The 64491-nt window shown below is 40.4% G+C and overlaps 1 protein-coding gene across 2 annotated transcripts; it reads right to left on the bottom strand.

Moving 5' to 3' along the window:
- Positions 1 to 20473: 20473 nt before the first annotated feature.
- On the bottom strand, positions 20474 to 50526 carry pdgfab (platelet-derived growth factor alpha polypeptide b). Of its 2 annotated transcripts, XR_005006489.1 has the most exons (7): positions 49898 to 50526; positions 48640 to 48745; positions 40101 to 40220; positions 36950 to 37140; positions 29309 to 29438; positions 26910 to 27051; positions 20474 to 24289 (listed from the first exon to the last, which is right to left on the bottom strand). XR_005006489.1 is itself a non-coding variant. In XM_036561505.1 (6 exons), exons 1-6 carry the CDS (start codon positions 49955 to 49957, stop codon positions 24276 to 24278), a joined length of 621 nt encoding a protein of 206 aa, XP_036417398.1. In that variant the 5' UTR covers positions 49958 to 50526; the 3' UTR covers positions 20474 to 24275. The 2 variants fall into 2 exon arrangements, 1 of the variants encoding a protein (XP_036417398.1); XM_036561505.1 differs by lacking the exon at positions 26910 to 27051.
- Between the last annotated feature and the right edge of the window lie 13965 nt (positions 50527 to 64491).

Raw genomic sequence — 64491 nt, 5'->3', positions numbered from 1 at the left:
CTAAATAAGCTTGTGGGTTTGTGCTGTGGGGCTGGGGGGGTGGGAGAGGATTGGAGCCTGAAGATGGAACGAGTGGGGAGTTTGCCAAAGTGAAATCATGAATGCTCTCTTTCACTAGCTCACACCTTTGAAGCGAGCTATAATTGCTACCCTCTTATTCCCCCAGTCAAAGCGGTCACTGAGGAGATTAAGCTAAGCTTTAGTGTTTTAGCGTTTGGGGAGAGCTTTGCTTTACTGATAAATGTCAGCTAACTGTCATTTAATCTCTTCCTCAGGCTAAATTCCATCAGATCCCCAACAACAAAATCTGCATTTGGAGCCCAAAGAGTAAGAAAGTGTAGTAGAGACTAGTAGCAGTAGAAACTAGAAGTAAAGGGAACATCTCCATCTCAAATCAACATGAAATCAACTCATTTCTTTCCTATCTCCAGCTTTTCACTCTCTATCCTCAGCATGTATTCCTTTTACAGTGATAGTTTGGGGAAAAGTCGAATTCCTTCCACGACCTCCTCCTTGACCTAAATGGAGTTGATCAGCCAAGACATGTTTGGTGTCTGAAGTTCACTTTTTTAGTTTTGAACTGGACCTATGAGGCTAACCTAGCTAACAAGTAAAACTTTTACTTCACCAATTAGCATAGTGCTAACTCAAAAGGCATTATTTGACTGAGTATCAGCATTTTTATATAATTGTAGAATAAATCTATCTAAAAAAATCTATATTAAATATTATTATTTATTTTATAAAAGTTTATACATGAATTAATACAAATCAAACTGGAACTAAATTATCATCTGAATCACTTTTAACTTACCATTCTGCTCTGCCTTTCTGTTCTACTCTGGCAAGGCTGAGTCAAGATCAAGACCTGGAGACATTAAATCCAAGTCATGATCAAGACTAGGAGTGAGAGAGTCAGAGTGGAGACCAAGACCTGGACACATCTGAGTCTGAGTCAAGAGCAAGACTAAGGGGCAAGACCAATTTGAGACTGAGACATGAACATATTATGTCCGAGTCAAGACCAATGCCAGGAGTGGGCGAAACCAAGTTTGAGACCAAGATTGAGACCTGGACACACTGAGTCTGAGTCAAGTTCAAGTCCACAAGAGGACGAAACCAAGTAAAGACCCAGACCTGGAGACATTAAATCAAGTCAAGATCGAGAGCAGGAGCGGGTGAGTCAGAGTGGAGACCAAGACCTAGACACATCAGATCCAAGTCAAGAACAAGACAAGTTGTAGGCAAAATTGAGTCAAGATCAAGACTAAGAGTTGGCGAGACCATTTTGAGACTGAGACCTAAACATATCAAGTCTGAGTCAAGACCCTGAGTAGGTGAAATCGAGTCAAGACTGGGGCCTAAACCCTTTGAGTCTAGGTCAAGACCAAGGCCAAGAGTGGGCAATTCTGAGTCAACATCAACACCTGGATGCATTGAATCTGAGTCAAAACCAAGATCTGAACACTTCGAGTCCAAGTCAAGACCACAACTAGAAGTGGGCGAGATTGAGTCAAGACCAAGACCTGGACACATTGAGTCTGAGTCAAGACCAAGAGCAGAAGTGGGGAGACTGAGTCAAGGCTGAGACCTGGACACATTGAGTCTGAGTCCTTGTAGTCACACTCAGGATCAGATTAAGGGGGAAAAATGCTTGTATTTTATTTTAATAAAAAATAAAGAAATGATCCAGCTGTCTTAGTTCAAAGTTAAAATATATTTTATATATTATTATATATTTTCTCATTCTTCTGCTTGATCTGAATGTCAGGATGTATGAAAAATCTTCACTGATTAGATACTGAATGAGGAGAGTAATGAATTGTTTTCTCCCATTATCTGAAATTTGATGTTGATGTATTGATATTAGGACTGTTGTGGTGGCAAATTTCCAACACAATATTAGAATATTATATTACAAGTTATGAGTCCTCCTTACACTGAGACTGTGACAAAATACTGTTGAGACTGAGACCACCAATTTACAGTCTCAAGACTAGTCTCAAGACTGAGACTTGAAATTTGTTACTTGTGTTAATCATATGTCACTTAACACAGCAATATTAATTATACATGATGCTTTAAAAAGCATACATTTCCTCTATATAGATTATTCATGACTGTCTTGGTATATAATATGCTTGTGCATGTGCTACTGCAGGAGTTTGTAAATATGAGCATCACAGTGTAATCATGCTAATATGAAAGTGATGCACAAAGATTACCATGCTGAAGAAGAGAACCTCACCTAAACCGACCAGACTCAATTTTCATCCAGAAACAGCTCTGCAAGCTTTAAATTTTATTTATACAGATTTTAATTTAAGGCGCTGTTTCTACTGATTACTTTCTAGATCCCCAAACAGCATCAACCGTTTATAGTTTAGCATAACTGGTTGTGTTGTGTTCAAAGTAAAGGCAGGGATAGTGACAGACCTTTTAAATGATGTTTACAGTGATTGACTATTTCTTTCTAAATAAAGTACTGAAAGAACTACAGGACTTTCCCTTGTACTTTCCAATTGGTGCAGATTTGTATGGGTTTGTATAGTCTAAAGCGAAGTAATGAGTAGTGAGATTACTTTTTCCAAGAGGTGATCCTGTCACTTTGAGTTTCCCACTGTTTAAAAAAATCCAGCTATACTGTCTTCAAGAAAGAACCAATAGAAAGGCTCCAAAATGACTTGAAGTAAAGCCTTAACTTAAACGTTAAGAACGTGGTTTTGGTAGCACAGCGCCAATATACTCACCTCATGAACTTGGGAAAATCCCACACACTTTCCTCCTGTTCTCCCCATTTTCTCTGCTGTCATTCTTTCTTAAACCACTTCTCTTTCATTCCTTCTCTCTTTCCTTCTCTTTAGCTGAGCTAGAAGCTGGACTGGAGTCAGCTCTTTGCTGAAGTCCAGGGCTTGTTGAGGCAGGTCCTTGAAGAAGAAAGAGCCTTTCTTCAGTCTGATAGGCCGATGTGACGAGGGCCCTCAATAGCTCGACTCCTTTGAAGAGTGACTTGTGAAGCCTGTCCCTGAAAGCAGGAATTTGATGTATTCAAGTGTCTGGGCATCACGCCAAAGATGCACTTCAACTCCTCTGGGTAAAAGGCCTTACCCACAGGCTCTCGCCTTCAGCTACACAAACTGCTGCCATGAACTGATTCTGAACTGAGTGTTCGGCAGTTCAGCTGCAGGTACGCTGAGACAAATGAAATCTAAGTAGCTAAAATCATTCTACTGGCTGATCGTTTTGCAATGGAAGATACCTTCACTAGAGTAAAAACATCCAGAAATAGGTTGAGGAATCGTGTAATGTTATTGTAACAATCTCATAATGAGAAACATTAGATATTGTCTAGATTTAAGATGATTTTACTCACCAAGATTTTTTGCAATGTAGGACAAGATCTGTTTTCCATGTATTAACTGTATACCGATATATTTACAGCACATTCATTTCTTTCTCCCTCTACAGTGAGGAGAGACCAGTATTTATGTATTTCCTAGTGCAGTTATAAAAAATGTTAGGAAGATTTCATGGTGAAGATGAAAGAGCTTCCTAAAGATCTCATGGACATTATTAAACAACACTTTTCACACTACAGAACCATAGCGAAGACCTTAAACATGCCTGTCTGCATAGTTGATTTGATGATATGCAGGGGGAAATTTCACAGAACCACAAATATTCATCCAGGCACAAGATTTCATAATGCACTCTCAGACTAATGATAAGGAAGGTGAGAGAGAAGCCAGCGGTCACTTTAAAGAGTTGCAAAATGACCAGAAAGACGCAGGAACAACAGTTACACAGAGAACAATCAGCAATGAACTCAGTGTGGAGATGCACATCTAAATTTTGCACACAAGCATATAGATGAATCGGATCTCTCTTGGAACAATGTACTCTGGTCAGACAAAGCGAAAATATAACTCTTCAGCAATGTTTAAGCTTGTCACGTTTGGAGAAGGAAAGGTTGAGCGTATGATCAAAAGAACACCAAATCTTCAGTGAAGCATGATGGTGGGAGCATCATAATATGGGGCTTCTTCTCTCCAGTGGAGGGATATACCAGGAGACATTGGTGGAGGATTTAATCTCATCTACCAAGAATCTGAGGAGAAGATGGACGTTTCAACAAGACAATGACCCCAAACATGCAGTCAGAATAACTCAAGATTGGTTTCTTAAAAAGCAGATGAAGTTGCTCATATGGTATAGCCAATCTTTTTTTTTAATCCCATTCAAAATTAGAGTGACCTTCTTAACCTTAAGGAATGAAAGATGGTGTGCCCTGAGGAATGTACTAAAACCAAACCACAATGTTGCAAATAGCTAATTACTTCTTATCGTAGACATTTTAAAGCTGTAACTGCCAACAACGAAGAAAGGTTGAGCATATGATCCCAAGAAAACCAAACCCACAGTGAAGTATGAAGGTGGGAACATCATAATATGGGGCTTCTTCTCTGCAACGGAGTGATGTACCAGGAGATATTAGTGGAGCATTTAATCTCATCTTCCAAGAATCTGAGGAGAAGATGGACGTTTCAAGACAATGATCCCAAACATACAGTCAAAATAACTCAAGAGTGGTTTCTGCGAAAGGAGGTGAAGGTGATTGAATGGCGTAACCAATCTCTTGACTTGGATCCCATTAAAAATCAGAGGAACTTTCTTAACCTAAAGGAATTAAAGATGGTTTGCCACAAGGAATGTGCCAAAACCAAACCACAATGATGCAAAAAGCTAATTACTTCTTACCATAGACGTCTCAAAGCTGTAGCTGCCAACAACGGCTTTGCAATAAAGTGCTGCCACTAATGTGGCTGAATATGATTCACTGCCAATTTAGGTTTTTCCAGTTGAATATACCAAGAAAAGTAAGAGAAGCCTGGCACTGCTCAACCCCAGCAAGATGTTGACTGAATTCAGGTGGGTGAATTTGGCCACCCTCCAGCACTCCCTTGGCTTTCTCTCTCCGTGGTGTACACCTGTGCAGGCCCATGCTGGTTCCAGGGTACAGCCAGGATATGAAGATGAAAAAGAGCAGAATCAGGCTTTTCATTCACTGCACAGGTGCAGTTCTGTTTAGAAAGAACAGTACAAGACAGGCATACATGGTGCAAAATGTTTAGTAATAACAGTAAACAGCAACCAAATTGGATCACACAGTACAGTGCAAAAATCAGAACCCACCTTTTATTTTTTTTAACTTCCAGTCAAAAGTACAACTTATGTTCAGGAGATATTTCTGAAGAGACTAGATGTAAGATAATCCACCCCCATAAGGAGGAGAAGTCAAAGAAAATAAGTGAAAAAACAGGAGTTGCCAAAAATGATTAAAAGGTACAGAGAAAATGAGATTCCCAACAACCACCTGCAAGACCAGTAGACCACCAACACTGTCCCCATCAGATAAACAGCACTTAAAGCTCTCATCTTTGAGAGAGAGGAGAAAATCAAGCTGCTTCAGATATGAAAAAATCCCTAGGTGTTTCTGTCCATCCTTCCACTGTAAGAAAGATGGACAGAAATGAACAGTTGACAAGGTGTTCTTTTCATCAAATGCTGGTTCTTTTTTCTCCAAACGTACCTTTGGTGATTGTGCTTGGAGAGTTCCATTTTTATATTATCAGTCAACAGCATTTGTTCCCAAAATGTCTCTGCATGTAACCTTTCTTTCTAATGACTCTCCCATGCAGATTATGTTTGTGTAAGCAATTAAGCACAGTAGAATGGTGCACCATCACTCTTATCTCAGCTAAACCATCCTTTGCTGTCATATGGGGGATTTGCTTTGCCTTGCTGGCCAGTATAAAGCAGTTCCATCATTTCTTGATCTTCTAGATCTTGCCTCGACTTCCACAGGTCCCCTTAACTGCCATTTCTTAATGACAATTTGGACATTGCATATTGTGATTTGATATGTTTTTGTAATCTTCTCCTGATTTGTATGCTTCAATTAGCTTCATTTTCAGATCCCCAGCTTAGAGGAGCCCATTATTGTTGAGTCTTAGCTCAAGGTTTGAAAAGTTAGAGAATGTATTGCTCTCTGGAATTGTCATCAGCTGATAGTTCTTAGGGGTAATTTGTGACCTGACTAACCAATCCTAAAGAGTCCATTAAGGCCTAAGACCATTAAGGCTTTTTAATTTGTTTTTTTTTTGTTTTTTTTTACTTCTTTTCGCTTCAAAAATCAACACAATGTCGTTTGGCCAGGGGTGCACAAACTTTTGCACACAAATGGCATGCCAGTGAGCAGAAAGCCTTGTGTCAGACGGATTCCGGTAAAGAGAGGTTAAAGAGAAGTGAGTAAGGCCCTATGCGTGAGTTTCAAGCTGTGTTTTCTATTGATGCTATCAACACACAGTAAACAAAACAGATTGAGAACAGGCTGCAGCCGCATTCTCTGAACATGCAGTGCTTTACGGATCTGAGAATACCAGCATCCATCCTTCTGCTTTCATCACTCCTCATTTTCTCCACATCTTTGTCTGAGATTCAGTGAGTAATGCAATTACAGTTCTCTTCATGACCCAGTTTGAAACGCTGCTCTCGAACTTCTCAGTTTGCTCTGTCTTTTTCTTATTCTTTATTCTTTATTATTGAAGACTCTCACCGGGTTTATTCACCAATGTGTGCATACAACTGATAGAACTGATAGAACCGATAGAACTGATAAAACTTTGTGCGTAGAAAAAGTTCTCATGCAAACGTACAGGCTGTTTTCAAGAAGGGTGTACTGGCCATATTTGCTCTTGTGGCAATGTCATTGAACCTGGATCATTTTCATCCAGATCAAGGTTTTCAGGTCAAGCCTGCAATTAGTATAATCAGGCCTGTGCCAGGTAATGGTTAACCAAATTACCGCAGTAACAGCCCAAATGGCAGTAAGAGCCCAAATGACTTACTGGTTTAAAAAAAAAAGTTATGCATTTATTGGTTTATTTCATGCAAACCATAAGAAGACACTAGTATTCCTAGATGTGAACATAATTGAACGTCTATCCATATTGGGTGTTATAGATAGATCAGATAGATCGATAGATAGATACTAGCATCCCGAAAGAAATTTAGCAGCCAGTAGCAGTCACACAACACAGGACAGTTATAATAATAAGGGTGAAATAATATAAAAAGAAGAATATATACAAAACCTATCTACAGGCAAATATACAAATAGAAATATACAAAAATCTGCAATAAGATCTATAACCTTGCTTATAATCTTGCTTGATCAGGTCACTTTAAACTTAGTTTGATGTAACCCTGGTGGCAGTGATGATAGTATTGCTTTTTACTGTTATAAATGCTTTGCTTTCTACATATCAATGCATACTACATATCACATGATTGGCTTTTTGTTATAAACATTGTGATTTCATATACAGGTGTGTGAGGATTAATCACAGTCTGAATATCTAAACTTGGATTAATCACAGTCTCAGTATCTAAACCTGGATGAATCACAGTCTTAGTCTTTAAATTTGGACTAATCACAGTCTGGGTATCTAAATCTGGCTCAATCACAGCCTGCATACCTAAAGCTAGATTAATTACCACCTAAGTATCTAAAGTCTGAGTGTCTAAGCCTGGTTTAATCATAGTCTGAGTATCTAAGTGTGGAGTAATCACAGTCTGAGTATCTAAACCTGGATTAATTACAGCCTGAGTATCTAAACCTGGATTAATCACAGCCTGAGTATCTAGATTTAGATTAATCACTGATAAACCTGGATTAATCACAGCCTGAGTCTCTAAACCTGGATTAACCACAGCCTGAATATCAAAACCTGGATTAATTACAGCCTAAGTATCTATGCCTGGATTAATCACTGCTGTTTTAAATCGAGTTAACCGCATTTGTGTTGTTAGGTTTTGTAAAGCTGAAACTCAGTCAGAAAGCCTGTCTAAATTGAACCTGCTTGGTTAGACAGACCGCAGACTGACTTCTTGTTGTCCAACTACAAGTCAAAACAAATAGCGTAACATTACAGTAACACTGAGAAAAAACAAAACACCTTTATCTTTAAGCTTTTCATCCTCTTCTTTTTTTCTTACCCATTTTATGTACGTTGCTTTTCACCTCACTTGAGCATCTTAGACAACATAATGGTACAGTATTTATAATAACCCAGAGGTTCTTAGGGGGCCCTGTGACAGCCACGGGACACTAAGCAGCTGTTTATGATGCTTATTTGGTAGAGCCAGCACTGGTATCCAAACTTTTGCATACAAACTGTATATATACTGCAAGTCCTAGACAACTACCAGAGCTTTAATCCCTCTGAGACACAATGGAAAGCCTGACATGTGCATATTTTGATTGCAATTCATTCACCAATTTATGTGAATTGCTTCTGCAGGTACACACATATGGAGCTCTGTATATACATTGGATCAGATGGATTCTTTCCATAAAGATCTGGAATAAAACGTCCTCCTGATGTCTGATAAAGAGATTTTCAACATTTTTCTGGCCTCAAATGCCTCTATTGACCTTCCACATGTTCCACTCCACCCCTACCGCATATTAAATCTTTCCCTAACTTCTATAGCTGACCCCTGCTCATCTTTGTCTGTTTTGCTATTTCAACTCCACCCAGCTTCCTGTGGAGAGGAAGTGGTCAGAGGAAAACAGATTGGTCTGCTGTTCTACATCAAAGTGAGAGGAAACCTAAAAGGGCATTAAAAATAAAGTGACAGAAAAAGCTCAGAAAATTAGCCACAGGTCTGGTGTGAGTTTGTGGAGAAAAGTCTGGCTGCCTTCCACAGTTGGGGTTGTGTAGACTAGTTGAGGCCAGTGCCTGGAATACAGTGGTGGTAAAAGTACAGCAAAGAGGCAGAAGAAAGAAAAAAGAAATATATATTTTTTTTTGCTAAACACAATGCAAAGTACTTTATTAGTGTGGAAATATAACACAAACTGCAATCCTACTACAAGGTGCGTAAGACAACACTGAAATACAGGCCCATAAGCCAGAAGGCATAGAATTGCAGAATCACCATCTGATAGGAAAGTGCCATTTGACTGACATACAAAACACCCAATCGCAGAAAGCCTAGCACGATGTGTGCACAACAAAAACAAAACAAAAACAAACAAAATTCAGGAGAAACGTGCTGTGGGATATCAGGAATGCTTCATGGTATAGCGACTGGGCCTATACATCACTGTTTAGTGAGTAGATACAACTCCTTGCTACCAGCAGATCTATGGCTGCTATCATTTAGCTTCATTAACAGTAATTTTCTCACCATCGGACTGATAATACCAGTACATGTAAGTGAGGATAGCAGTTTAAATTCGTCCTGAGAAGTGAGATTCTGAGAGCAGTGGAGATTTTTAGCATGCAGTTTACATCAGACAGTCTGTGCACTTATGTGGGCAGAGTTCCTGAGGCTAAAACTTACTGAAATACAACAAAATCTCTTCTGAATTACACATCATCCACCGCTAGAACCAAGCCCTCTTATCAAGCCACTATCAAAATACATTTCACTTCTGGAAAACACGCAGTTTGGTAATAGTAATGATGACTGGTCAACTGCTCTTTTGAAAGACTGGTCATGCATCCCCTATTCCACGGTGAAACACAGTTAAAATCAAAGCTGGAGTAAAAGTAGCGTTATTTGATGCTATCTGAAGATTATCGGGACTGAATATCTGATACAGAGGAGACCGCAAGAATTTGCACCATCCAGATCTGAGCTGTGTAGATTAGCGCCACTGAAATTCTCTCCTCATTTCTCCAAAGTGAAAAGAAGATAACTGCAGCTTCCAGTGAGGTTGACTCACTCCACACAGATCTGCTGAAATATCACATATTATTGTGCACTTCTGCCTGCAGGACTGCAGAATGTTGTGGCTTGTAAGTGGGTGGTATTTTGGCTAGTAAAACAAATGATTAGCAGGACTGTTTAGGTCATACATTACTCACCACTGCACAACCTAAAAGTGTAGGTTATAAGCAGGGTTGGGAGAGATTTTTGTAATAAAGTTGGTTGTTGCATCAGTTATTACACTGTCTCTGGAAGCAACATGACCGAGTAGCTGGACACAAGCCTAACATCACCATGTGCAATGCCAAGTGTCGGCTGGAGTGGTGTAAAGCGTGCCACCACTGGACTGTGTAGCAGTGGAAATGTGTTCTCTGCAGGGTTGAATCAGACTGGCAGTCTGCATTGTACTGGACACATGGGGGGCCAGGTTATCAGATTCGGTTAAAAAAATTATGAATTAGCTAATAGAAAAAAATGATGAAAATGGATGGAGAGAATAATGAGATGGAGAAAGACAATATTGAAGAAATAAATGGAGAAAATGATGAAGTAACGGAGAGAATGATAACAAAACAGAGAGAATGATGAAGAAATGGATGGAGAGAATAGTAAAGAAACCAATCGAGAGATGAAAGGTCATGCTTGAGGCTGATGAGTCTGACCGGCAAGCAGTGATGAAGTCAGAATTGACAGAGAATTTCCAGCCTCCTCCGACAGAATTCCACAGCACACTGACTGTGCATGAACACACAAAGCAGCCACTGTGACACACACACACTCACATTCACACACACACACCATAAATCCTTTCCATTTTCCATTTGTAATCCCCTCGTCCCCCCACCAAAAAAAAAAAAAACAACATTAAAGTTTAAACTGTGGGGCTTCTTATAAAGTCTACAGTCTCTGTAAATAAAAACAGGACATGTGCCTAGAATAGTTGGAACAGTTATGGCAAAAATTGTGCTTAATTCCACAATTTAAAAAGCAAATAAATAAATAAATAGACTGTAAAAGGTCAGCTGGGAGTGAAATTGGCTGGAATGAGCAGGAGAGAGAAGCATTCTGGAGAAAATGAAGGCCCAGTGGAGAGGGGTGTGGTAGGGTTGGGGGCAGTGGTGTGTCCAGAGTTATAGACGTTAGACCAGCCAGCAGTGCACTTCAAACGATGAAAGAACTACATGTGCACTTACTGCACATCTCAGCATTTCATGCAGTGATGCAGGCAATCATGTGACACAACGTGGGCCAATCACAGTCAGAGGGAGGTCCCAGAACAAACGATCTGGTGATGAAGAGTTCTGTTCAGAGAGCACATGTCCTGTTTTTACCACATTGCACCGCATGTCAAAAAAAGGCCGAAAAGGCATTGCTTTGCTTTGAAACGTTGTTCTTGTTTTATCCCCTTAAAATCCCTGGCTTATTACATACTAAGGCTTATTATTCAGTAACTACAGGAACTTCAATGCAAACTGGTTGAGCTATTCTTCACACAGCTAAAAACATATTTAAGGTACCAATTGTGTACCTTAAATATGTTTTTTTCCAGGTGAAAAGTACATATTTGTATCTTTTCATAACCTAATATTATAAAACAGAACATTAAAATAAAAAGCCTGGAGACGAGACGGGGTGTGTGGAATCAATACAACTTGTGTATGTTCCCTGACTAAAGGTGTTGAGATGTACCCTTGAGGGTCCCACCCCAGTGACAAGAGGGGAACTGCCCCAGTGACAGTTTTGTACCTTTTTTTCTGAGAGTGTAATCCATCTGCAATGGTGAATAGATAACCAGTAGTTACATTGTTGTTGCATGTACCGTTAATGTGTAACTACTGTGTTATTAGCGACACCAGTATAACAAGAGGGACCGAACATTCTTGTGAACTTCTTAGTGAGCCTTTCCTTGGGAAGGCCTTTGTGAATCTAGCCCTAGGTTTTTATCAAAAAGATTAAGAAACTAATCCACTCTCTGCTTTTTAATCACATCATGTGACAAATAATGGTGTTGCGTGTGAGTGGTGGGGGGGTGTTTTGTTATTGGTACTCACTGTTTGAGTGTATAGACTCACACAGAGTGTTAGCTGCAGGGAACACACTCAGAACCACTGTGGGGGTCTTCAGTACAAAAAAACAAAAAAGGAAAACTGAAGACTCGACACTTAATCAGCCATCAGTTTAACACAAAGATTTACTCGCAAGGCTCCATCACTCTCTGTCTTCCCTTCATGCCCTCAATCACTCCATTATAATAAACAACACCTCCCCCTCCCTCTCTATTCTTTCTCTCTAAATACCTTTCCTTCAGCAGCTAAGAGCCTAAAGCCCCCCATTCAGCAGGAACGAACAAAGAAGACAGAATCTGTACCTGTCCATCTGAGGGCTTTCTGACCGTTCCCCAGGCTCTAACCTGCAGAAAGATGTGGTGAAAGAAAGAGTTTGGTATTTTTCCATCTAACATGAGCGGGACATTCTCAAATTTAGCTTTTAACAAGATGTGATGGGACAGATTAGACGTGCATCAGAACAAAATTCCTGGAATCAAAGTCATTTTCAATCTGAATATTTTCAGATGTTAATGTCATGTAATTTAAGGGAGAGCTGGGCTGGCTGACACAGTTTTCACTCAATGCTGTATATTTTAGACATACATTATATAATTCAAGTAACCCATGCTGTATTTTACCTTTTAGCAGTTTCACAGTGACTCTTTCATTAGAAGGGCTGGCACAGAGCTGCCGCTGTTTTCTGGTTATAAAAACCCATTAGGATACCACACACAGTCACATATCCAGAACTTCCAGAAGGCCTAGAGTTGTGCTTTCTTCTCATGAAATTGGTCCTGCTTATTGGAAATCAAAATGTGATTGGCTGAATCCTCACATCGTAATTAAGATGGTTAATCTAAGGACTCTTTGGCTCCTGAAGTCCTAACCAATAGGTGAGCTTGCTTAGCTATATCTATCTGGACACTACAGAGAAAAACCTTATTGGCCATTTTTCTGCTTGGTGTTTGAAGAACTGAACCCTTTTGTTTCCATCCTTTACATTGGATGTGCAATGAACTGGAGTAGTGCTGTAGCACTTGTGCAATGAACTGGAGTAGTGCTGTAGCACTTGTGCAATGAACTGGAGTAGTGCTGTAGCACTTGCAGAGTTTGCAGAGTTGTCACTCAATCTGGTCAAAAACTGAGGGTGCATTGCAGTGAAAAGTGTAAACGGAATCTGGCCAAAGTTTACCCAGACCTTCTTTACCAGTATGTGGTAATCTGTAAAATGTAATATGTCATTGACAGGATACATGACGGCTCTGTCTACTTATTTTCATGATTTTCATTCATGCTATCTATGTTTTTGTGATGTTTTTACTATGAACTGACAGAGAAAGAATGCTGTTGGTTTCTTCTATTGAGAGATTTGTAAAATGACTTTTTTCTACCATTTTCTCCAGTTTGATTTGAGTTGGGCAGGACTAAATTTGGCGCAGGTGACATCAGATCTGCCAAAGTACCAGAGTTAACAATATGTATACATCAGCTACTCATGTTCCGCTCCTTCATATAAGGTGACTGATCTCACGCTGCCCCAGACAAAACTCCCAGAAAGTGGCTTATTTAAGCATTTCTAAATTTGCTAATGGTGTTTCTTATAAAGGTTTATTATTAGTACCAAAGTTAGATGCTGCTTACTACTTGCGTTAGCCACCTGTCACTGGATCCTACAACAAAAAGGTTTAATTTCCGAGAGTGTGATAGCTAGCGGTCCACTTTAATCCTAGGAATAAAATTTTATATTAGCTCACTGTTACATTAGCTACCTACTCAACAACATCAAGGCTCACAGGGTTAACCTGTAATTGTTCTTTACAGACTCAAGGCACAATAAGGCACATGAGAAATTTCTCCACAGTGTACGCAAATATGACCTCAGTTTCAGACGCATGGTCCAGTAGCTAGCTAGCTATAGGTTTCGGATATGTTGTTAGTGCTTAGTGTGACCATATGACCATGATGTACCTATCATAAGATGAAAGCCTGTGTTGTCCAACATCAGCTGCAAAATTAGATCTCTAAAATGACCAGTTTGTTCTCCATTTTGCACTTTTTACTCACCATTCAGAGACCAGTTGAGACAAGCAAAGTGGTCTATTTTCCAGTGGGGGGGCTCTTGTTCTTTAGAATCAAATGTGTAGGACTGAACCACAATGATCCTGTCCGCTGCATGTGGTATCTCTAGCATTGTTGGTGGTTTCACTAGGCACTGCCACGGAAGCCGGTTTGTATATGTTGCCTGGGAGATGCCACGGTCAATTATTATGCATATAATGATTATATATATAAATATATATATATATATATGGCATTTCCATGGAAATGAATGGAGTGGCAGTTAGGCATATCTTTACACTGAAAAAATAAATATTTGGACCCGTGTTGGCCATGTTGATAGGGGCTTTAAGAAAATTCTTATGAACTTCTTCATGTTAGTCTTAAGATCCTTTCTATGTTTTTGTTAGTAAAGCTTTTGTGAATTTAGCCCTAGATATTTATCTCTAATCATTACATTAGGATACATGAAGAAAACCCAACTAGCAGCAAATGAAAGCTCAATATCTAAGCCAAAAACCAAACACTTTGAATGTCACTGTTTCCAGGAATTAGTGCATTCATGACTTCATTTATGTTGGAGCTGGTTGGCACATGTTATTGCATCATTGGCACAGTGTTAAAAGACTATAGTTTCAAAGCTTAAAGCAACAAAAATAAATAATCTGAGCATTTCATTTTCACCAAACATAAACATTTAGTAGCAACTTCAAAAAACATTTTTTGAATCAATTTAACCCTTAAGAGTGTTTCATTTCTTTTCAAGTTGGCTTGTATTGAGGAACAATAAGAATAATAATTAAGACCACATATCTAAGTTAAACCTGCACTATGTATATTTTTTGTGTAAAGCCTGAAATAGCGATTTGAAATCAGAGACAGTGTATGATGTGGTCCAGAAAACTGTATGGGCGAAAGTATTGGGACACCTACACATTATACCTACAGGAGCTTTTATGACATCCCATTCGAAATCCATAGGCATTAATATGGAGTTGGTCCCCCTTTGTAGCTATAACAGCTTCCCCTCCTCTGGGAAGCTTTCTACAAGATTTTACGGTCTATCTGTGGGCATTTTTGCCCATTCATCCAGAAAAACATGTGAGGTCAGACACTGGTGTTGGACGAGAGGGCCTGGCCAGCAATCTCCATTCTAGTTCATCCCAAAGGTGTTAGGTGGGGTTGAGGTCAGGGCTTTGTCCGGGCCAGTCAAGTTCTTCCACACCAAACTCACCCAGTCATCACTTTATGGACCTTGCTTTGTGCACTGGAGCTCAGCCATGCTGGAACAGAAAAGGGTCTTCCCCAAACTGTTCTCACAAAATTATAAGCATAGAATTGTCCAAAATGTCTTCACTGGTACTAAGGGTTCTAGGCCAACCCCTGAAAAACAACCTCATAGCATTATCCCTCCTCCACCAAACTTTACAGTTCGCACAGAGTGCTTTACATCACTCCATCCGACACTTGGCATTGTGTTTGGTGATGTAAGACTTACATGCATCTGCTCGGCCATGGAACCCCACACCATGAAGCTCCTGGCGCAAAGGTTTTGTGCTGATGTTTATGCCAGAGGAGGTTTGGAACTCCACCTTTATTCAGTCAGCAGAGTGTTGGTGGTTTTTATACACTATGTTCCTCAGCACTCGGAGACCCACTCTGTAAATTTACGAGTTGCTGTGGTTCCTAAACGCTTCCACTTTCCAATAATACGACTCACAGTTGATCATAGAATATCTAGGAGGGAAGAAATTTCACAACCTTACTTGATGCATTGGTGGCATCCTATTACAGCACCACACTTGAATGCAGGGAGCTCTTTAGAATGACCCATTCTTTCACAAATGTTTGTAAAGGCAGACAGCAAGGCTAGCTGCTTGATTTTATATACCTGTGGCAATGAGACTAAATGAAACACCTTCAGTGATTAAGAGGTGTGTCTCAATACTTTTGTCCATATAGTGTATATCTTTATGTATTAATGGCACATACAAAGACTAAAAAAGAGGGTCTGGCTCGATGCTTAGGTTTCTAATTCAAACTTTACACTATACTGATGAAGATATGATGACAATCGTAGATCTTGGACCAATGTGTTGACCGAGTTCTCTTTAAACACTCTTTCATCAGATTCATCAGATTCATCTGCTTAGTGAAGGAATCTAAAGCACAACCCATGTTACAAGTGCATGTGCAATTGCACATTTCCACCAGAGAGGTCTCCAAATCCCCCAAACCTACGTAGTGTAGATTTATTATAAAATACACAAATTGAGGTAGACTCACATAATCAAATGGCCTAAAGCTTAAGGGTGAGAACAACTTGACAGCAGCTCCACTCACTCCTATTACTCATCATTGTAATTGTTTCCTTTGTAGCTACTGAAGAAGATGCTTTAGGATATGGACTGACAAGGGACAACAGAGAATAAGGATGTTGTGGTCAGAAGTGGGCAGGACTCATCAGAGTAACAAACCTTTATGTACAAAAGGTAGATGACAGATAAAGACAAACGTGTGAATTTGAGTGTGTGTGTGTGTGTGTGCACATCCGTGTTTGTATAAAGCTAGTGTCAGTGTGTGTGTGGTCTCTGTGTGTGTGTGTCATCTCATGCCCACAGGCCGAAGTGTAAACTGTGCAGTTCCTCTGAACAATCGTTCTTTACCTTCTGCACATAAACACCTGTGTGCTCTACTGACAATGAAGCAGCAGCAGCTTTGAGATGAAGGAGGTGCTGCTGGTAGGAGTCGTTTGCGTGTTGAAGATGAAATGTGACTGTTTCTTCATGATGAACTCTCTGCACTTATCAGAGTGTGTTTAAATGCACTTAATAATCCCATAACTGCAGAAAATCAGATTTTGTCAGTAATCCGATCAATGCATTTACATGCACTTGAGTAATCAGATAATGTGAAACTCCAGGTCTACATGAGTCAGGCAGTTATTACATTTCTGCTTTGCTACCAGCCAATAAATTCATAGAAGAAGACGTGATGTAAACATAACGTAAACTCAAACTCAATGCCGCAGGTTTAATATAAACACATCGCGCCACTTTACCTGAAAATATGAACATACATCATCTAGAAAATAAAGAATTTTTAAATCCTTCATTTCGTCAAGCATGTATCAATACATGCGACAAGGCGTTTCAATGTTGCTACAAAAGTGTTTTGCTGGCATCTTGCAGGAACGCTGCTTGCTCTTTTCGGGTACTACCGACTGTTCTCACGCATTCACAGACTGAGAAATCCAAAAGAAATCAGAGTAAGAGCATACATGCACTGAGGAATCTGATTACTGAGCTAAAATCCAGCTCTCTTTATCGGATTTCTAGATCAGATCTCTAGATCAGAGTGTGCTGTTTACATTTCCATTTGATTAATCAGATAAATGAACGGATTATTGAGTGCATGTAAACGAAGTAACGTTAGTAACGTTACAGTAATGTGAACACATTTTCAGAGTTTCCAAAATAGATTTGAAAAATTTAAAGTCTCTAAAAAATTTTAAGTCTCTAAAAATTTTAAGTCTCTAAAAATTTCTAAAAATGTTTTACTATTTAAGGTATTAAATTTAAGAATATCCAGGCATACAGTGTTATGCAAAAGTCTGAAGCCCTCTGGTCAAATAACCTGCACATTTTAGTGCACAATTGCTTATTTGCTGAATTTAACTTAGCATAAAATGCGTCCTGTGCAAAAGTTATGGCACACTGTATAATTTTCTTTTATTATTTTTTCCAAATATGTTAAACCAATCAAATAAATAGAAACTGTGCACAAAAATTTGGAGATTTCTTTTTAAATATTTTTTAAATATTTAAGTTTATTTCCTAATTTCATAACTAGGGGTGCCAACACTTTTGCACCCGACTCTATATTACATAGATTGGCTAATTTTCACTCGTCAACATATCGTTGTTTGCAGTGTGGCCTCAAAACCTTGTTGAATAACTTGCTGAATACTGATATGGAATATGAAACAGGGCTTATTCTGAGCTTATGGATACTAAAATACTATAAGGTCATTTATGAGCAATAAACAAATAAATAAATAATATCAATAACTGTAAACAAATAAAATATAACATATATATCATTTAACTAAATAAATAAATATTACAAACAATGAAAAAAAATTAAACGCTGATAACGCTGACACTGAATGCAGGGGATCACAATTAGCCCTAAAACATCCAGAGACCGTTCGGAGACCGTTTGGAGACCGTTCTGCTTAAACGGCTTTCTTTTAAGCCTTGTGTTTCTTTCTGCTGAACACTCTCCCCGGCCTTCACGCTCAGTTCCCCCTAAAGCCATGGGCAAGTAAGTGCCCACCTCTGAAAGATCAAAGCAAGACAAGCAGAAGAAGTGAAAAGAAAGGAAGGGATGAAGGACAAAGACAGATGACCATTCTGATGCCCCTCGGGAGAGGATGTCCGGTCTGCTTTGGTAATTTGAAGGAGTACAAAAAACACACTTAAAGCACAAAACATGCCTGTGTAAACACACATACTGTCTCTCTCTCTATTGTCTTCACTGTGTCTCTCTCTCACTCTGCTGACAGCTCGCTTTCACGGCAGGACGGGGGTTAAAAGATGAACCGTGAGAATTCTCCAGGAATGTCCTCCTTCGTTTCACTGGCAACTAAAACTGCAGCCACCAAAAATGATCACCAACATGTTGCATCATCATGGTCCTTAAAACAGGGCCAGATGTGCATACGAGGGGAGCAGCGAAAGGGGTGGCCAAGGGTGGCCAGTGGCAACCTAGTGTGACATATACCCCAGTGAGACAGCTATCATCAATAAAGCAGTCATCAGAGAGATTTTCAGCTGACACAGTATTCAGTAGTAAAAATGATAAAAGATGAATGAAAAAAATTATATTTTTTACTGATTTACTTATTAAAAACAGGAATAAAATCAGTTTCAGCTGTTTTTAAAAATGTAATTAAACAGTTACTTTAAAAAATATGGTTCTTCAAGGGTTCTTTAGTAAAAACAATGGTTCTATGTATAACCATGAACACTCAAAGAACCCTTTGCATGATTAAAGGGTCCTTTGCATCATGAAATGGTTCTTCCTATTGATGGGGAATGTGCTGTAGATGGTTCTATATAAGTCCTTTTTGAAAATGGTTCTATATAGCACCCAAACAGGTTCTTCTATTGCTACAGTGACAAGCTTGTAACAAAAGAAGAACCCATTTGGGTGCTATATTGAACCCTTTTCAAAAAGGTTCTATATAGAATGTATATACAATATATATATATATATATATATATATATATATATATATATATATATATATATAACCAGTTGTTTATTTGTGCAAGTTCTAAACACAAAGTTCTCCATTAAATTAGGCTATCTGGAACAAGTATACCATCACTGGCAGAACAAAAACGAGTATCTCAATTTTTCTGTTTTTTGATTATTATTTTTTTTTTTTCCTTGACTTGGAAGAAAACCTAATTACATTCATTTACATTAAAAGTTAAGAATTTTTTCCCTTCTCTTTCAAATGTATGATATGGAGATATGAGGTTTTGTTCCAAAAGTAGTGATATGAGATTAGGGTTAGAACTTTAGCAGAATGGCTTGGCACCCCTGTTGTAAGACAGCAGGTATGTATGCTGTGAATGAGCACATCCTGAAGTAAACAAAAAAGGCACCCCCTTATATCAAGTGTGCTCTGTTTTCATTGTACCCAGGCATGTGTAATAGACAGAAATGGATTTATTTCCATTTTTGGAGGGGCATAGCATTGCACACTGTGAGTTATGTTAGAGCAGAGTAAACACAGGACTTCAGTGCTGTAGTCCTCCAGACTGGAATTTGTGCAACCTTTACCTTGCTTTGAGGCTTCCATCTACGATTCATCATTCCAGAAAACACTGCTCATGAGTCCGATGGCAGTGTGCTTTACACTCGTCTAGCGCTGACATTACTTTTTAGCAGTTTGCAACTTGATAGTGAGTGCTGCAACTTGTAAGCATGAACTTTATGTCCCACTGCTTCACTGTTCCTGCTCCTTGACTTTTCCCACCTCACAATAACAGCACTTACAGGTGACTAGGGCAGCTCTAGCAGGGCGGAAATTTAATTAACTCACTTCTTGGAAAAGCGAATCCTCTGATTGTGCTAAGTCACTGAACTCTTCAGCACAGCCCATATATACAGTCGTACGAAACTGTTTAAACACCTAGTCAGTTTACCAGTTTTGGTTGTTTTCTAAGTGAAAATAACGTTAACACGTCCTCTACAGGAAATAAACATAAATATGGCATTTTTCTGCAAATTTGTGCATAATTTATATTTATTTAAAATATTGGTAAAAAAAAAAAACCTAAAATATAATGTGTTATAACTTTTGCACAGGCCACACTTTTTTTTATTTCTATCCTCAATATGTTAAATTCATTCAATAAACAGTAATTGTGCATTCTAATTTGCAGAAGTATGTTTATTTTCACTTACAACAACAAAACATGCAGTTTGACCAGGGGCGCCCAAACTTTTGCACACGACTGTACGTGTACATACTGTCAACTGTATGAAGAAGAACGCCACCATCTTGTGTATTCTTTTGTATAAAGTTTAATGAGCAGAAACGTATTTTATTACTGAAACCATAAATATATAAATTATAGTCATTGTTATTTTATCCAATCAAGGGCATAACAATTACAAAATAAAAGCTCAATGATAATGTCTGTTGTTTTCTTTTTGAACAATGGTCCCTGTTCTATATATAAAGCTACTTAAAAAAAAAAAATAAAAGTTTATATGAATGGTTAGGGTGAAGGTCGGCTATGATACATTTCTAGCTTGCATTATAAATATAGCACCAATTACATCATCATCATAGACCTCTAATATTCAGTGAAATGTCGGCGCCCTTAATACAAAAACAGCAGCAGTATTCCCTTAGAACACCCGGTACCCTCTGTACAAACGACACGCTTTCAGTTCAGTCTAATTACAGTCCCTTGCTTTTCTTTAACTTCTTCAGTTTCTCTGAAGGGGTGGGGAGTAAATTATGGCCGTTCCATCTAAGCAGCTGATCGATATTCACATAAGCCTGGAGGGAGGGGAGGGGCTAAGGAAAGAGAGGTTGGTGGGTTGGCTCACAAAGTTGGGTGATTAGCTTCAACATACTGTTTTTAACACACCCTCAACATCACTGTACTGCTGAGAATTGCGTAGCCATTGGCTAAGTTAGCAACAGCGAGCTAATCAGCCAGCCATGCATAAATTGAGATTTTTTTAAATGAACATACAAACGTGAATGACAATGTTTTGTCTGGCTGTACACTTTGGTTTAGGAACTTGCATGTTGTGTATTGCCTTCATTTCTGTTGAGAATGAGGAGAATACATAACTGGGGACCACTTGTTAAACTTTTGGGGGCACTGCTAGGCCTAAAACCTGCCCCCAGATACTCCTAGTCCGTTAATGTCTGTAGTACAAACCCTAACAATAGCTAGCTAGCAAAATGCTATCATAAGCTAACATTCTTTTTTCCTTTGCAAGAGGTAATGTCCATTTTTAATCGCGAGTTCTGGCCCATCTTTCTGCTTAATTTAAGGTTTTTGTGGGGGCTTTTCAGCCATGCTAACTTCTGTTACATCCATGGGCTGAAGACTGGCCTGTTGTCAATCAGACATTTTTGACTAGCGCACCATCTCCCTGTTTTGAGTTCCTCCTTCACGAGGCATTGTATCGGTTCAGAAATTTCACACTCAATTTTTTCCCACCCTGGTAGGTCTACGTTCTCACCCACGTGTCCCCCGACGTTTTCATTATGAGATCACATCTGGCCCTGCAAGGCTATTTTTGTTGTTGTTAGCTGTAGAGTCCTTAGCTGGCTAACTAGCAAGCTAGCAGAGTAACATAATGACAGTGTAGGCAGTCGTGTATAACAGATGGAGCAGTTTCCTACATAAATCCTAGCTTGAACATTCAAATGAATGTTATATTTTTTAAATAATTGGAACAATTTTTTATTGCTATGGCTTATAAACACCTTCATCCACCACTGACGTGATCTTGTGTACTTTCAGTAATTGAACAGCCCGTAAGATGGTGTCATTGATTCCCCAGGGGAAAATGATGAGGCATGGTCGATGAGGAGGTGTTAAAAACAGTACTGATATGGCCAGAAAAAACATTCTGAATAGATTTCAGTTCTTTTTTAGAAGCTGCATCAGTTTTTTTAATGTATTAGAAGCTCAAACTAATCTGAGCGTGTGCTGAGTCATCTCAGTCATTTCAACCATTGAGTCCTCACCGGTCACTCTGTGGAAATATCTCAATCTCCAACAATCAGGGCCTAGTTTCCCAAAAGCATCTTAAAGTCCCAAGGAACAAAGTTTGAAATATTTTTGTGTTATGTTTAAATTACACTAAAATTTGGGGTTATATTAAACCTTCTGCAAATTTTGAACGAAATATAATAAAACATGGCTTAAAACTTGTTGATCTATCTGAGATCTGTCTGGATGGGTCCTAATATTCTGATGCGCATGTGTTATTGACATCCCTTAGTCCAATACTCCCAGCTTGCTACACCAGTGAGACAGAACCAAACACAAAAATGAGTAAAATGGGCTCTACATATGCTCACTAAAAACATCATCCAGCTCACTAAAAACATCACCCAGCTTTTATATAGCAACTACTTAATAAAGGTAAGGTTTTAATTTACTTTACTGCTGGACGTACATCCAGGGAACACTGGCGTGGCCAGTTGAACGAAGGAACAGATGGACAAACAAATTAACGAACAGGCAAACGAATGAGCTAGCTGAAAAAGTTGCGCTTGCTAGGTTAGCTTTCGCTTGGTTGTTAGCTTTTTCTCTGTAAGTTTTACTGACTCGTACAAGGAGAGACTATGGGGGAACACAGTTTTGTTAAAGCTGTGGGTGGTCCAAGCCACATTAGCCTTGTGATTGGTGAGTGCAGAACATAGCATAAGTGCTTCCCAAGAGTAAGACCACTCATTTTACATCAGAGTGTAGATTTTGGTTCTTAATAGATTTAAGATCATCTTAACTAGTAGGGAAAGTGTTCAGTGTGATGTTCACTCTACCATTTAAGAATCATCTCGCTAAGATGCTAATATGCTAAGATGCTTTGGGGAAACCCAGCTCAGAACAGTGCTCCCTATTAACCATATTAGATCACACAGTTTTAGTGTGATTATGATGTTTACTTGATCATAGAGAATTTTAGCTTATATTTGCGCTAATTATTTTTGCTTTGTAGGAGTTTGTGTGTATTTCATAGCGATAATAATAGCAAAGTAGGGTTGTTTGACGCATAGACCTCCCCCCTGATCCCCTTCTCTCAGGCTAAATATCCTCCATTCTGCTCAATTACAGTGTAATTCGCTCTCTTCTGCTGCGCTGAGCTGCATCTTCAGCAATAAAGGCTCTCAGCTCAGACAAAATACACAACAACTTTCACCACAATGTAAGAACAAAAACATACTTCCTGCTGGAATATACATAAGCATAATATATTTTCATAACAAAAATAAAGCATCTTTCCTTTTCTGTCTCTTGCACCTATTTTTCCCATCACGCTAGTTCTGAGATTGACGATATGCTGTAATATAATAAACAACAACAACAACGAAAAGCAGTTTCAGGGACAGTTAGAAAATGTCAACAGTCGCATAATGGATATTACATTGGCTTGTTTTTGTGCTGGGAGAGAAAGAGCAAGAGAGATAGATAAAGAGATATATATAGAGAGAGTTTTCGCATCTATAAATAGTATATTCTGAAGAAAATTACTGAAAAGTAAGTCTTTTCCTCCTGGTCTGCAAAGTTCAGAGTCACAGTTCCCAGAGGAGCAGTTAGATGCTACAGAACGGAGAGGTTCTAGAGCAGCTCAGACGATCAGCCGAAACAATGTCCAGCAAGAGCCCCTCAAAGCAAGGCTTTGCTCTCGTCCGCACCTCGTCCAACACTGCACTCGTTTCTCCTTTCCAGTCTTTCGCTGGGTTTTATCATCTAGAGCCTCATTTGTCCCAGCAAAACTCCTGCAGATGCCCTCCAGTGGATCGAGGCCTAGTTCACAGGTCCTCTTAAGTTCAGTACTCCAAATGTAGCTACTCCAAAAGGCTTTCTCCTCGCGCTTTCAGTCTTAGATAAACCTTCCAGCCAGTGTATCATCATCTTCATGGTCTTCAGTGTTTGAAGCAGTTTACTGCTTTGAGCACGTTTAGTGTTGGGCTGGTGTTTTTAATCTCAGGTTACAGTTCATCTAGGTGTGTTATTGACGGTGGTGGTGGGATGGGATCAGAGGTCAAGACCACAAGGAACAGTGACCTCGCTTCAGCCCCTCCGTCTCTACAGTCCCTCTTCTGGCCTGCTTTCACCTCACATCCACTGGGAAAGAAGATGAGAAAGACTGTCAGTAAAAAAGCAAAGACGTATTTTCATATTGATCAATGTTGGGGGGGAACACATTACAGTAATGTGAATACTTTTTCCTGTAATGAAGTAGTCTAACAAGTATATAGTCATGTAATCACATTACAGTTATGGCTCAATAAGAATTGCGAACAATATTACATGCAATGCATTTACAACATACGTTTCCTCTATGTAGATTATTTGTGCTCTAAACTCCATGAGCTAGTCATGTGAATATATAACTGATGGATAAAAATCTCATATGGAAAGAGACCTGTAACTTTATCTAAACAGGCCAGACTCCATTTTTGTCGAGAAACAGTGTTGTAAACTTTGTTACAGTCTTTTATTTTTTATGATTTTATTTAGATCCAGCAGTTTCTACCTGCTAAATTTCCAAACAGCATCAGCCAATCTTAATTTTAATAAACCGAACTGGCTATTTTTTTCTAAATTCGATTTTCCCTTGTACCTTCCAGTTGTACAGATGTGTTTGGGTTTTAGAGAGTAACTTAGAAGTAAAGTTATTAAAGAGTAACTTTTTCCAGGAAAGAACAAGTAAAGTAATCTGACAGAAGTAATCAGTAATCTGTAATGGCGTAACTACCCCAACACTGATGATGAGCGGTTCAATCTTGCACTTCAATCTGCATGATATTAGCATCAGATCCACCAATTAATACATGCATTAGAGATGATTTTAAACAAGAAACACAGGAAAAGATATTAGGTCATTATTGTGAGCCCTGTTTTTGCGTGATGATTTTACACAATCAACCCTTCGAATCACAGTGAGCTGCAAACAGAGAGGGGGAAGAATGTTGAGAGGAGAAAAAAAAAAGAATGTAACTCCACAAGACCAAAATGCTAAAGCTATTATTATTTCTGTTTAAAGTTATTACTCCGTCTTGCTGTGAAGTTTATTCTGCAGTGCCATAGTTACCAGCCTAAACACTCCTGAGTTCACTAACACACAGCGTGATGGATGTGCTGCTGTGCTCTTTAATAGATGGACTCTTGGAGGATTCCTGTAAGAGCGCCTCTGTCGCACTAACAAAAACTGGCCTGAAATTTCTGACTGGGGCTCCGGGGCTCTGTTTACTGTAAGTGAATGTTCAGAATGTCCAGATCAAACTGCATTCAACTAAGGTGACTTGAAGTGGCTCATAACATGAAAAACTGAATTTTCTAAAATAAAAATTTGATGCACAGTACTGTGCTAAAGTAAGAAACCAGTGAAATCTCCACAATCTCTACAGAGAAACCTCTAAAGTTAGTCAGAGAAGTAGGTTGTATTAACTGCTTCTCATGATGGAAGTAAGCCCAAACACGTTATTCAAGGCTGATGCTTTGTTTTTGTCTAATTCCTTTTCTCATTAAGGCTTTATTGACAGGTACTCATCCTTTCAGACTCATAGTGCTGAGTTGTCTTCTCACAGTGGAAGGATGGACAGATACACCTGTGGATGTTTTTAGATCTAAAGCAGCTTGATTTTCTCCTCTCTCTCAAAGATGAAAGCTTTAAGCGCTGTTTATCTGATGGGGACAGTGTTGGTGGTCTACCAGGTCTTGTGGGTGGTTGTTAGAAGTCCCATTTTCTCTGTAGCTTTTTAAACTCCAGTTTGGAAGCTCCTGTTTTTTCACTTATTTTCCTTTGACTTTCTCCTTCCTTATGCAAGTGGACTATTTTATATCCAATCTCCTTAGAAATATCTCCTGAAAAATGAATAACTTAGTGACTAGATATAACAAGTATAGTAATTTTCCAAGTCCCCAGTCCATACAGTCCGTATATGAAAACTAATCTGCAAAAACAGCCTGTGCTGAATTTGCTGTTATTGTGATGTCATTAACAAGAGCTCATTTACATATGTCCGCCTGTTCAGCCTACCGCAATTTAACCGCCGTCCATTCCACCTACAGCATTTAACTCCGCCCATTCATGATGAAGTTATAAGAAGTGTTTCTGTCTGGACTACTGTCTGATTGAGGCACAATGCAGGGCAGCCAATCAAATCAAAGCTCATTTACAAATATATGTGTCTCAAAGGCACAGTAACAAAAACAGCCTGTTCAGTCCTAATGGATAAAATGGTCATGTAAAATGTTTACATGGGCTTTTCCTAAAGGGAAATGTTCATGTAAACACGGAATTATGCTGTTTTTTGTATATAAAACAATACAAATATTATTAATGTAAAATAATATATATGATGGCTCTTCGAAATAGAAAAAAAAAGAAATCAAAACGATACAAGATGTTAAAGTGTAAGAAGCCAAAGATGGAAAAAATCAATACTGAAGAAGAAGAAACAAATGTCTGTGATCAAGTACATCAAAACACAGTCCCACATAAACCCACCCACAAACACACACACACACACACAAACACACATTTCCCACGAGGTGAGCATGCATGAGCGAGTGTGAGTGAACATGCTGAAGCGTAATCACACACAAAGCCAAGCCAAAGCAAAAGCACAGCCAATCTGCACTGCCACTGGGTGACGCATGGTTGTGACTGGCTGCCCATCTCTCCCCTGATTGGCCCGTAGTCAGACAGGTGGGCAGGGCAGTGGTTCTAAAGTCCTACCTGCAGCAGGTACAGCTCCGCTGGACTTTAGGTGGGGGAAACATCTGCCGATTTTATTACGACACCAATAAATCCTTGCTGAGATGGGACGGCTCTGTTTTTTTTCTGTTTTTCCGTTTTTTACCTTTGACCCTACGGGGGCCTGGAAACATGAGCATGTGAAAGGGGGGCGGGCAGTTAGTTGGGGGCAGAGAGAGGTAAATGAAGAGATACTCAATAGAAAGAAAGAAGAAAAGAAATCAGCAAACTCAAATGGAAATGAAATATATAGAACATTTCACAATATATGCCGTTATTTTGCATATATTGAAAATGCATTTGAATATATTTCATTTAATATGGGATAAAAGAAAGAAAAGAAGAAAGGAAGAAAGGAAGAAAGAAAGAGGAAAAATTATTCAAAGCATCTAAAGCGAAGCAGACTGTCAATGTTTCAGCCACTTTAATCAGCACATACTTTCCTTTCTGAAAGCATGAAAAGACACACACAGACACATTAACACACATACACACACACCAGTGGTGTAGCTAAGGGGGGCTGAGAGGGCCTAGGCTTCTTCACTGTACTGTACAAAAGTTCTCAGATGCCAATGAAAACATTACAAAATATGGGGTCATCATGAGCAAAGATATGACTGTTAAAGCACTTCTCAGGTTGTCACCAATTTTCATAGGATGCTGCCACCATGGCAATGTTTACATGGATGCATGCCACCAATGGTCACGCGAAATGGCATCGAAAGATGCCTTTGTTTTGTGAAAAGTTCACAGTTAATATTTTGTCCTGCTTACGTAGGCAAAACTACTTTACCGAATTAGTTTAAACTGCGGCCCCACAGTCAAAAACCTATTAAAAAAAGTTTTCAGACCTTAAATATTTATAAGGACTGTTATGATCTATTTAAACCCAAGGCATTAATTGAGATAGTAATAAGCTAAATATAAACAAAATCATTATTTATAGGGTACTTTCCATTGGGAGGTGTCTGTCTCAAACCCTAACCACTAAATTTACACTTGTGAAAATAACACTTATTTTTTGGATTCTGTTTTCTAAAATCATTTTTTTTTATGTCTTTTTGATTTCTTTTAAAGTAAGTCGAAATTAAAAAAAAAATTCAAAAATGCTGTCCCATGTTTTAATGTCACTAACGAAACACAAATAGTTTTAGCTCATAGGCGGAGCCTTGTTTTAGCCACACCCCTGCATTTTAGAGCAGGAAGTGAGACTGCATCCCTGTCTCTCATGGCCACATGATGAGCAGTTAGATCCAACTGATTTAAAGTAAATGTGTCCCAAAGTCTGAAAATCAGTGTGGAACATTAAGAATTGTCACTACTGAAACACATATTTTAAGCAATTAAGTTAACCTTTTGTAGTGTAATGAAAATTATTATGTGTAAACTGTTCAAAGCTGTGTTTGCTGGTCATGTACTGGCTAGCGTTTTTGTATTTGGCTCAAAATAAGCTAAAATTGTCACTTCCGAAACAGTCACTACTGAAACATTTCGTAAGGTTTTGGTAGTTTTATGATTGTGTTGGTAGTGATAAAATGGAATGTTCAATCATTTGTTTTAATAACATAAACATAATTAAGGTATAAGGTCACTCAAAGCAAAAGGATTTTAGCCGAAATTTAAAGTCAGTTAATCTGAAATGTGTTTTCAACTAATTTGGAAAACTGATCCACATATGATGCTTGTTTACATATATTGTTGTATTGTTGCATCATGTGTATTTATTGTCTTCTGTATTTGTTGTTGTAGGATATTTATTGTACATTCTACACCTGTTTCACAGTCATGTATCTGCACTTCATAGAGTCCTGTGTAATCTGCTGCTGTTGTGTGCTGCACCATGGGGCCTGAAGTTCCTATAAGCTGCTTATCTAGTTACCGAGAAGCAGTAATAGTTGACCACGGTAAAGAAAACAAAGTTCAGCTCTGCAAAAAAAAGAACATTGGTACCTTTAACCATGCGCTCTAGACATCTACTGCTAGTAAAAGGTAGGACTCTGGCCTATTAGTTAGCCTATAGTCTGCTATCAGTTGTTACAGTTATCAATGTTATCCAGTGTTTTTCCTCCTCTGTATTGGAAGAGCAATTTCTAAAGATTTAGCAATAACTGGACAAGTTGCTGGTTGTTATTTTCATTACAGCAATGTCTTAATGCCTTAATGCTTGTTAGCTGGCCTCCTCAACCTGTAACCACCCCCTCACCCTTATAGTGAAATTCTGGCTAAGTCGCTGACGCACACACACACACTCTCCCTGAGAGCAGGAGTCAGAACACAGAACACACAGCTGGACAATCATTCAGATATCAGGCCAAACAGTGTGTGTGTGTGTGTGTGTGTGTGTGTGTGTGTGTGTGTGTGTGTGTGTGTTTTGTTTTTACCTGTATCTGATTCAACATGTTCTGTCACATGGTGCTGTGATACACACACACACTCCACATCATCCTCTAACCGAACAAGAACCTCCTTCAACTTCGGCTTCTTACGAGACGCAAACTCTACCTTCGCCACCTGGAGAGGGAGAGAGAGAGAGAGAGAGAGAGAGAGAGAGAGAGATAGAGTATACTCATAAGTATAGAAACTCATATTTATTAGTAATATACTATAATCAACAGTATGTAAACACTTTTTCAGAAGCACAAACACATTTATTACTACATAGACCCATATTCGTTAATATATAAACTGTGATTAGTAGCATGTAAACTTATATTTATTGATACATAAACACACATATATTAGTATATAAATGTATGTTCATTGGTATACAAACATATTTGTTAGAATATAAACTTTTCAATGTAGAGTATATACTTATAATTAGTACATGAACCTATTTTAATATACACAAACATAAACATAAACGCATATTCTTTAGCACAGAAGTCATACTCACTAGTATATCAACTCATTTTCATTAGTATATACATCCATTAGCATAAGCATGTGTTCATTAACATGAATTCATATTTACAAGTATATAAACTCATATTAATTTGCATAACTCATTTCTTAGCATATTAACTCATATATTTATAAGCATAAACTAATGTAATCCTTTAACAAGTCAGTAACAGAGGCACTCAAGTTTCAGCGTGTCCAGAAACCAAACATTCAAATGCTGTATCTGAGAGACTGGGGCGCGCACACACACACATACACACACACACACACACATACACACACATACACACACACACACACACATACACACACACATACACACACATACACACACATACACACTCACACGCTGTGCTGTGGACGTCCTGCCCTCTTTGTAAACACTCCGCTGCATTTCTTTCTCTTTTTCCTCCTGTTCTCTTCATCTCACTCTGATTTCTGGGACAGTTTTGGGTTTGCTGATGTTTCATGTTCTTTAGAACTGAATCTGAACATTAGCTGGATTTCTACCCAGATTTTTATGCACACTTTGACACAGTGAATAAAAAGGATTGAAACTGCAAATATAACAAATATCGTCAAGCTTTGCATAAAATTATGTATGCTTCCTTGAGAAATGCCATAATTCATAAAAGAAAGTCATACAGCTGATCAGACTGATCCATTTTTGGTTTCATTAGCTACAAAACATGATGGAAGGCAACAGGTTTAATAATGAAGAATAAAACATACTTTTTTCTTTTTAAAGACAAAAACAATACAGTGATATTAGCTCACAGACAGGCGTAAGAGACCTTAGGGCAGAGCCATTATGTTTGCCAGTGCGCTTTGTCTCTGTGCTCTTATTATGTAAAATGCAGCCATAAAATTCAACAAAAAAGTAAGAAATTTTTGCCTAACATTCAAAATTTGTCGGTCAAATTTCTCAGAAGTGATTTTACAATCAGACAGCATCATCATGAGTTTTATTCTCTTGGACTTGGAAACCCAGAGTTGCTCAGAATAACAAAGAATTTCAGTTATTCTTTAGAAGTGAACTGAAGTGAGTCAGCAGTGCTTCGTCCACTCCAGAGTCCAGCCACCACATTGCCCAACCCCTGGTATTCATTTTAAAATTTAATTGACAGGCGACTTCACAGCTATGTAGCAGGAAACCCCAATCTCTCTCTCTCTCTCTCTCTCTCTCTCTCTCTCTCTCTTTCTCTTTCTCCCACACCATAAAAAGCCCCCCACTCTGCAGGAGGCCCCAAGAGTGCTATTTATAAATCATAGAGTGCGAACCCCAAAGCCCTGCTCTGGGCGCACACACAGTCTCACAGCCAAGTGCTTCACACCGTCCCTTCCCCACCAATCCACCAACACACCCCCAACGCCCCTTACAACCCCTTAACACCCCCCACCCGCACTGTGGAGACTATTGTCCGTGCTCGGCTTGGATCGGGAATTCCCCCTGAAGAGACATAGAGGCAGAGGGGAGGAGAGAGTGAGATGGGGGGGAGTGAGAGAGAGAGAGAGAGAGAGAGAGATTGAGAGAAAGTGTGCGTGTCGGGGAACTTTTTTTCTTTCTTGTTCCAAGGAAAACAGGCCTGAAGGTGCAGGGAGCAAGCAGAGTGAGACCAGCATCGGAATAAAGGAAAATAAACACAGCACTACTCAATCTGTCACTGACCAAATTAGACTTCACAAACACTGAGAGAGAGAGAGAGAGAGAGAGAGAGAGAGAGAGAGAGAGAGAGAGAGAGAGAGAGATTAAATGAAGAAAAGCCCCTCTACCTTTGGGAACCAGCTCTCAAATACTGATCATTATTGCATTATTGAAGCTGCTATTTGTTTGCTAACATCTTTAACATATTCAGATGTTATTATTCCACCACTGTGCCATATATTTTCTATTAATGCTTGTCAATAGCCTGTACCGATAAAGGAATACTGTCCACTGTCGGTCAGTATGTCAGTCTGTAGGTCCATCCGTCGGCCACTGTTCTCAGTCAGTCTGCTCTGTCAGTCAGTTAATCTATTCCTCAGTGTTTTGGTCAGTCTGGCGGTCAGTCAGTCTGTCGGTCTGGTCTGTTGTGCAGTGTGCCAGTCTGTCGGCCGGTCCTTGGTCAGTGTAATTTCTTAGTGTGTCACTCAGTCTAATGGTCAGTCTGCAGGTCAGTGGATCAGCCTCTAGGCCAGTCTGTTCGTCTGTCGATTGGTCGGTCTGTCAGTATGTCAGTAGGTTTGTTGGACAGTTTGTAAGTCTGTTGGTCGGTGTGTCAGTCAGTCTGTTGGTGAGTGTGTAAGATTGTTGGACAGTATGTTGGTCGCTATATCAGTCAGTCAGTTGGTCACTGTGTCAGTCAGTCAGTCTGTTGGTGAGTGTGTCAGTCAGTCTGTTGGACAGTCTGTTGGTTGGTAAATCTGTCATTTGGAGTGCTAAACTAAAGGAATGAAATGCTAAAGAGTTGGGCTTCGTCGAGGTTGATTGTCATGGCAACTGTTCAGGGGGAGGGTGACACAGTCAGTATGTCAGTAGGTTTGTTGGTCGGTTTGTTGGTCAGTTTGTGAGTCTGTCGGTCATTGTGTGCGTGTGTCAGACTGTCGGACAGCCTGTTGGTCACTGTGTCTGTCAGTTGGTGAGTGTCAGTCAGTTTGCTGGTCAGTCCGTTAGTGAGTGTGTCAGACTGTCGGACAGCCTGTTGGTCACTGTGTCAGTCAGTCTGTTGGTGAGTGTCAGTCAGTCTGCCAGTCAGTCTGTTGGTGAGTGTGCTGGACTGTCGGACAGACTGTTGGTCAAGTACACCAAGAAATATGTGAGTATGCAAAAAATTAGTTATACCTGTCAGCTTTAAGCTATAATCTGCTTTGATTAAACAGGAATTATTGATGGTAAAAATTGTTCATTTGCACCAGAAAAGCATATTTAGCACAGTGATAGAATATTCAGCACTTAAAAGTCAACATGTAGCATTTAATGATACCACTGCTGTTCTTGTAATACAATGTTTTCTAAAGTGATTAAAGTGTGCATTCAAGCACACAAATAGCCTGAGGATCCTCTAATATCATTGATTAATGTCTTGTTCATCTTAAATTAATCACGTAGGAAAGCATTCAGAAGCACATACTGTCATAACACACGCACATACACATGCACATGCACGCACATAAAGGCAATCTGGCAGCATGATTTATCTGATAAGCTGAGAGTGAGCAGAAGCAAAATATAATTACAGACATGAGAGCAATTACTGATCACCTCAGGGGAAGAAAACTAAATAAATAATAGAAAGAATGAAGCAATTAAAAAGAAAGAAAGAAGTGATTAAAGGCAGGTAAGTGAAGTGTTTCTAGGGATATACAAGGAAGGAGGGATGTAATGATGGGAGATGGATGGGTGTGTGTCTGCGAGTTGAGGGTGATGAAAGAGAAGAGAGGAGAACGAAAGACAGAAGGGAGAGAGAGATGAAAAACAGAAGGAGGAAGGGAAAAAATAAAGGAAAACAAATCAGTGAGACACTCAGGTGGGATAAATGACGGGGGAACCAGCAAGAGACACTGAAACATAAACAAGCTATTGTTACACTGCTGTACTCTGATACTGTTACACTATTGTAGTGTTATACTGTTACAATGTTACTACACTGTCAACTTGATCCACTGTTACACTGGTACTGTTGTACACCAGGTTACAGTTACATTGTCAGACCATTTACTGTTACACTGTTATACCATTACACTATTACATTGTTGAGATACATTGTATCACTTTTACACTGTTATACTAATACACTGTTACACAGTTGTACTGTCACACTTTTATACCATTACACTTTTATACACTCACACCGTTGCACTGTTTACACTGTTACGCTGTTGTATGACACTGACACTTATATTGTTGTACTGTTACACTTTTATATACACTCACATTGTTACACTATTACACTATTATACCATCACACTGTTGTACTGTCACATTGTTACACTGGTGTACGACACCGGCACTTATATTGTTGTACTGTTATACTGTTACACTGTTATACCATTACACTATTACATAGTTACACTGTATCACTTTTACACAGTTTTACCGTTACACTTTTATACACTCACACTGTTATGCTATTACACATTTATAAAATTACACTGTTGTACTGTTACATTGTTACATTGTTGTGCGACACTGACACTACCGTAGTACTGTTATACTCTTATACTGTTGTACTGTTACTCTATTATAACATCACACTGTTACACTATTGAACTACTACACTCTTGTACACTTATACTTTAATATTGTTTAACTGTTATCCTCTTACGGCAGTATATTGTTACCCTGTTACACCGTTTTAGTGTTAAGAAAATGTAACATTTCAGCATTAAGAAACTGTAAAGTTTCAGTGCTAATAAAATGTAAAGTTTAATAAATCTCTGTTTGTGAACTGAGTCCCACACCCAGCTACTGGCCTCTCCTTTGAGACAAGCTTATCGCTGCAATGAACCAAAGTACAGCAACCCTGCCCAACACACACACACACACACACACACACACACACACACACTGAAGCCAAGCCTATTTACACTGGCTGTGTTTTTTATATTCCTGCTCCGAACAGCGGCAGCCTGTGCAGGCCTGCTCCTTTTTTAGCAGAGAGGAGGGGAAAGATGGCAAAATAAATATATAAATAAGTATCTAAAGTACATTTGCTCAAATATATATCGCTGGAAAGAAACACATAGGATGTTCCCCGTCACTAAAAACAAGTGAAAACTGGTGAGCAAGATGAACCAAGCGGTTTTAGTCCTTTAATAAAGCTTTTATAAACCCATGGAAACGGGAGCGACTCTGAACTGAACCATTCAGCTAAACCTGGAGAGGAACAGGGTTAAATAAAAGGAGAGAGAGGAGAAGAAGAAGGGGGAAAAGAGAAAAAAAAGGGGGAAACTTGGCAAGAGACAATGTTCCATACAACACACTGCACCTGTGTGTGTACCTGCTCCGGTCCAGAAATGTCTCAGGTCTCTGAAGCTCACCAGTAAACACCCAGCTGAACCGCTCAGCGCTGATGTGTGCGTTTAAGAGAGTTCAGCATTCAGAAAATATCTAACGTAGCAGAAGAACAGCACTGACCACATATCTGTTTAATATTTACTATCTATGAAATGGTGTATGTGTACAGTATATATAGTGTATCTTATAGTGTATCTATACAGTATAAGTGCTGTATCTATATATTATTATCACAGCTTGTATTCTTTTCAGGTGACTTCAAAGAAATCTGCACTATTCTCTGTATCTTTAAATAACTTTCTGAACAGTTTTGGAAACTCGTCTCTTTTCTTTTCCAAGTGGATTATCTTTTATCTGACTGTCTCAAAAATAACTCCTGAAAAACAAATAACCTGGACTTTATGGCTATTTTTTCCATTTTTCTCGCTTTCTGCCTCACATGTGAACAAAACATTTCACAATCCAGATAAAAACGTGAGCCTGTGTGTCGTAACGAAGCGAGCGCTTTGGAAAACTTCAGCCTTCCGCGTGTCCCCAACAGTAGCCCTAACAACACACACACCAGAGGAACTGAGGCTTCTGCTCCGTGTCAGACTGAACACTGGGAATAAAGCCAAAGAGTGACTTACAGCACACACACACATATACACACACACACACACACACACACACTCACACACACATAGACACACTCAGCTCCAGCTCATGCAAGGGATTTATGGATGTTGAAGCACAAACAGTGAAAGGTGGCTCTGGAGACACTGACAGTTCACTGCTGCACTTCTTTCTCTCTCTCTCTCTCTCTCTCTCTCTCTCTCTCTCTCTATTTTCTTCATTCTTCCCTTTCAGCTCTCTGCAGAGCCAGCAGCACATTCTGGCCCACAGTATCAAGGCCTGGGGTTTTAGACTTGTGCCCACTAACTTCTTATGTTAGCATAATCCTTAGGTCATCAATGCATAGCAAAACACTGAGGTAGATCAAAGTGCTTATAGGAAAGGCTGTTCACTTTGTGGCCATCTTTGCAACACCACCCGACAGTTATTTCCAGGTTCCTCTCTCTTTGAATGGGGAGAGACCAAAATACCCGAAACTGAAGGTCAAATTACCATATCAAAAACATATATAAAATCACTGACAAAATCTGACAAGAAGCTCATAAATATTTTGTAGCATTTGACGTTTTTTTGGGTTGTTCTGGCTACTGAACGTTTGATCTCCACAACAAGGGGGGCTTTTTCCACTTGTGGCATAATCAGCAAGCTGACTTTTTTTCTTGAACAGGGTCCCTTCTCTGTAAATACAGACTATTTTAAGCATTAAGAGCTTCCCCATTCATATTTCAACCAGAGACTGGTCTTCTCCGGGTAGATATCTAAGTTCAGTTTTGGCTGTCTGGTAAACTACTTGAATCATTATAACTTAGCTTTGGGATCTATTTCTTTGTGTTTAAGGGTATTTTTTCATGATTTTTCCAGAAGTTCTATAAGCTAGCATAACACTATCATTAGCTAACAGAAATGTTTTTCCCCTGCAGAGGTAATGAGTTTTTTGGAAAGATTTTCAGCCATGCTAACTTACATTCCATCCATGGGCTAACGAAAGGCTTGTTGTCCATCAGACAATGTTGATGAATGGACCATCACGCCCCGCTTTGAACCCACTTGCGCGTTCATGAGGTGCTGGACTGGTTTGGTCCCACCTTAATAAGTCTACTTTCTCAGCCCAAACTTTCTTATGGTTGACCCCTGATGTTCCTGTTACTGGCCCGTGAGACCACAAGAAGTATCGCTGGCTTTTTGCATCTGTAGGGCAATGATTTTGCAGCTCAACCATGCGTTAGTATGGGCTAACTCTGTCTGGCTGCAGTAGGAGCTCAAGTATGGGCTCACTGTGTGCCTCTGGCCTGGCACTGAGTGACCTGGAGCTGGTCCACATGAGGGTAAAGTGGAGCTGAGGGAGAGACACTATGGCCTTCACAAAACTGAGCCAAGCTCTACATGGAGACAACCCAAAAGAATGAAGAACAAAAGCTTTTTGAGTCAAAAGAATGCAGGCAACTGCAGTAGGGGGTGTTTACTGGAGCGATGGCAGTGCACTGTGTGTGTGTGAAGGGCTACCCACCTTAACAGTGCGGTGGTGTCTTTTTGAGGCATGGCAGCGCATGTTGCTGGTGTTGCAGCAGCCTGTGCACCGCTTCACCTCCACGCAGGGGGGCCAGATGAGGAAGTTGGCGGCCGTCGGATCCACCTGGCTGCGCGGGATCTCGTAGATCACCGTTCTCGTTTTACACGCAGCTGGCACGGCCTCCTCTACTGTAGCGCAAAGGAAGAGGAACATGGGACACATTTAATAAGATGAAGATCTGAAGTGTTTACAGATTCTGGGCACAATATAACACCAAAATATGCAGGACAGGGGTACACCAGAACACCTATTTACATACCATTTGAACATTTTTAGCACACTTTTAAAGCAGGCCTGTTTTCTTAAAATGCATTTTCCGCCTGTTTTGGAGGTCCCTTAGTTTTGTACTGTGCATTTTATAGATGGAATACAGTCCTATGTAGAAGTCTGTTGATTCTGAAGTGAAAGTAAGTTAATACATTTTCTAGAGAACACACTTCTGCGCATTTTAATGCACAATTACTGTTTATTTGGTGAATTTATCATATTAGAAAAAATTAAGGCACATTTTATATTTTCTATATTTCTGTTTTTTTTTTCTAATATATTAAATTCAGCTAATATATATAAACTGTGCACTGTGCATTACTATGAAATATAATCAAAGGAGCCCAAACTTTTGCCTCCAACTTTATATTTCCATGGAAATGTTTTACAAAACTGGAAGGGCACTGGTCTTTTTAGGGCCACATTAAATAAAAATAAAAGTGCTTTTATTGTGGCAGTTGCACACATTTTGTTTTTTTTCCCAAGAAAACAAAAAATTGTGGTGTCCATTTTATTTCAACATGGCCATCTTTGTGGAAAGGTGTGACCTGTTTTCATAGCAGGGGGTTCTCAATCCCTCCTTTTCTTACCTCATTGCTCACTAGCAGCTCAATGTAGAAATACAACATTACATACAGTGAGTTAATAGTGTCCTAATCTGATAACCAGTGGAATGGCCACTAGGGGGCCAAGGGACATATTCTCAGAGTATCAGTGCTGATCTAGGATCAGATTCCTCTCTTATTTACTATAACTTTACAGAAAGGAACAGATCCAAACTAGCACTACTACTCTAAAAAGCTTCATGAATACAAGCCCAGGTTTCCTACATACCAACACCCCTGGTATAAGTCACTATAACATCTATCAAAGCATGTACCACTGGATTTTAACCCAGGACAAGAATGCTGATACGTGTATGACTGCAGTACACAAAGCACACAAGTATATAAACACTGAACTATGAAGCCTCACCTGACTCCCTTCACATGGTGACTTAAATGTTTTATGGGTTCCAAGGAAACTTCTGGAAGGATTCTCGGTTCATTTGGAGCTGACCAGAGCCAAGCGCACTGCTCCTTTATCAAACTCTCTTTCTTTAGGTAATGCAGCCCAGGCCAAATAAAAAAAACCTCACGAGTGAGTGGGAGACATAAAGGAAGGCTATTAATACGATGCGCAAGCCTCCATATTTACCCTGTGGCCATTTCTAAAATAAGCCGTTGAGCACAGTGACCGCCTCACAGCTCAAGCCAGACATTGGGGCTCTCTGAGTGCCGCAGATATGAAAAATAAAATAAAAAAGCAGAAAGGACAGTGGCTAGTCTTAGGGTCAAACATTAACACTGCGGCTCTCTAATGATGGGCACAGCCATACTGGCTGCAGGTAGAGTGGGGCAATGTATGCACACAGTTTTATGTCTTTGGCTCTGCGCTGTATCTGCTAGTCTAAACGCTTAGCTCAGCGAGCTGCGACATGAATTCTGAATGCCAGGAATTTCCTCGCTCACAGATACATTTACACCCCGTGTCTCAAGTGTAAACCAACCAGCAAGGCACAGCCAATCAGAGCGCTGCCTGACAAATCTATTTTCTGTATATTCCTGAATCAAAGCTACAATATTTATTTACTAGCAGGAAATAAAAACAGAGGCAAATGGCAACGAGTTAGCTGACCAAGAAGGTTATACTGTCTACCAATATGGAAGAAAAACGTGTGCATATATTTGTTCATATTAACATGTATTTGATGTTTATTGAAGTATGTGTGCTAAATGTATTTCACTGTGTTATTTTTGAATATCGCTGCTGTTGGATCAAAATATTGTATCTCCAAAATAGTTTACAGGAGAAGGAAAAAACATACTTTACTTTTAATGGAAGTCAATGGAACCAGACTTCTTTTCCAAGTAATTTTGGGCCATTTCTTTTGGTCAAATGATCATGAAATTCCAATGTAAAGGGACAACAGGTATTTTCAAATTCTATCAAAAACTGAAAAACCTTACCTTTCAATGTAAGTCAATGTAAAGAGATTTTATTCCAAGTGATTTTAGAGCATTTCTATTGGTCCATTCGTCAGGACATTTTCACACAACATTAAGGACAGCTGGTATGTTGAAATGATGTTGAAAAATAAAAAACCGACAAAAAATGGAGATACATGGTTTTCTCTGGACAGCGATGACACGGGTAATGGGCCCTGCTTTACCTTAAAAGCGTCTTTGTACATATGATATTTTACCTCATGCAAACTTAGTTTAGCATCCGTTTTAAAAGGGCTGAACAACTTAGGTAAAATTTCGAATTGCAATCTTTTCAGTTTTGATTTAAATGGTGATTATTTGCTATAAAATTGCTTTTTGGGCCTAGAAGACCAGCATATCCACTGTTTCTAGCTTTGAGCGCTGAATGTAGTGGTCCGGGCGGCAAGTTTGTTGCGGCTGTGTTGTCATGTATGCATCGTGTGAGTGTTTAGTTGAATCTGATTGGTCTAATGCATCTACAGGCAGTTTATCAGCTCCTTGTTTTGGGGTAAAAAAAAAATTACCCACTTAAAACTAGGCTACAATTAAAATGGCATCTCTTGCAATATAAAAACTGTACTCATGGAAATTGCGATTTTGATATAAAAACAATTTTTAGCATCACGGTTTAGTGTTTGTTAATGGTTTGTAAAGTAGATCTAATGATGTGACATTAAGCTAGACTCACAAGACCTGTTAAATGCCAACTGGACCAGCCCTAACTGTAACTGAAAGTCTTATTATTTACTAATATATCTTCCATATGACGCAGCTCCTTGTTAATCAACACTTACCAACACTCCTCTTGCGTCTGCGGTGCATCTGGTTGCTCTTGAGCTCGTAACTGTGGTGATGCGAGTGGCTTTTCTGGTGGTGCTTCTGTTTGGAGTGCTCCATCACTTCATTTCCCGAACCTTGTCAAAACACAAGTCACCCGTGTTACTTTCATGTTGCAAAGTGAAAAAGGGAAAAAAAAATATATCACCCTCGCTCCAAAAGCAGGTCTCCACTGCGTCTGCAACGAGGCTTATTAGAGCTCTTGCTAAACTCCCTGAAGCTTAATAAAGGCTAAATCACTCTGCGGTGAGTGGCTATACCAAAGCACCGGATAATTTCCCCTTCAAGTTCCCATTTAAAGCTTTTACGAGCTCTTTCCACAACAAACAATGGTTGCTTTAGTCAGCGGCTTAATTGGAAATTAACCACCTTGATTACCTCGTGTTGAGGAATGGTGATGTCATTCCATGTCGGCATGCGGCGACTGAGCTAGCTTTCAGACCGCAGGGTGATTATACGTCTTTATGTGTCACTAACTCTCAAATAGCCCTTTAAAATAACACTTAAGAGCAGACACTATGGCCAATTATCTATGACCAATTCCTCCAGGCGTTCATGTCCTGCCTCAAAGACATTTCAGTATATCATATCAAGAGAGAATCTTAATAGGTTTAGTGAGAAGATCCAAACTGTTCTGTATTTTTTGATAACTTTTATAACTTTATGATAAGAATTCCTCCCATAGTACACAGTGACCAGTCGCACTCACTCAGCGTGATCCATGATCAGAGAGATCCTGACTCGGTCGCTATCTATCTGATATGACTTTGTTTTGTAAGACGCCTCAGTCCGAGCAGGCACGTTCCAGCAGGAGGAGATATTTGATGAAAGGTTAGGCTGCGCCATGTGACTTCTAAGTACAACTGCACCCAATCCAGAGTTGGCTGTGAGAGCACCGAGCGCGCCACACCACGCCATGTTCCGTCTCCATGACAACGAGGTCCATTTTCCGGCAGTAAACAAAAGCGGCGTGTCGACAAAAGCATTACTCCATTCACTGATTCCTCTCAAGGAAGTTTAAACCTCCCCCTGCGCGCCTGCTATATAAACACTGCCCAGACTAAATACTGACCCAGCAGAGAGACACAGAATGTGCAGGGGGATGTGAGGGGAAGACACATACATTAAAAACCCAATTCACTTGTGCTAAACTGAACACCATGACTCCTACACTTGGAACTCATCAGACTGGACACATAATTGCAGCATAAATAAAGCATAAGTAACCAGTCTTTCCAGTCAACACTGCCTCAGCTCACATAAGCACTCCAGGAATTTTCTTTCTTTTCCAATTGTCCCTTAAAGGCATCATGCATCTTTTACACAGTGATAGAAAACACAGTAACACACACAGAAAGCTGAGATTCTACATGCTACGTTTTGCTTTGATTGATGTGGACCACTTTTGCAATAATTCATAATATGGACATTGAACCGAATGGGGTTAAACATCTTAACAGCAGCTTGAAAATGTGGCCGCATATCATAACTGTTTATTGTGATGATATCACATTTTTGCAACTGTTGGTCTCGGGCAGACGTTCCATCATCAGAAGAATGTGGCTGCTAGCCCATCAAGATCTTCGCAGCATCAAGGCTAACATTGCTAACAAACACTAAAACTCAACAGTCACCCAAAGAGCCAAAATCGTTTCTGTAAATATGCATCACCAAGACATCTTTCAACCCCCTCAAACCACATCCAGGTGTTCATTAAGAGACTTGTCGATGTGGTTTGTGACACAGTGTGGTGTACTGTGAACTATAAAAACTGTGGGGAGCCACTTCAAACAGTGGCGTCTGTATTTACAAACCCCCTCAGGAGTAAGAGCGCTGATCTAGAATCAACAACTATCATAATTAGGGTGGGATCTAATTCAAGGTCAGTCCTGTTTTGTGAGTACCAAAGCAGAAAAGCACATTTTTATAGCTCACAGTAAGTCATAGCGTGTTCTAAACCACAGCAGCAAGACATAAATGAAGACCTGGACGAGGTTTGAATGGGTTGAAAAAGGTTTTGGTGATGTGTTTTTACAGAAACAATGTGGGCTATTTGGGTGACTATTGAGATCCAGTGTTTGCAAAGTTAGCCTCGTAGCTCCGGTTCTAAACTAAAGAAGCTAAATTTGGACTCAGGCTGATTGACTACATTTGGGGTAAGTTAAAAATGGGATAAATGTGATTTTGCTGAGGTATTTATATATTTAAACGTAGCTCACAATGCTACACGTCACTCAAGCGTGCAAGTAAAAAAAATAGACTGGACACATAAAAAACAAGGGTGAAGGGGCTCACATGTGGATGGTCGTAAGCCAGTGTGGACCTAAGCACTGATCAAAGTGAAGGTGTATCTGGACGACTAAAAACCCTTGAGAAATGCTTTTGGTGTGAACAAGCCTCATTTTCTTTAACAAATGTCACATTCGAACCTTTACAGCCATCACTCATTACGGGTCACTGGTAGAGTTTGCTAAACCATCCCCCTTGTCTTCCTTTCTCTTTCTCTGGCTGTCCCAGCAGCCCCCACCCACCAACCCCACACACCCCCCTAAGAAACGGCCTGAATGAAGCGGAGCCGACCACAGAAAGCGTTTCTTTACAGAGTGACTTCTGCTTTCTCCTGCTACTACAGCACCCCGCTGCCTCTTTGCTGTATTCTTTTCATCGAGGAAAAAGAAGCAAGGTGGCAGGGAGAGACAGACAGACAGAGAGTGATGGAGTGAGAGGGTGAGAGAGTGAGGGACGGGGGCTGGGCTGGTCAGGCTGCACTGTAGCACAGTCTGTTCCGAGCAGAATGTAAAGGCGTGCGCTCTGGAGACTCCTCCATCACCGCCACATTCACCGCAGACTCTGAGTGATTAGCTTCAGGACCAGCTTCCAGCCAATTTTCATTTCCACGAGTGTCTCCATAGCAATGTGAGCTGAGCTCTGAATGAGTGTCCACACTTGCTCAGATAGATCACAGTGCATCCAACAATAAAGGCAGCATAGAGCTTCTTTTATACAGTGATAGAAAACATGGTAACACAGAGGTGTTCTATTTTATTATGGCTAATGTGGATTTGCATGCGGCCCAGTGAAATGATTCATTGGAAAACTGTAAACGTGATGGGTTAGAATGTCTACACTGTGACACAGAGAACAAAAAGATCTGTAACACTTCACTGGAGGGCAGCATTTGTAAGCCTTTCATTACAGCTGGCATAAACCTACATAAACATTTAGTCTTATTCCAACAAGCATCAGTTATCATCAAGGCTGCTTTTGCCAATCTTGCTGTCATTTCACTTCAGGAAGGGTTCTGACAACTGACACTTGTTGGAATAAGCGTTTATAAATGTTTATATAGGTTTATGTAAGTCGTGCTCAAAGGCTTATTTGTAGGCTATAGAAATCAAAAGTCAACATGCATAAATAATCGCTTTATAATCACATCTTGGCACGGTGAATCGAAACCAGATTGAACTGTGAGGTATCCACCCCTAGTCGTACCACAAATTCTTTGAGGCAGTAATGACACGATTAGCTGAATGAGCTAAAGGCTAACTGCTTGTTATTGCCTCCGAGACTGCGGCGATAACTGTGGCAACCAGCAGTATAAAAGTTCATCACTGATATGGGCAGGAATAATCACTCATTTAGGGGGCCATAAGCAGGTGTGAAGTTTCGATGATTATAAACTCATAAACTCATTTGGAACACATTGCGTGACCTTTGGAATGGGGAATATGCTGATGAAACCAGTTCTAGGCCTCGGGGCATTTTCTCCTCGATTCTACTCCACAGTTAACGCCAACAATCTACACTTCCAAAAGATGTGAAAACATGGGTACTTCACCTCAGATGTCTGGCTATCCTTCACTTGCCTAAAGTGCTGCAGCAAGCCAGTGATTTTGATTTGTTTTTTTAGCCATAAAACACCAGGACAGCAGCTGATGACCCAGCCGTTTCTCTCCTTTGCACTGGTGCCAAGCATAACGCTTCAAACTGAGAGTTGCACAGTCTAGTTTTGACTTTGATCATTAGCGTAAACCAGTTTAACGGCAGTGAAAACAACAGGCGTGAAGTCGAACTGACTTTTATGGAGATGTAATGCACATGCAAGCTCAGGTACTGCTTATTTGATAAGTGAGGCCAAATTTAAGTAGCTTCACTCCTAAAAATAAAGGTTAATAAGAAAAATAAAGAAAACTTCAAGTGAAATACAAGCTTTACATTAAATGGAGGTTCTTTAATCCCATTGAGCTGGCAATCCACTTCAAATCTGCCGCCAACGGAGTGCATGTTCACTTTAGCCAGAAAGAAACAGACCCGCATGTTCTACAATGTTTCCCATCACTGTATAAAAGAGGCACAAGGTTTCCTTTATTGCTGGATGCATTGTGATTTTTCCGAGAGCGCAACTCAGATCGCTTTGTGTTTACTATTGATTCCTTTGATCAAAGTAACGACACAACATGACTGATGTGTGACTTCCTATTCATGCATTTTCTTCTTCAAAAGATGTTGAGAAAACTTAAATAAAAATCTGCACATTTTTGGCTTTGTTAGATCGCATTGTTTACATATCAAATAAATGTAATAATAGCGCTGAAAAATCACGTTATTAATGTATAAAAAATGCATTTCGAAGGCAGGAACAGTCATGATTAAACTTTAAACAAGTTTTCACATCTTATTTACAGAAAAAAATTAGCTTATTCAGAGAACCAAAAGTGGTTCTTCTACGGCATTGCTCCAAAGAACCCTTTCTGTTCCATTTGGCACTTTCACTTTTAAGACTGTGGTCTTAATTCAGTCCAGATCTTCATCCATTCCAAGTCCAGATCTTTTTGGGTCATTCTCTTTACAACATAGCAGGAGTGTAAGTGTAATGGGGGGTGCTGATTGCAGGAATATAGATCTATTTATGGACAGCTTTTGAACTCTGATATTACCTTACCCCAAACCACCCACCACCCGGTCTAACTGATCCATCACACCGCCACTGGACATCAACCATATCACAGCCACTGTACTTCCAGATTTCGCCAATTTCTATATAACTGTTAATGTATTCTGATTACATTTGACCTCTTTACAACATGGACTCCAAAGACCAGACAGCAGATCCTGAATCAACTCGACCCACAAAACAGACTTTCTGTAAGACCTTCACTGCGTTTTTTGCGTTGTCGCATCGCTACTTAGAACGCTGGCTACTCGCAGGCGTATATCTAATATCCCCATCTGAACTCTAGAGGCCCCATAGGGTTTGACAGCTAAAAGGATATTTGTGGTTTGTATGCAGGCCAAAGGAGCGGTCACTAAAGTCCTGCTGTCTAACTCCATTCCTTCTGCCAAACCAACACAGCAGTAATATCCACGCAGACAGGTGTGTTACATCAGGTGTGTTACATCATCTCAGTGGCACATAAGGCATCTGCTGCTCGGTTTAAAAGCGGTTACGGCACCGCACTGTCTCTGAAATGTGCCTGGCGTTTACAGTGAAATTATTATGTAAGACCTTTATTATGCTCCTATTTTTTCTGACTTTTTGAGGGTCAGAAAAACAGGCAGAACATATATATTTAACAGAAAATTACACAGAAGCCTCAATAAGAAAATATTTCAACCTTTTCAGTATTTAGTGTGTCCATTCTTAGCCTTTATTACAGCTTCCATTCTTTTCCGGAGACTCACTTGAGTTTTTCAAAGAAATCTGCAGCCACAGCTACAAAGTTCAGTCTTAGAAGTTGGCTGCATCTTGGCCTAAGTAATCTCAAATACATTCAGTGATGCTGAGGTCTGGACTCTTGGCTGGTCAGCCCATTGTTTCCTTTTCTTAGTGAGGGCTTCTTGACAGCTAAACAAACTTTTAGACTCATAGTGTTGAGTTGCCTTCTCACAGTGGAAAGGAGGGACAAAAAGACCTGTGGATTACTTCAGATCTGAAGCAAGACTGTTTAAGTGCTGTTTATCTGATAGGGGCAGTTTTTGGTGTTCTACCAGATCCTGCAGGTGGTTGTTAATGAGCTCCATGTTCTCTATTAATATTTTTAGAAAATAATATGTTTAGAAAACTATGACTTTCCATTTACTTACGCAAGTATATTATGTTACACCTAATATCTCCCGAAACATGAGTAACTGGTACTTAATGGCTGTTTTGACTTTAAAATGAATAAACAATAAACAAAGCTTCATCTCTGACTTTTGCACAGTACATATAAGGCAAATATGAATCTAAGATACAGACGCCAAAGGCTGCTGATTTTAGTTTATTATGTTTCACAATAGTAATGGAATGCTATGCATTCTCTCCCCCCCTCTCTCTCTGTCCTGCACACATACACCTGGCATTCATCCACACAGTCCACTTTAAGTTTACTGTCCTGCTTGCTACAACAAAAGCTCTGAAAATTCCTCATCTCTGGCGTCAGCCTGCTTTAACTGACCGTAACGGGCAGCGTGGCAGACAGACTGATTTACCTTCGGGTAATAATAATCACTTTACTACTGTTACTAAATACTACTGTTACATCCCCCCTCCACACCAGCCCAGCGCATTCCACTGTTTAAACAGAGGCGTTTTAATTTGATTATAAACACCCTTATCGTGCGACAGTCACTCTCCAGAGGGAAACAGCGTTAGGGTTGGAGCGGCTGACCTGAACTCTGCACATAGGTTTCTCAAAGAGGATAAAACTGAAGCTTTTTTTACATTAGCAGGGACAGCATGCCGAACATGCCAGGCTATATTCATCTGTGTGAAGTACATACTACCTTTTTTTTTGGGTATACAGTGGATTAGAACTAGGACTATGAATATCACTCAGTTTCTGAGGAAACAGAAAGTGTTCTTATCACAGAGGAGCAAGTGTTTGAGATATAGCAACAACCTGTATAAATACAAGCTTGAGTGAATGTATGAGTATCTAGTGCCTCTGCTCCCTGTAACTTTATCTAGTGACAGAGAGAGAGAGAGAGAGAGAGAGAGAGAGAGAGAGAGAGAGAGATAGAGAGAGAAAGATCCCAGATGAAATCCCCAAATGAAATCCAAGGAAAGTAAGATCTGCAGATCTTTAGGCAAGATCTGCACGTCATTTTGGGACAAAAAAAAAACATCTAAAATGAATTCATGTTGGAAAAACACTTTAATACTGTACACAATACTATATTTGATCAAACCAGCATTTTAAGCTTCACCACGGAGGGTCTCCTCTCTGACCATGGGCTGTCATGTGCAACAGCACCACCCTAAGCCAACACTACACACTTAAAAAAAGATGGTTCTTCAAGGGTTCTTTAGTGAAGGCAATGGTTCTATTTAGAGCCACAAACACTCTAAGAACCATCTGCAAGCTTAAATGGTTGTTTGCATGCTGAAATGTTCTTCAGATTGATGAAGAATGTGTGGTACATGGTTCTCTATAGAACCTTCTTGAAAATGGCTCCATATAGCACCAAAAAGAGTTCTTCTATTGTTACAAGATTGACATCGTAACAGTAGCAGAACCCTTTTTGGTGCTATATAGAACCAACACATTCTCCACCAATCTTAAGAACCATTTCACCATGCAAACAACCAGTTAATCATTAAATGGTTCTATACAGAACTCATGGTTCTAAATAGAGCCACTGCCTTTACTAAAGAACCCTTGAAGAAACATCTTGTTTATACTCCTTAAAAAGATGGTTCTTCAATGGTTCTTTGTTAAAGAGAATGGTTCTATATAGAACCCTGAACACTGTAAGTACCATCTGCATGCTTAAATGGTTCTTCAGATGATGGCTCTAAAATGGCTCTATGTAGCACCAAAAAGCATTCTTCCTCTGTTACAAGCTTGCATCGTAACAGTAGCAGAACCCTTTTTGGTGCTATATAGAACCAACACATTCTTCACCAAACATAAGAATCATTTCACCATGAAAAGAACCATTTTAGCATGAAATGGTTCCATATAGAACTCATGACTTTAAACAGAACCACTGTCTTTACTAAGAACCCCTGAACCATCTTTAAGTCTGTACACAGTGGCTCTAAACAGAACCATGAACACTCAAAGAACCACATGTTCTTCAGATTGATGGAGAATGTGTTGAATATTGTTCTATGAGAACCTTTTTGAAAATGGTTCTATATAGCACCAAAATGGTTCTGCAACTGTAACAACAGCAGAACCCTTTTGGTGCTATATACAACAAATTTCCCATCAATCTTAAGCACCATTTCACAATACAAAGAACCCTTAAGCATGAAATGGTTGTAGAACCACTGCCTTCACTAAAGAACCCTTGAAGAACCGTCTTGTTTAGACTAAGTGTGACACCCCAACTTTCATAACGCTTGATATGAAATATGAAATTGTCCCGTCTGTTGAGGAGGGAGCTTCTCAGTTTAGCGTTAGCCTAGCTAAAAGGGCTAAAAACACAGCACGTAGGAAAAAAGCGTGATCAATAAACCGCACCACTGCATCTGAGGGCAAAGTTCAGCAGCCATAAAGTGGCGTTTACCTGCAGAGTGCCCGGAGTGGAGGTCCAGCAGCCGCTGGAGGTCGCTAATGCTGTGGATTTCACTGTGAGCGAGCCTGTCCATCAGATCCTGAGGAATCCCCAGCTCCTTCAGCCAAATTAAAAGGTGAATTAGTTACAGAAGACACGGATTAGATACAGTGTGTGCAAAGACGCTGCACTGTTAGTCCAAAAAAGACTCTTATTTTGTAATTTCCCACCGAATTCAGCGTCCCATAATGTTATGCACGCGCGCCCTGCGCTCAGTGAACTTGCACTTGTTGCTCTCTCAGAAAAAAAAGTCTCAGATCTGGAGCTAAAGAGGAATAAACGGCACACTTAACCCCTTTACCCCCTCCTTACCCTGCTCACACTTACAAATACCCTTCATATACGCGGGGAATTAAAGGGGAATTCCACCGAGTTTTCAAAATTTGTGCATAATTCAATCTGTGAGGTGTAAACGAAGTCGCTCGGAGTGATTTCGTGTGGCTTCGTTATGGAGAAACTCGCTCAGTCAGATTGGTCAGAACCAGACGTCTGATGACTTTAATGCCTCTAAAAGCTGCCTCACATAAAGTTATTACATGAAGTAGTTATGCATGCATTGCCTGATTTCTGAGACGTTATTTCACGGTAGTGTTTTGATACAGTTTTTGGTCTAAAACGTATTTTAATCACTTTATTTTGATCCACGCATGGTGGAAGGATACAAGAAGGGTGTTCTAAGGCAAAGAGTCCCCAAAGAAAACGTGCTATTTTCGGATTTATGACTATTTTACCTACATTACATATAAAAACGTGTAGACATATATACATATATAAAGATGTGTAGGTCCACTGGTGGGTTTGGATAGTAAACAAAATGGCTATATGTGTGTTGTAGACATGGTGACCCCTGGTTCCTATCACCACCACTGTAAAGAAATCAGAGTCTCTACAAATGAACCATTTCACACCAAACCACTCTGCGTGACTCTGTTTACATCTCACCTATTGGCTTATTCACATTTTGAAAACTCGGTGGAGTTCCCCTTTAAGGCAGGAACGCGCTGATTAGTTACGAAGTTCTGTTGGAGAACTGAGTCTTGGCTCGATGGACGACCCCGCCCCTGCTTTCAACGCATCTTTTACGAGCTTCTACTTCAAAGAAGTTCAATTTTATTTGTACAGCGCTGTCATTTTTCCAAAGCAGCTTTTTCCCAGAAGTTTTCGCCCCCCTACTCTCCCCCCAGCCCAAGTGTGCGCGTGCATGCGTTACCTCAGCAGTGCTTATCCTGAGGCAGGTTAAGATCAAGCAGCAGCACAGAGCGGTCTTCATCTCCCCTCACTCTGTTTCCCCCAAAAGCAGACGGACGGCGCGTGGAGGAGCGGCGCGTGCTGCGGGGCTCCTGAGCCTGAGCGCGAGGGACCCACCACCATCCCTCGGACACAGCCGGGGAGGGAGGGAGTGAGTGAGTGGATGAGTGAGTGAATGAGTGAGTGAGTGGGTATCTGGCCGCTGAAAGCTCGCGCTGTGCTCAGTGTGGGTCTCCAGCGTCCTCGCGCTCTCCTCTCACAAAATAAGTCACCAGGGGCGAGAGGGACATGCCTGATCCCTGCAGAGCGCGTGAACAATCCCCAGAGAGGCGTGCATGGTTAATATTGTGTAAAAAAAAAAAACTTGAACGCGAATAAAATTATATTAATTCTTGAATTGAGCTGAATATTTTTGCGTCCTTTCGCTTTAAACTGTTTGTAAACACACTGTCAGGTATCCTCAGAGAAACAAGGTCCTGAAGGAGCTGCAGGTCCAGGCTCGTGTCCGTGAAAAAGCTGGAAACGCTCGCGACAAAAAAAAAGCGGAGCGGTGCGCGCGCTCCTGCAGAAAACTCTCCGTCCTGCTTATTCTCCGCGCGCTGAGTGAGAAAGTGCGGCGCGAACTGCTGCATATAGCGCGCAGAGAGCGCAGGCACGCGCCTCCCCCCGCGCCTCCAGCGCAGAGCTGGTTGGTTCGTCGCTGAATGCGAAATCTAGCTCTGCCCATCGCACCAAGACGCCCTCCAACCACCCCCCCCCCACACACACACACCCCCCACCCCACCGTGCTCCTCTGAGAGAATGAAATCAGCGCCCGTTTGACTTATTTTGGTTCATTCTAAGAAGAAGAAGTGAAAACAAAACAACAAGAACGTTCTTCTACTTCTGCTAATAACTTTGACTCACTGTCCACTTTATGAGCTGGACCGACCTTATAGGTTACAGTTACAGTGGTTTATCAGCCCACCCTATACACCATTCATCATTGGTCAGTTTCTGACCACAGGACCACCAGATATTACTTGGGTGGAGGAGCCTTCTCAGCACAGCAGTGACAAAGACATGGCAGTCTATTTGGTGCTGGTGTGAGTCACTGCAGTGCTGCTGGAGGGCGTCAGTGTCACCGCTGAGTTGAGTGGTCCGCCACCCAAAAACAGTCAGCCCAAAGCGGCTCTGTGGTCTGAAACTGACCGCTGATTAAGAGCTAGACTAGAGGATGGTTAACACAGGCTGGGCTACAGTCAGTAACAGCTTCACATTCAACAGGTTCCTTCTTCGACAAGAGGTTCTTCAAGGGTTCCTCAGCAAAGGCAGTGGTTATACATAGAATCATGACCAGTGAAAGAACATTTGACTGCTTTATTGGTTCCTTGAATATTAGAAAGTGGTTCCTTTCATGTGTGCCATTCAACTGGGCCACTGTCGCCTCCACAGGATTGTGGTGGTGGATTTTGTCCTTTATTGCGGTGATTCTTCTTCTTTATCTTCAGTTGTTGTTGTTGTTCTTCTTCTTCTTTTTCTTTTGTTGTTGTCTTCTTTTTCCTTCTACTTATCTTCTTCTTCTCCTTCTTCTACTTCTTCTTCTTTTTCTTCGTCATCTTCTTTATCTTCTTCTTCTGTTCTTCTTATTTTTCGTCTTCTTTATTTTCTTTTATTCTTCGTTTTCTTTATCTTCTTTTGTTGTTGTTGTTGTTGTTCTTTTTCTTCTTCTGTTCTTTTTTTGTTGTCCTTAATCTTCTTTTTCTTCTTTTCTTCTTCATCTTTTTCTTTTTCACTATCTTCTTCTGTTCTTATTTTTCTTTTTCTTGTTTTCTTTTGCATCTTCTTCTTCTTTATCTTTTTCTTTATCTTCTTCTGTTCTTATTTTTCTTCTTCATCTTTTTCTTCTTCTTCTTCTTTTGGTCTATTATTATGATGTATAACCTCTATAATGTATATTATATGTGTTGTATATTTGGTTGTATATACATACATACATACATACATACATACATCATCTAAACTGCTTATCCTTCTGGGTCGCGGTGGGGTGCTGGAGCCTATCCCAGCTATCATTGGGCGGAAGGCTGGTTGTATATACAGTCATATAAAAAAGTTTGAGCACCGCTGGTCAAATGACAGATTTTGTTTTCTATGTTGTTTTCTATGTGAAAAAAAGGGTGTATCCTGCCTTCCGCCCAATGACAGTTGGGATAGGCTCCAGCACCCCACCGTGACCCAGAAGGATAAGCGGTTTAGATGATGTATGTATGTATTACTCCCCAACAACATAAATCATGAGTTTACTGTGTTTTGTAATGACGTCCTTCCTGTGTTGTGTCTGGTTCTCTAACTACAGTACCTTTTAGAAATGATTCTATTTTGCACCATGTTCTGCTATTGTTGCAAGTCACATTACCTTTTTTGGCATTTAATAGAACCCTTTATGCTAAGAGAGCACCCAAAGCTGACGTTATTATTTGGGCGTGTAATATGAGGAGTGATGTGCCCAGTCTGATCAAAGACAGTGATGGAAACTGGAACGCGTCTGAGCACGCTTAGTGGAAGTAACGTGTTAGCAGAGCAGACGAAGCAGAGAAGCCCTGAGGTCTTGTAGATTATGAGATGTGGTAAAGTGGCTGCGGAGGAAAAGATCCGCTTAGCAGGGTCAGGTTTAGGCACTGAAGGGGTCCCTCCTAGCGCCATACATTCATTCATAGGCTTGTAGAGACCCATTATGTTTCACATGTCATGTTAGAGTCCACACATTGTAAATGCACTGAAAAACTTGTTTTAACGTAAAAAAGTAAATAACCAGACTGCTGAGTTAAGTGAATAGTAAGCTGATAGAACAAAACTCTGCACTTGACTTAGACCGATAGACCAGTATTAGCAGTGGTCCAAAATTGCTTTTGATCTTCTAAGCAAAAATAAGTTAACATGTCCTCTCATGACGTTTTTTGCTAAATTGAATTAATAAAAATTAAACACCTTTGATAAAATGTGCCATAACTTTTGCACAGGCCACATCTTTCCAACATGTCAAATTCAGCTAATAAACACTAACTGTGTATTGAAATGTGCAGAAGTGTGTTCTCTGAAGACGATGTGTTGATTTATTTTCACATAAAATCAACAAAACATTGACCAGGGGTGCCTAAACTTTTGCATACAGCTATACATGCTTTTCATGCACACTCTTCCAAAATGGTTATTGGCTTGGATGTACAGTTCTAGGATCAAACGTCAAGTGATATGTAACCTTTCCATTATGTGGAGGGTCTTTCAAACTTATATATATATGTACCATCCACAGAAAGGTTCTTTAGGGCAGGGGTTCTTAAACAGCTCCTCAGGGACCCCCAGATGGTCCACATTCTTGCTCTATCCCTATGTTTTCCAAGTTAGCTTGGACCTGGGGACCCTCCCCTCAAGGGTACATCTCAGTACCTTTAGTAAGGGAACACAACTGTACCAAAATCCATTGAAGTTATATGTTCTAAGTTGTATTGACTCCACACACCCTGTCTCGTCTCCAGGCTTTTATTTTATTGTTCTGTTTTAAAACATTAGATTATGAAAAGATACAAAAATGTACTTTTCACCTGGAAAAACTTATTTAAGGTGCACATTTGGACATTAAATCCACTGTTGCACCTTTGAGGGAACATTTACATTGTTTGTACCTTGATGAACGAAAAATGTACCTGCACAGAACCTTTATTTCTAACAGGGACCCTGAGGACCAGTTTGAGAACCACAGCTATAGGACACCAAAAGTAGTCATTCTCCTGCATTGCTCCATAGAACCCTTTTTTGGCACCTATTAAGTATGATTAATACAAAGGTAAAACCCAAATTTGACAGAGTCATTACATGCACAGAACTTTCTTTGTAGAAGAAAAATAGCCTCCAGTTTCCTTCACGCCACTGTAAAGTTTCCATGGGTAGGCTGACTGAAGAACACTATGAATAACTGCAGACCGATGCATGGCCCTTTCTCCACTCCGTCTGCAAGGTCCCTGTGGAGATAAACATGTCATCGCTTACTCACCTCATCACGGTGAGGTCGACCACACCGACCCCTGCAGGACAGGAAAAGGCCAGAGGAAGGTGAAGGAGAGGAGAGGGTGACTTAGAGGGGTAAGAAAGAAGAAAGAAGCAACAGAGTGGACGGGAGTGGAGAATGGACAGGTTGGTGTTGAAGTGAGAGAAGATCTGGAAGTGGAGAAAAGAGGAAGAAAGTGGTAAATACCAGTGCTGTAAGTGTTGTCAAGACCGCTAAAGCAGAGTCCGAGACCAGAAACAAGGTCGACTGAATTAAGATTTTTTTAGAATGTATATATATATATATATATATATATATATATTGTCAAAAACTGAAAAACATAAAAAAAATGGACATATACGTTTTTTTTCTGACTACAGTAATATATATATATATATATATATATATATATATATATGTGTGTGTGTGTATATATATATATATATATATATATATATATATATATATATATATATACATGATATGTAAACACTCTTAGCAAAATGGGTTCTATATAGTACCAAATAAGGGTTCTTTGGCTTGTTACAATAGTGGAACCCTTCAAAACGTATAAAATAAAAGAACAGTTTTGGGTGCTAAAATAGAACCCTTTTCGAAAGGTTTCTATATAGAACCATCTACAGCACATTCTCCATCAATCTGAAGAACACTTTCATGATGCAATGAACCATTTAATCATGCAAAGGGCTCTTTGATTGTTCATGGTTCTTTATAGAACAATTTTTTTTTTACTGAAGAACACTTGAAGAACCATACCATAAGAGTGTAACTAACATTTTGCTAGAACAATCAAAGAGCTTGAAATAAATGTTTTATTTTTGCAGATGATCAACAACATTTGTCATATTTAAAATTATGTTTGGTTAAATGGTTGTATTGTTACTAATTTTTTGCTTTAAAAAACTGCAGTACCACCACGGCCCACTGGGGGGTACAGCCCCCAGGTTGAAAACTGTTGTAGCTGTTGTATGTTTTTAAGACTGTAGTTATGTTTGTATTTTCAGTGCAAGCAAAACCAAAATAAAGAAAATCCAGCAGTGAATACGTAATGCTGGCATTACTTGTGTGGGAACTGAATACGAGTATCTACAGCTCTGTGCTGTTTGCTCAGAGGTCTTTTTAAACGAAGCTTTGAAACCCAAAAATGTACACCATCACTTGGAGTCCAAACACAGTGAATACGTATCTGAATCTGTTGAACTGAGCCAGAACTCCTCAACTTTCCTGTCTCCAGCCTGACTCTCGGCACTTGGTAGCTGCCAAATCAGCCTTCTCATTAGTTGAGTCAGAAAAAGATGATCGAATCACTTAAATCCAGGCTTTTGTGGTCATTTGTGTGGGCCATGAGTTGTAAAAGTTTGGGACCCCCTGATATGCAGAAATGACTGTTTTAGTCTGTTTAATCTGGTTTTGTTGACATTCAATAATAACTCAGCTTCCATTTAACTCAGCTTCACACTCGGCTGGTCTCAACAACAATTTACTCCCATACCAAGACTAGACCGTGCCCAAATGAGGTTGAGACCGAGATGAGATTGAGGCCGAGACCACTTATTTATGAGATTGAGACCAGACTTAAGTACTACAACACTAGTAAACAGAATGGGAGGGGAAAAAGGATGAAGAAAGGAGAGAATGGAGGAGAAGGAGGAGAGGTAGACACGCTCTTCCACGCCACATGCTATTAAATATGATGTTTACTGGCAACTAGGCTGTGTGTACCTAACAACATCAACCCCAATAAACAGCTTTATAGAGGCTGGAATGCCGTAAATGCGGCCATAAAGCCACACCGCACCGCGCAGGACGTTTTTTTTTTTCCTCAAAGCAGATGACTCCTGTTTTCCCCAGCAGCACGTAGCGAGCGAGGAAGCTCGAGATGAAGCTGGATGGACGTGACTCAATCAGCTATGAGACATTTTGAGTTAACTGAACTTCTGCCGAGATGTAGCTGAGTAAAGCTGGATGGAAGTGAGTCAATCTACTGTGAGACGTTTTAAGTTAACCAAACTTCTGATGGTAAGTTAACCCCTTAACAGGCCAGGGCCGGCCGGTGGACCCAAAGTTTTCTCACACGTTTCTATAACCTAAGAATAGCTCAACTAGTTTGCGTTGAAGTCCTTGTAGTTACTGAATAAGAAGCCTCAGTATGTAATAAGCCTGGGATTTCAAGGGTGTAATGGAACAATACTCTGTATTTTAGCAGCAAAGCTGGACGGAAGTGAGTCAGTTTGTTGTGAGACATTCACAACGTCCGGCCCTAATGGTCCCCAAAGACCAGATTTAATCCAAAGAAACAGTAAATAACAGTAAAATAACAGCTGTATACAGTGATTCCACAATCACCTTGACCACAAGATGACTGTAATGTAGGTGTTATTCTGCTGTACACAGTAATAAGCTGTAAATAAATGCATACAGTCTCCTGTATTTTTACACCACAACTATGAAAGTAATGCAATTCAGTAGCCAATAATTCATTTTTACCAGGCTTATACATTATCAATGACTATATATAATCAATAACTATATTTATTTAACATTTTGCACTGTATATGCAAAGAACATGTCAACATCTGTGTATCAGCCTTTAAACAAACAAAACAAAAAAATACAGAATTTAAATTGAAAAGTCTTTAAAACACAAAAACCTGAATCTTCAGAAAAAATCACCCAAAATGTTTTTTATTAAAATGTTTGTCTCTTGTCATTGTCATGTCTCATAATGCTGTTTGGCACAGCTCAACATCAACCTCCCAGTAATTTGCTGTTATATTCTAAAAATATCTCAAGCTTAGTTAATCTCACAAATATTTAGTGTGAAGAAATAGTGTTAAATATTGTGAAATCCCAGCAATAATGAACAGTGCATGAGTAAATTTAGGAACAATGCATTAAATTATTCAGCAGAAAATGGCATAATGGCATATCTAAAAACAGAAGTAGCAGCTTGAAACCTGAAAACCTGAACGTACCTTTGTCTATTTTTTATAAATAACAGTGTGACACTTCGCTGAAGGGAAGCGTAAGGCTATATAAGCCTTTCATGACAACTAACATAAACCTATGTAGACAAGTGATCTCAAAAAGACTTGCTTATGTGGTTCCTCAAACCGTACGGCACACTGTCATCGGGAACACCTTACTAAGTGGTAGTATATCCCTGTTGTCAGAACAAGTCAAGTCAAGTCAAGTCAAATTTATTTATATAGCGCCTTTTACAACAGATGTTGTAGCAAAGCAGCTTTACAAAGAATCCAGGTCCACAGCCCCAGTGAGCAGGCCTTGGCGACAGTGGCAAGGAAAAACTCCCTCAACAGGAGGAAGAAACCTTGAGAGGAACCAGACTCAAAAGGGGAACCCATCCTCCTCTGGTCGACACCGGATAAGAGGACAGACACAAAACAGTACAAGTGGATACAGAACAAAACCTTGTATATCCAAAATGATAACTTTACAGGAGAAGGAAAAAACCTTCTTTACTTTTAACGTAAGTCAATGGAACCAGACTTTTTTCCAAGTCATTTTGGGCCATTTCTTTTGGTCCATTCATCATGAAATGTACACACAATTTAAAGGGCAACAGGCATTTTTAAATTATGTCAACAACTGAAAAATGACCAAATGGAGATGCGAGGTTTGCTTCCAAAAGCAGCGAAATATAAGGCTGCACAACACCTGCATAAGCCTTTCTACTGAAATACACCTACATTCATTTTTATAAAGGTTAATTTCAACAAGCATTATTGGTCACAACACTGGCTAAAGTGAAATGACAGCCAAATGGATAAAAGCAGCCTTTATGACAACTGAAACTTCAAATAAACCTTTATGAATGGTGAAAGGTAGTAAGTTGTCACTCACTACAGAGTTCCAAACTGAGTCTAGAAGCAATACCAGCACAAGAACTGTGAGTTGGGAGCTTCACGAAATGGCCAAGCAGCTGTACACAAGCCTAAGATCACTATGCGCAATGCCAAGTGTCAGCTGGTGTGGTATAAAGCATGCCACCACTGGACACTGGAGCAGTGGAAACATTCTCTGGAGTAATGAATCACGCTTCACCATCTTGTGGTCTAATGAATGATTCTGAGTTTAGCAGATGTCAGTAGAACGCTACCTATCAGAAAGCACAGTGCCAACAGTAAAGTTTGGTACAGGAGGGATAATGGTCTGGGGCTGTTTGTCTGGGTTGGGGCCCTTTAGTTCCAGTGAAGCGTGATGTCAAAGCTACAGCATACAAAGATATTTCAGACAATTATATGCTTCCAACTTTGTACCAACAGTTTGGGAAAGGCCCTTTCCTGTCCCAGTATGACTGTACCCCTATGCACAAAGCAACATGGTTTGAAGAGTTTGTTGTGGAGGAACTCCAGTGGCCTGCACAGATCCCTGACCTCAACCCCACTGAACACCTTTGGGATGAACTGGAATGTCGATTGCGAGCCAGGCCCTCTCGTCCAAAATCAGTGCCTGACCTCACAAATGCTCTTTCAACTGAATGGGCACAAATCCCACAAACACACTTCAAAATCTGATGAATAGCCTTCCAAGAAGAGCGGAGGCTGTTATAGCTACAAAGTTGGGGCCAACTCCATATTAATGCCCTTGGATTTAGAATGAGATCTCCGACAAGCTCATATCGGTGTGATGGTCAGATGTCTTCATACTTCATGCCAGACTATCTCTTTAACCCCTTAAACTGCAGCATTATTGCTCAGTAGGTAATTCTGAATTATTCAGCCTCTGCTCTGAAACTGATGTCATCGTTCTGTAGTTCTAAGGCTGAGGGATTAAAGCGTGGGCCCGCATGCATACCCTCAAAGTTTAAGGGCTTAAGAAAGAAGGAAAAAGAACTTCTGATCTCCTGACCCCGCAGTTTCCACATACATCCGACGCCCTTTTTATCGCCCCTGCCTACAAAGATTTGGGTATATTTGGAGAGTTTTCCAGACAGGCTTTGGTGTTAAGGCCCACGCACTGTCCCCCCCATACACCCCCACTGCATTTGAGAAAGAACAGAAGGAGCCTTTTACTCCTCCTTATTCTGATAACTGGACTCTGGTTATTTTTAGGCCTGTGCCACATTTGTATGGGCAAAGAAACAGGAGGAAACACACATGCAGACAAATTGGCACACATCATCCTCAGAGGTAAGAGCAGGTGAGTCAGAGGGCAAGAAAAGAGAAAAGTCGCTTCTCCCTCTCTCTCTGCCTCTCTCTTATTTCCTAAAGCTAGAATGAGAAAAGCAAATCCGGCCCTTTACAAGCCCTAATTACACGGCTAGCACTATTTGTGGTTTCTGATTTGACAGTTTAGGATGCCGTCGTGCTTTATCACGCAAAGCCCACAACTATTTATGACTAGTGATCCTGACACACGCGTACACATACAACCACACATGCAGCGTTTTAGAGAGGTAATTAAAAGAAAAGGCAGCCTGTTCAAAGGTACATTAGCATTACGTTACTCCACCAAGGAATCTGACCCTCTACACCCATTCTGAACGGCATAGTCCAACCAGGCTCTTCACTGTAAACAATGACACAGCTGATTCAATGTCAGACTTCAATTGCAGCTCACGAATACACTGGCATAACACTTTTCTTTCACTTGTCTTTCTCTCCTCCCTTCTCTCTCTCTCTGTCTCTCTAGCAGTTGAACAGAAGCATTCATTGAGGCTGTTATCTTTTTTATTGCTTCTCCATATAGAAAGCCAGAGATGGGGACTCAATTTGCGTGTTGACTGACTTGCAACTCAATTCGGACTCTTAACTGGTACAAAACTGATCAAATTTGGACCAACAATGTTATTACAGTACATGGATAAAACCTTTTGTTTCCAACTTTACATGAGTGACATTGGCTGTCAGACTACAGACTAACAAATGGTTTCAAGCGGTTTCGTTACTGTGTCTAGTGCTTCAGTTCTTTCCTTCAAACTTTCCTTTCCGTTTCTTACTTTTTTGGGTTTAAGTTTATTCTGCTGGCTCAGCACCTGGAAGCAATGTAAAGTTGATTACACAAGCTTGTACAACACAAGAACACATTAGCATGGCATGAGAACAAACAAGATGATATGAAGCGTGAACTAAAAGAAGGCACTTTATACTAAAGCTGATCAGTGAAATATTCTGTGGAGATGCCAAGGATGCAAACTTGACAGAGGCCTTTGTCCCAAGGTGTCACTCCTAAGGCAATAGAATGAGAACTGGGGGATCTACCCAAGGGACACTGAGTCAGCCTTCCTAGTCACCAGTGTTGAAAGTCCAAGATGATCTTGACCAGCTCCCAAGATTTGGACCCTACCCTTCCTAAGGACAAGAGAGTATGATTTAAAGAAGTAATCAATCAAATCAGAGTGACCTAAAGTGAAGTAAATATTTGCATCATGTGAGTCTAATGCAGCAGATTCTGTGATTCCTTTGTTGACACCCCATTAGATGGAAGTGACCAAGAAGGTGAGCAGAGTTATGGCATCTGTGGCTGAGTCTGTAGAAATGTAGATTTGTGATGAGGCCCATTCTTTGGTGATCTACAATCCAGTTTCACACCATGGTTCAAGGGATGTCTTGATTGTCAGTAATTCATGGTTTACAACATCGTAATGTGGTAGTGTTTTTAAGAAAAAGGAAACTGGTTGCAGTTTGCCTGGACTACCTTGACATTGGGAAAAGACACTCCCACCTCAGAGGCCTTCACTTTCACTATAAATGACTTCTCAGGAGTGGCACAGAATGGAGGCTGTAGTGTATCAATTTGTGAGCTGTTTGTACACCTGCTCATCTGCTGATGACCCAGAGGAGCACATTTGAGGTGTACAGTCAACAGTGTTGGTACTGTGCTGAGGTTTCCGATGAAGCACCAATGGAAGTTTGCAAAGCACCTAAACGTCTGCAACTCCCAAATAGTTTTAGGATAAGACAAGTTCAGTTTTAGGATAAGACAAGTTAAGCACTTCTTGAGCTTCAATGTGTACACCATTTGTATCAACCACATACTCTTGGAAAGAGAAAGAAAATGGATTTAATTGTCATTTTTCAGCTTAAATATACAGTCTGTGTTTCAAAAGACTTGTCAGTGCCACCCTCATGGCCTTTTCCAAGCTTGCAGAGTAGATTATGTTGTCATCTGTATTAGCTACGTGACACTAAATGGTCATGTCATGCAGATCATGGAAGGAACACACATGGGGCATTGGCCAACCCATAAGGCATCACTAGGTCCTCATAGTGACCTGAAGTGATTTTAAGCACTTGCCAGTTCCAGTTTGGTGTACATGTGCACTCTGCTCAGCTGCTCAGTGGCCTGGTTCAATGTGCAGAATCACTGGTGCAGATTTCTCATGAACTCTGCCCATGCCCTGTACTATTCCACTGAATGTGTAAATTCCTAGAAGCAGCTGACAGAGTAAAAGGGAATGCAAAAGATTGGGCCACACCCTGGTTGAGAAAAGTGCCACCTGTTTCATAGGTAATGAAACAGGTTAGATCTAGAATGAAACGGCAGATATGTTGGAAAGTGACACGCGTTAAAGGAGTCACTGAACATTACTGCATTGTTTGCATCAACTTCACAACCACCATGTAAGTTGTCACCACTGAAGTTACTCAGGAGTTCTCATCTCTATATCCTGAGGGCAGTGCAATCAATATAATTTAATCAGGAATAAAAAAAACATGCATAGTTGAGTCCAAATGCACCCTTGAAGACTTTGCCATATCAATCTCCATGTTGTCACTGGAGTACTGCCCATTATTTAACTGAAGTAACAATACTTGAGTTTGGGTTTTGGCTACTCTATGCACCTCTGCTAAAGGGTTTCTGCAATCAAATCTCTTGTATTGAGAGAATGAGGCCAGGGTGTGTGCGTGCATGTGCTAGAAGTAAGTGTGCCAGGAGACACTAGTGCAAGGCACCAGACAGATTCACATATGCCACAGCAGTCCCGCAGATTTGGACTAGAGCAAGAGAGAGAAGTGAAGAAAGAGAGAGTGAGAAAAGTTTAGTCTATTTGCCTTTTGTCATTCCCCATAACTCTCTCTGTGAGCTGAAGGCTCTCTCTTTGATGCCATTTATCCCCAAAAGTGAAAAACGCTGAGAGAAAGAAATGACATGAAAGTGAAAAACAGAATGCTGTTCCAACTGAGAGCGAGTGTATCGTTCCTTTGTTCTTCATCCTGTGGGTTTGTGTGTTCCTGTGTGACCCCGGAGCGTGTTCAGAGGGAACCAATCTTTTCCCTTTTCCCACATGCGCTGACCACAGCATAGTCCACATTAACCCTGACCCTGAGCATGTTGTTTCGTAGCACATAATAAAGCTGCTTGCAGTGTAGTATGCTGCCAGGCAGTGAGGAGAGAGCACAATAAACAGGAAAACATAGTGATAGTTTGGCAATAAATAAATAAATAAATAAATAAATCCGCCTGGTGTCTAAAGTTTGCCTCTGTAGTTTTAGCACTGGAGCAACTAGGCCAATGTAGCTAACAAGTAATGAAAGCTGATACCCCACCAATCAGCATCTTGCAAACTGCATGCCTAAATCATCACATAGTTGCCTCAAATGTGTCGAATTTGAAGTCTCACTTAACATGTCTGGAGAACATAGCAGATCGTGACACACTGACATACTCTCACTAACTGGTACTCTCACTCTGTCTCTGTGTTCATGCACACATATAGTCAGAGATGTGGGACTGGTCTGAACATGCAGTCCCCTCTGATCCCCCTGCAGAAACACAGAGAAACACTACCTCTTTATTCTCCCCTCCAAAAAAAAAAAAGGCCCAGGAGTCGGGGAGTTCCAGAGTGAAGGCAGTGAAGGCATGGCTCAGGGTGAATGAAGCAAAGGCATTGCTCAAAGTGAAGGCACTGAAGACAGGAGTCAGGGTGAAAGCGAAGGCAGCAAAAGCATAGCTCAGACTGAAGGCAGTGAGGGCATGGCTCAGGCTGAAGGCAGTGAAGGCATGGCTCAGACTGAAGGCAGTAAAGATGTTGGTCAGAGTTATGACACTGAAGACATGGCTCAAAGGGAAGGCAAGAAGGGCATGGCTCCAGTTGGCAGCAGTGGATGCATGGCTCAAAGTGAAGGCAGTGAAGGCATGGCTCATGGTGAATAAGGCCCAGGTATGGCTCAAAGTGAAGGCAATGAAGACAGGGTTCAGGGTAAAAGCAGTGAAGGCATGGCTTAGAGTTAAGGGAGCAAAAGCATAGCTCAGACTGAATGCAGTGAAGGCATAGTCAGGTTAAAGGCAGGAAAGATATTGCTTGGAGTTATGAAACTGAAGGTATGGCTCAAAGTGAAGGCAAGGTGGCTTTAGGTGAAAGCATGTATCAGGGTGAAGGCTGTGAAGGCATGGTTTAGGGTGAAGGCATGGCTCAAAGTAAAGCCAGTGAAGGCATGGCTCTAGTTGACAGCAGTGTAGGCATGGCTCAGGGTGACAGGAAGTGTTTTGGTGAAGGCTGTGAAGGCATGGGTCAGGGTGAAGGGGCTGAAGGCATGGCTCAGGGTGGAGGCATGGCTCAAAGTGAAAGCAGTGAAGGCATGGCTCTAGTTGACAGCAGTGAAGGCATGGCTCATGGTGAAAGTAGTGAAGGCATGGCTCACGGTGACGGGATGGGTCAGGGTGAAGGCAGTGAAAGCATGAGTGAGGGTGAAGGGAGTGAAGGCAGTAAAGGCAGCATATCTCTGGGTGGAAACATGGCTCAGGGTGAAGGAAGCAAAGGCATGGCTCAGTGTAAAGGCAATGATGACAGGACTGAAAGTACTGAAGTCATGTCTCAGAGTGAAGGCAGTGAGGACAGTGAGAGTTGGCAAGTGGACCAAACCAGATGGAAGTTATCTTTCAGAAGGCCATAATGCTGTTTGGTAAACTTTGTCTGATTGGTCCAAAAATGCTTGAAAGCACTCAGTCTCACTTGGTAATTGTGCTAGCTACTGAGATAACGTTAAGTAGGACATGTTAGCTAGAATGAACTACAGTTTCAGGGCCAGGTAGGGGGTGGCAAACAGAATTTTGCTTTGGGCCCTGAAAAGGTACACAATATGTGTTTTAAAGAAATATCTGTCCCAAAATGATCTCTTTATTAAAACAGATTGCATGTGTGAGTGAAATATTATTTGCAGGTGGAGCCAAAGATAAGGCAAAGTAAGGCAAAAAAAAGTGTGTGAGTGTTCGGGGGTGTAGACAGTTTTTGGTTTCACTGACAGTTCCCAGTGTTTTCGCTCCTGCTCAGTGGATCAGCTGTCCTCAGTTTGGCATTAGGGGTAGGTTAAGCCTTAAATTACCCCAATCGTGAGGTTCGTGTCAAGGGGGGCTTTCGTTTCCCTCTCTCGCCGGCCAGTGGATGTGGATGAAAGCTTGTGGAAGGAGAAGGTGGAGGAGGAGAGAGTGAGAGAAGGAGTGGGGGAATGAGTGATTCCTGAATGGAGGGGATTATGAGAGATTTCTGTGCTTTGTTTCAGCTTGGCTGGCACTCCAACACCACTAAGCCTTGGGGGCGGATG

The sequence above is a fragment of the Colossoma macropomum genome, unplaced genomic scaffold (assembly GCF_904425465.1).
Source record: "Colossoma macropomum unplaced genomic scaffold, Colossoma_macropomum, whole genome shotgun sequence".
NCBI classification, from domain to species: domain Eukaryota; kingdom Metazoa; phylum Chordata; class Actinopteri; order Characiformes; family Serrasalmidae; genus Colossoma; species Colossoma macropomum.
This window is presented reverse-complemented; position numbering and strand designations above follow the sequence as displayed.

What these genes read in the sequence shown, in the direction of transcription:
- pdgfab (XM_036561505.1), bottom strand. Translation starts at nt 49,957, where the DNA reads ATGAAGACCGCTCTGTGCTGCTGCTTGATCTTAACCTGCCTCAGGATA. An exon ending in CAGACGCAAGAGGAGTGTTG is followed by an intron (nt 37,141 to 40,100) that starts GTAAGTGTTGAT and finishes TTTGCGCTACAG; the next exon opens with TAGAGGAGGCCGTGCCAGCT. An exon ending in GACACCACCGCACTGTTAAG is followed by an intron (nt 29,439 to 36,949) that starts GTGGGTAGCCCT and finishes CTCCCTCTCCAG; the next exon opens with GTGGCGAAGGTAGAGTTTGC.